Source organism: Falco punctatus (assembly GCF_963210335.1).
Source record: "Falco punctatus genome assembly, chromosome: 3".
NCBI classification, from domain to species: domain Eukaryota; kingdom Metazoa; phylum Chordata; class Aves; order Falconiformes; family Falconidae; genus Falco; species Falco punctatus.
Genome location: NC_137582.1, coordinates 79,129,187 through 79,193,702, shown reverse-complemented (window position 1 = coordinate 79,193,702; position 64,516 = coordinate 79,129,187). Strand labels below are relative to the sequence as shown.

At 37.6% G+C, this 64,516-nt stretch overlaps 1 long non-coding RNA gene across 1 annotated transcript; it reads right to left on the bottom strand.

Annotated features, from left to right (window-relative positions):
- Window positions 1–3,901: 3,901 nt before the first annotated feature.
- LOC308060843 lies at window positions 3,902–59,860 on the bottom strand. Its single transcript, XR_013926931.1, has 2 exons — window positions 9,029–59,860; window positions 3,902–8,988 (listed from the first exon to the last, which is right to left on the bottom strand). It is a non-coding gene; the product is annotated as an uncharacterized lncRNA (long non-coding RNA).
- Between the last annotated feature and the right edge of the window lie 4,656 nt (window positions 59,861–64,516).

The window sequence follows — 64,516 nt, the reverse complement described above, 5'->3', positions numbered from 1 at the left end:
CTTTTAAATTAAATACTTCTATGAGGAATCTCCTATGTTGTAACAGGAATTTTTCAAGTTACTTACGCATGTCAAAAAGCCCTTAATGATAATGACCACAAAGTACCATCAACCAAAATATGTTGAGTGATTTTTTTTTCTTCATAGTGTTTTGTTGTTGGTTTTTTTTTTTCCTCATAAATACTAGATGGTAGCTTTGTGCATGTAACCCTTAAACTTTCATGTTTGAGAATGAAAGTTTCTATCTGAACATATCAATACACATATACTGCATTGCTTCTGCCTGAGCTTTCATTACTTCTGGGCACTGATGTTAAGATGGAGGAATCCAATATCCAGATCAAGACTATATTCAGTAAGATTGGATTTTACTGCTTCCCCCTGCATTATAACTGCTGTTTGAACTTATATGAGTCATCTAATCATACTGTGTCTACAAAGTGTAAAGAAGTAAAAGAGCAGCCAGTGATTAGTTGGTAATATTTTTGAATCTTCAGGTGAAAATTGGTAAGATATTGCTGGATATATTTTTTTAATTATTATGAAGGATGAGTTACTTAGCTTGGGGTTGTGTCATCCTTCATCCAAGTTGTTGAAAACTTTGATATAAGCATCTGAAAAAAATTATATATAATCAATGTACATATAAAAGAGTATCCCTAAACCTTATTTTTATGGCTCAAAACAATTTAAACTTCCTCTTCTGCTATGCTGAGTTCTTAAAGTGATTCTTCTTATATTTTCAAGATAAGAATATTCTATGGAGGGAGAAGAAGGATTTAGAATAAGAACATTGTCACAATAAAAGTAGTGTATCCAAGATTAAATTGAGTTTAAAAATAGAGAGCAGAGCAGCCAGTGGAAAGGTCTATAACAGCTGTCAGCAGAGTCTCTCTTGGGGTGGTTTAGAGGATCCATTATTGATCTCCAGGCATGATCTGTTTAATTCTATTAGAATAAAAGAAATGAGGAAGCGTAGCTTTAGGGGGATGTTAATATATCAGGTAAGACTGACAGAAAATACTGCTATTCTTGACCATGGCCTGTTATTCCTGAATGTGATAGGTGATAGATGTCTGATCAATAATCACTAAAAGAGCAAAAGATGTAGTCTTTGGGCCAAATCAAAAACATACCAGTAAATAAATGTTCAGTAGTAGAAAAGAATAGAAAGTTTGTGTTGGATAGCTGAGTCAATCTGGTTTATTCTTCTCTTTATCTTAAAGAAAGTTTGGCATGAAGAGTTCTTGATTACAGTGGGAATATAGGCTGAGTCAAAGAGAATATTTAGTGAAAGCGATTGAAGTGCAGAGCTGTGGCTCTTTGATGTGGAAGTGGCTTAGGCAATTCAAATTAGAGTCATCCAAAGCTTTGGGGTAAGTGTACCCTTCTGTCTAAACCCACTAATCACTAAGTCACTGCTCTAAATTGCTCCAGACCATGAAGGCTAATCATCTAAATGTTCTTTTTTGTCAAGAGGGTAAAAAAGAAGTTTCAGAGGGCAGCTGATCCCATCCTCTGATATGAGTTTCAGGGAGCTGATTTGAAAACCTTCCAAGTGTACTGATGATTTTCAGTTGCTTCTGCAGTGGTTATGGGTGGGCAGGGTGGGTAACTGTTCTTCAGATGCTTCCTCACTTGCCTGTGAAAATATGCTCTGGATTACATGTATATAAACTATGTGTATTTAAATAGTGTATCTTTGAGATTGGTATGCTTTGCAATTAAAAACTACTGTGCATGTCCCTACTTCAGAACCACCTTCTGTACAGTATCTTACTGTAGGACTTTTTATTTTCTTTCTTCCTCTGCTTCTTTAAAGAAAAACAGAACTATAAGCTTTACCTTCTGTAACATTTTAACAGCAGTGCATATTGATTTGCTTTTTCTTTTACTTAATTTATTGATACTTAATAAAAGTGTTTACTAAATATTCTGCCTTCCATGGTGTTGATTTTCAGCTCTTTTCTTGTTTTTTCTTGTTTTAGGTAAAAATTCTTCTGAAATCTTCAGAGGAAATTGAACGAGTGCTTTCTTATTAACTGTACCTTTAGTGACAAATCATGTAGCATGGAGGCAAAACAGCAAGAAACAGGACTTTCACAGACAGCGGTAGCAGTGCTCCCTCCTAACAGTATTCCCAATGTTTAGAGATTAATTCCATCCTCAGGGAGCTATTGAAAGCAGCAGAACCAGCTACCTGCTTTCAATACTCAATCAAATTGATCCTTTTAACAAGACTAATTCTGAATATGGGGCTTTGCTGATTCAGTTAAAGCTCTGAAAGAAAGTATTGTCACTAATTTGCTTGATTTTAGACTCACACAAAAAGCACTTACACTACAAGCATCCTCAGACTGTATCATTGATGGAGATAATAACTTCTTCCCTAACTACAGATATATAATCCCTGACACTTCCAAAATCTGTCACTCCTTAGCAGGGAGATAATTTTAGCAAAAAAATAGTTTTCAATACAGAAACTGAGCTATCTTCAAGCAACGCTAAGTAAGGGAAATAGCCTGTTACTCAAAATGTACAGGAAGACTGGAGCTCTTCTGCTCCCAAAAGTAGCACATCAGTTTTAGCACTGCCTTGCAACAACACAGCTTTCCAGCTTCTGGTTGAATCTATCATCAGCCTGCACAGTACTGGCAGACAACCTTTATGTGAAATGGGAGAAAAGTCCCTATTGCTTCTAGCCAGAAACAAAGCTTCCAAGAACCCTAGTTCTATCTTAAATTTGTATATACACACACATCTCTTCCTGGGTGCAGGAGGACTGACAGAAGCAGAAGTCCCAAGCAGCAGGAGGCTGTCCCTGTGAGGCAGTTTTATGTGTAGCTCAAGGAGGATCAAATTAATTTGGATTAAAAAGATCAATTACTACTACCAACATTACTGTAATTAAGTATGTGTTAATAACGAGGAGGTAGAGGGATATTCTATAAATGGATATATGTGGAAATATGTGCATGTGTGTGCAATTTCTTTTATTATAATGCTAACTTTGACAGAGGTTGAAACGAAGAAAAAGGTTGTGTGTCTTAAGGATAGCTACAGAGTTAATCTTGAAGTGGTAAAACCCCACAGCCATGATGCCTCTCATGCACATGTAGGCACTGGAAATATTGTGGCAACGCTTGTTGCAGCAGTCCTTCAAAATCTCCCAGTGCGGCCTCTCTTTTTCTTGTTGGGGTGACACAAAGGACTAGAAGTAATTTGTTTCTCCTTAGGTCAGGCTGGCCTGTGACTGCAGATGGGGAGGAAGTCTATATCTGAGTGGGCCATACTCATGTAACAGAAATCATTAAGCTTTTGATGAAATCATCCCAACTGCTCTCTTCTTCAAGAAACAGAATAATTGCCTTCAATCTGAACTTTGAAATACATTGAAACTGATAAGAAGAAGAAACACTAGACCCCTGATCCTTTCACACTTTCCAGACCTAACTTGTACCTGGCCTAAATCAGAGCAGTCCTGTTGTCAGAACTGTGGCAATTTACCTGGACTCATGGTATTTTCAATTTTGTATTTTTCTTTTACATCTATTTTTGACAGCTGCATTTGCTTGCCTGTTGTAAGAATCACTGACGCCACATGGCATATCCTTGCCCCAGCCTTACTGAGCTGCCTCCCACAGTTGCCCACTGCGCCAGGGGGTGGTCCATGCTCCTGCCTTGCCTTGCTGCCATCCATGCCTCTGTTCCCCTTCTAGAGGCTCTGCGGGCTCCCGCTGGTGGCTAATTGACCTTAATCTCGGAGCTGCTTTTCCAGAGAACCTGTCTTAGTGAATGAAGACATAACTTCAGTAAAGAAAGGTGGGGGTACTTTAAACATGGTCTGAGGTTTCTTTTTTTTGGGGGGGGTTGCTTTTTTTTTTTTTTTTTTTTTTTTTAAATTATTATTATAACCAATGACAAGGGAAGAAATGAACACAAAAAGCAGTCTAAGTATTCCCTGAAGCCTGGAGGCAGGGAGATTTTATTCCTTTGTACTTAGATTTAACTGACCTCTGTTAATATGGGAAAACCTTTGCTGAAAAGCTGGCAGGGTAACTTACTAAGGATAAAAGCCTGAATGAAGGACTGCAGCTGTGTAATCAGACTTGGCTATCTGGCAGGACCCTCTAAAGAAAGCTCAACTGAAGGAGGATGTTGTATTGAAGTTGAGAGTACAAAGATATTATCTCATTGAAATTAGTACTGTCCCCCCAGGATCAAAGGGTTGTTTCAAGAAGAGGGGGGTATTCCCAGACCTATCCAGATGCTCCATTCCAGCCTTCTAGTTGCTGCAGAAAAATGAGATGGACAACAGCAAAACATACATGGTATAAGATGAGGTGGACAATGGCATAAAGGTATCAGTGCTTTGTGCCTGGCTACAGTAGCTAATCTTAAGTCTTTGTCACAGTCTTTGCAACTGATATGCATTCAAAGCACAGTGACACTAACTCAGTCATTGCTTGCTCTGAAGTGCTGGCAATGGGGAGCACTTCTTGGTGGACAGGAAATCCTCTTGTGGTCCCACACTATATCATGTCATAGCAAGAAACAGTCTAGAAACTGCTAAGAGAATGAGGTGGGTTGAGAACTTGCTGAATGGCAGAGCTCAGGGGGTTGTGATCAACGGTGTGATCTAGCTGAAGGCCTGTGGCTGGCGGTGTTCCCCTGAGGTCAGTACTGGGTCCAGTCCTGTTCAACTTATTCAATGACCTGGATGAAGGGACAGAGCGTACCCTCGGCAAGTTTGTTGATCATAAAAAACTGGGAGGAGTGGCTGATACACCAGCAGGCTGCGCTGCCATTCAGCCAGACCTGGGCAGGCTGGAGAGTGGCAGGGAGAAGAACCTCATGAAGTTTAACAAAGGCAAGCGTAAGGTCCTGCACCCAGGGAGGAATAACCCCATGCATGAGTACAAGCTAGGAGCTGACCTGCTGGAAGTCAGCTCTGCAGAGAAGGTGTGGGAGTTCTGGTGGACAGCAAGTTGCCCACTAGCCAGCAGTGTGCCCTGGTGGCCAAGAAAGCCAATGGGATCCTGGAGGGCATCAGAAGTGTGGCCAACAGGTAGAGGGAGGTGATCCTCTCTCTCTGCTCTGCTCTGGTGAGGCCACATCTGGGGTGCTGTCTCCAGTTCTGGGCTTCCCATTTCAAGAGAGACAGGGAAGTGCTGAAGAGGGTCCAGCTGCAGGCTCCAAAAGATGATAAGGGGGGTGGAGCATCTCCCTGATGAGGAAAGGCTCAGACAGCTGGGCCTGTTTAGTCTGGAGAAAACTGAAAGGGGATCTTATCAATGCCTACAGGTGTCTTAAGGGCAAGTGCCAAGAGGATGAGGCCAGGCTTTTTTCAGTGGTGCCAAGCAACAGGACAAGGGGCAACAGGCACAAACTGAAACAGAAGTTCCATCTGAATATAGGGAAAAAAATCTTTATTTTGAGAGTGACTGGGCACTGGAACAGACTGCCTAGAGAGGCTGTGGAGTCTCCTTCTCTGGAGACATTCAAAACCTGCCTGGATGTGGTCCTTTGCAACCTTCCCTAGGTGAACCTGCTTTAGCACAGAGCTGGACTAGATGATCTCCAGAGGTTCCCTCCACCCCTGACCATTCTGTGATTCTGTCATTCTATGACGTTAAAGTCACTTCTTTCTCTTCTCCTTTACCTGCAAACCAAATTCTCTGAGTTACCTTAGAACAGGCTACAAGGAAGCATGTCGATGACCATTATATTACTCTGGGTTTACCTTGATGTGACCAGGAGAATTTGGCCCTAGAGGGAGCAAAAGAGATTAAATATATGTAGACATAGGCATACAATCACACAGAAATAAACATAATCTTCCAATTTCTTAAGTATTTCTGTATGAAACTACCATTGTGTAAATGTCTTCTTTATATTTAAATGTAAGACAAACAAATATAAGGATTACCTTGTTTTAATGTATTAACTGCTGATTTTTAGCATGGATAAAATGATTCTAGAAAAAACATCATCAGGTCCAACACAACCATTGGCATGACTAATGCTTTTCTAGCTTCCCACTTATTTACTTATTTTTCCACTGACACCAGATTTTTTACCTAGCTGATTTCTTCTTTCTCTGACTTAGAAGCTTTTGCTCAGCTCTAGAACTTAGAGCTCTGTTTTTAGAAAGGCTATTTTCTTGTAGAAGATGTAGGCACTTGAAAGGCCTTCTGCTGCATTTAAACACAAAACTTTGGCATCAGGGTCAGCAGGTGAGATGAAGTCCGCAACCTTCAAAGTCGACCTGCAACACAAGGTACACTGTGGAAATGTAAGAGGTCAGCATTCATACTTGGAAAATCAGAGGCAGGGTAGCTAGGGTGTGGGAGATTTTATTACACTGATCCTGATGCTGGTTAAGACTAATGAAGCTTAAGAGCTGCTTTGACTATAGTCAGATGGTGATAGTTTTCATGGATTCTTGAGAGCGGGAGATCAATAAATAGCAGCGCAGTGAGGACACCCTGTATGTATTCCTGCTGTCTGCATGGAAGTATGACGTCATGCGAGTGAGGGCTTGGTGCCTTCTTGATGCTGGCTCAAAGCTTCTCTGTGCTAGGATTTCACAAGACAAATGTTGTACTCCCTCCCTTTGTACTGCCTCTTCCTAAAAGATGTCAGAGCTGCCATTCCCTTGGTTTGGCCAAAGTGCCTGCCTTTGGCCACTGCCTGGAGAGGCAGTGCTGTGTATGGGTGGCTGTCTCTGGTGTGCTCCCCAGCTTCCAGTGGCTCAGGAATTTCTGAATTGAGTTGCTCCCAGGCTGCTCTTAGCAGTCACTAATGACCTAGTCTTCATGTTTTTTATTACTGTTGTTTTTTATCTCCTGATCTGGTTAGCCTTCACCACATTCCATTGCAGTTCCACAGCTTAGTTGTGCTTTTTCCAAATGTAGCTTCTTGTTTATACAGTCAAATGCGTTCTCCTATGAATAAACCACGAAGTCATAGATTCCAATACACTTTTTCAGGTAAATTATGTATATTATTAAATGTTGATGAATTTATAACAGGTGAACAGATAGCCCTCTAGTACCAGCTTGCAGTTTTGCAAATGCAGCAACCCAAGTGCTTTCACTCTCTGAAGTAATTCCGTTAAAAGCAATGCTACGAAATAGCATGTGTGAAAGAAAATAGTGTGCATACTTATTTTCTCTAATTTTTTTCTGCTCCTTGTCTCCAGTCAGTATTTATACAAAGGCAGCAATAGCATTTATTGCACCTTAAAAAATTTAGATCTCCCCATCTGTAGAACCTTTTTCCTCTGTAGCTCTCAAAGAAGTTGTGTAATTATTTTGTTAAATGTGTAATATTTTTCTGCCTTTATGGAGAGGCTTAAATTTATTGGGAGAGTAGAAAGGACAACAAAGCGAACAGAGCTTTATTTTCCCACGCAAATTCATTAAGAAAGTCTCTTTCTCTGTTGCAATACCAAGAACTACTGAATCTGTGCTGTTGTGCTAGTTTCTCTACAGATTTAGAAACATATGATGGAAGCCAGAGAAAAGATAACACCAGAGATCACCTAGTTTTCTCCTTCACTGTGAGCCTCTTCACTTGTTACATCATAGAAGGAGGAAGGGAGACAGAAGGACAGATCCTTACTCCCTGCATACGCTCACGCTGGGACTACAGCCATGCCAGACTGCAAAAAGAAAATGTTAAGGGATTTGGGTGGCTTTTTCTTTTCTCCCCAAATCTACAAGTCACACATTGTGGCAGCCCTGGGAATTAAGTCTGTGTCTTCCAACCACACATCTTCTGCTTTAATCAGAACAATTTCTTGTGTTTCCTCTGGGCCCTCAGTTTGCTAAATTTGAATGAAATCTCAGTGGGACCACTCTTCTAATACTATAAAAAATTGAATCTGTTTTTAATATGTCTCTCCAGTGGATGTTTTGGAGTCTAGTCTTTCACTACAGGTGCTTGAAGTACAAGAAGAAACTATGTACTGTTACCTACCAGGCAAGCTGCTTACCACTTTTGTTTCCAATCAGATATTTAGCTCTGAGATACCTGAGAGTGCCAGGTTTAAAGACGGGCAGCTACCTAAGTGCTCTGCTGAGTCAGATCTTGACAACATTGAAGGATTACCCGAAGTGTTTCCAAATAGTCTTCTTAGGTCTGACAATCTGTGACTCTGCTAGGCACAGCAATGGGAGGCCAGTCTCCTACTTCTGATTGCGTGGTGGCCAGACTCCTGACTGATTACAAGACCATTGTCCTGCTACTTTTCTCTTTCTCCTTGGACAGACACATATGATCAGAAATTTTCTAGGGGAAAAGTAACATTGCTCTTAGTCTTATGATAACTAACAATTTTATTTATAAAGTATGTTCCTGGCAAGTCAGAACTGGAGCTGTACAAATAAAATATGATGCAATGGGAAGTAGTTTGGACTGATGAGGTAGCTTTGAATGCAAAGGTACTACAGAAAGACAGAGCATAGTCAAAATCCTGTTTAAATACAAGTCAGGAACCTTTGGAAGTGCTGATGGAGAAGAAAAGAAATAGCTTGGAAGCACTGAGGACTGAGGCCAATGACTAGCCAACTTTGTATCAGAAATAGTAAGACATGAGGCCAATTACGCGGCAAGGCTTTAGGACCTACACACACACAGAAGGAACATATCAGTATGCACCTTCCTGTTTCATCAGTAATGCTAGAAGTAATTAACACTTTTTTTAGAAAACTAAAAATCACAGATTCTGTTTTATTTCCTGCTGAACTGAGTGTGACAAGGATTTTACCTTTTAGAGTATCAACCTGAATATATTACTAGATCCTTAGTAAGTTTATGGTACCTGTTCTCTGTGAAATTTGTGGTCATGCAAATGTAGTTATTGGTTATGCATGAAGTAATTTCTGCCAATGTTAACTTCGAATCATGGACTATTTGGTTGTTTGTACACACAAACATGCATGTGAATACCCCAGGATTCAGGCTGAATTGTTTTAATGCTACCTGTTCTGCTGCTTGTCAGGCTGAATTGTTGTAATGCTACCTGTTCTGCTGCTTGTCAGTGTGGATTTTTCATAGGAAACCTGATGGAAATGAATGTAAATGTCAAAGCACAGACTGAAATCAGAGCAGTTTCAGCCAAAAAATAAGTATCACAGTGGTTTAAATAAATTCATGTGCCATATTCACAAAATAATCTCATGAAATACGGGTGTTGTAGAAAATCTGTAATTATTTGCTTTACTTTAGACTGCAGCTTGATTTGATTTTCTATGTAGTTTTTTCTTCAGCCACACCAACTGATAGGAAAATAGTTACCTACCTGAACTAAATGAACAGGTGAATTCCTGTTTGTCTGTTTTTAAGATGTCTAAATAGATATATGCAGGGTATTCAACATTTAAAGGCAGTTCATGCTCTCACAAATATATGAAATTCAAGATCTCCCCATATTTTCTTCAACTTTGTTATGAACTACTTGGTCCTATTACAAGTCTTTTAACACCAATTGTGAGGAGACTTCAAGATGTCACATTTTAAAAGTAGACTTTTTCCTTTGGTGCTTTCTTATTCAGAGCTTGTGTGGATGTCAGACCTGTAAGACTTACGGTTTTAAAGCAAAATCCCATTCAGAAAGGGAACCTTACTTATGTGAAGTCTGTGACTCTCTGAGATGGGAGATCTGACTTCATGTTCAAAATTGAAGCAAAATGGTATAAAGCTGCCTGAGTGTGACAACAGGATGTCTCACCAGAATTGCCAATTGCCAGGTAAGTTCTTGGTGATGCTGGCCCATGCTCTGCTACCTTGCCCTCAGTAGAAGTAGAGGAAATGATGCCTTTTGTGATCACTGGTAGCAAATAAGCCAACATTTGACAGAAAACTTGACATAAAAGCCTGGTCACAATTATCTCTAATTTAATGTTTATTTTAATGTTTTAAATGCTGTTATCTTGATAGCATGTAAACAAATATGTCCCTTATTCTTCTCTGGGTAGAGATACATTTCCTCTTCAGGTGAGTATCTATATGAATCAAGATTTAGGCCTGTGAACCCTCTTTTCAATGCATGACCATTACAGTACTCAAGAGATCACTAGACTGAATATGCGCAAAGAAATCAGAATATCTTTCACATCTCATTATTTGAGCTTTTTCTAACAGTAAAGAAAAACGGTTGATGTAGTTTATTAGCTGAGGATCTGTCTGACAGTGCCCAACACATGGCACTTCTGAAATCATCCAAGCAAGTTGTTGCTGGAAAGGATACTGATCTGGAAAGCCTTTTTCTTTTAAGCTGCAAGTTGTCTAGATTCAGATATCCTGTTTTACATACAAAGTAGAACCACACTATTTCTGAAGAAGAAATGATATTGAGAAGATCACAGCATTCCTTGAAACAACACCTTGTGTTTCAAGGGACAAAGTTAGACAGGCCAACCTTGATGAGTGATGGTGTGAAACAAGTACATAGTAGACTATGGAAACCTCTCCTCTTCAGTCCCTTTTGGAGGTAAACATTGACAACCCATGATCTAGACGTGGTAAATTTTATGATGGATGTCCCAGCTGTTGATGTTTTTGTTTGTAACTTCCCATAGGACAGGGTTGTGGATGAATGTCAGAAGGTATTAACAGTGATGGGGAAGAGAATTTTTTGCCTTCTTAGTTGTAGGGTTCATCCACAAAGAAAGTCTTGGGGAAAAAAACCCCAACAACTAACAAACCAAACCTTGAAAAACAGAAATCCAACAAAAAAGCCCTCTAAATTCATATTTAAATGCATGTCATGATTTCTAATACAACACTAAAGCCCCAGGGAGAGAATCAGGCCCCAATGACACACTGACACTTGCAGGGAGAGAGAAAGATGACTACTACTCAAGGAAACTTATTTAGCATAATTTGGAAGGTTGCTGATCAAAAAGAGAACAAGGTGTTTATCTATTGCTTGACCATTTATTTACTGAGTATTACAGATGGGATGTAATAGCTTTTAATTCTCTGCATGCTATGCACTTTCACACTGATAAATGGTGTGACATTTGGAGCTGATGCTGCTTCTTTCATAATATAGTAAACCTTTGAGTTCTTGGGGCAGTGTTCTTCCAAGAGTCTCTTTGATTATCTTCCTATCACTGTCTAAGTTGACAAAGCTCCAAATGTTATTGCTAGTCATAAAATTATCCAACCACAATGTCTGTCTACATGACCTGTAGTGGTTGTGAATGCCACAAATTGATTATGCACTGTGTAAAGAAGGCTTATCCTTTCATTCCTTCTAAGTTTATTGCCCTTAATTTAATTAACAGTTGCCACATGCTATGGGTTAAAAAGAGAGGGTAATATGTTCCTGTTGTATAGTTTTAAATTCAGAACATCTCTAACAAGTTTCCTTTTGCTCCTAACCTTTTCAGGCAAAAAGTGTGCTAGCTGTTTAATCTCTTTCTGTATGCATTTAATTTTAGTCCTATTTCTGCCTCAATCTTTCTTCCATCCCTTCTCCATTCTTCTAATTTCCTGGCTACACTATTCTTCTATCTATTGACAGTTTTCTGTCTGATATGTAAATTATCAGCTTTTCCCAATAAAAATTATAGATCTAGGTTCAAGTGTATCCTTAATAATATGGACTTTTCCTGATGATTTAATAACGTTTTTCAGAATTATTTCCACATGAGGCTAAGTAATAAACGATGAAATGCTTTTGTTTGTAATAATACTATTTATACCATCTGTATTTTTAAGCATGAAAGAGACAGTAAGGTTTTATGCATGTCTCATGGCCAAACTGAGGAATGGTGGCAGTATGGGAGTTACCATTACATTTAGTCAATAGAAGGAGAAAAAAACCCATAATCATACTCAGTGGTTGATCTGGCCTCATTCAACCACACTACTGAATATGGTTATGTCTATATGTGCATGTTGGAAAAATTAATAGGCAGCTATTTCTCCAGGGTTAGCACATCAGGTGCCCTGTGGCAATGAGTGTCATAGCACCTTGTGAATGGAAGATGTCACTAAGGACAGGACTGAGGAGCCCTACTTAACAGTACAGATGCAGGAAACTGCTCCTAAGACCTTTCTTCTGCCTAAGTGTAGGTACCTCTCCCCTTCTACACCCACTATACCAGACTGCAACAGTCTATGATATATCTCCTGAAAACCTGTACCTTCTGTACCATTGTCCTTGAGGTATATTTTTACTGGGAGGTGTTCTATAAAAGCTAAAATAGAGACTTTCTGTAAGGAGATATTATTACCTCAGTAACTGCAGTACTCCCAGAGTGTTTTCTATTCTCAGGACCAGTGTGGAGGTAATGTTATCCATTCGTCACAGATGTGCAAAGCCTTGGAGCGATCTACTCCATCTCAATATTTCTTAGCATCAGAACATTGCAGATGGCTACATACTGGCTGGCATTGCTGGGTTTTGGGGTGTTGGTTTTTTTTTTTGTTTGTTTGCTTGTTTGTTTGTTTTTTCCCTGTATAAAGTGTGTTTTAGTAGTGAGAGAATACAGCACATTAATATATACTTCGCTGCTTTTTCTGTGATTATAGAGAAGCTAAGATTTTATTATTGCATATTGTTTATTAACAAGGTTTTCCTCTGCTGTTAGAAATGAGTCACTCCTGACTCAGGGGGAAGAGTGCCACCTACCGTATCTCCAAACCCGTTTCTCCATTAGAGAGGAGCTTCTTAAAGAGCTCACAGAACTGACTCAGTCCAAACATGTATTACCCTCTAAAGAATACAAAATCTCAGCTCAGAGTGATATATGCATAGAATTTTTAGCAGCTAAAAATACGTAAAATGTTCATCTAAGTGCAGCAGAATAAATGAGATCATCTGACAGAAATTTTTCACCAAGAAAACCCAACTGAAGGCCCTTGCCATTTATGTCAGGAATACCAGAGGACTCACAAGATGTTACCAGATAATTGGAATGCTTTTTTGATCCCACTTTTAAAGGTGTGTTTTATTAAAACAGAATTAATGAGACCAGACATGTACATGTATGAGCAACTAATGGTGTCTTTCTGGGTGGAATGACATGTGCAGCCAATGTTAACATCAGTACAGAGTGCTATTGAAATAAAGGACTATGATGCAATGTGAAACTTACTTCAGTCATCATGGCTCATGATGTGCTAACTGTGCTAATTCCATTTGGTTCACTGGCAGTGGCAGATTCCTTATTCTGTTATGTGGAGCCATCTTTACTTAGACTCCAGTACAATGGAACTGCATTAGTTGCCTATTTGTTCTGAAGGTGCAGATTTCAGATACAAACCCTGAACGTGAATTAGCTGGCCTCTAGGAAAGCCCTCTCAAAAGCTTTCAGATAAGGAGCTTCTAAGATCCTTGCAGAATCCAGCCTTTCTGAGAATAATCAAAAGAATGAACAATACATCTTCAGAATTCCCTGGGCTATCCATTTGGATGCTGGGCATACAAAAATGCCTTCAAGGTAAGGATTGCAATTACAGAGCTAATGAGCCCCAGTGTATTTCCTGTTCAGGGAATGCTGAAAAATTTTAAGTAATAGAAGTTCAAAATCAAAGTTATTATCCCATCATTATCTACACTATAATGTTCCCTTGCCAACAATAAGCCAAGATATTTTAAAAGACTATGCCTAGAGTAATATAAACAGGACACTTTTTATGTGTATGTAAAAGTGAAATCCACAGAAAGGAATTAAATAGCAACAGAAATATACACTTGAAGCACACTCTGCCTTTCATAATAATTTAAGATTTTTATTTCAAAGGTAGTTTGTGGAACTGAGAAGTAACAATGAGACGACTCAGTGAAATTTAAGTTGAACATATTATGATATTCCTAGTGATGTACAAAACATGCAAATTAGGGATCAGATGCTTGTCTGATCTTACTGGATGAGAATTCTACTCTGTCCATCTTTTTATAGACTATCATTATCCAGTAGCCCTTCTCCCACTTCTCAGAGTTAATTGTGCTATTGGAAAATACGTACAGCACATCTGCATGTAAAGCAGCTATGCAAGGGATTTCTGGAGGTACAAGGCTATTTACTTTTTTTTTTTTTTTTTTTTTCCCAGCAAAGTATTTAGTTTGGTGATCACATAGATTTTGACAGTTACTAAGATGGGGGCAGTTCAGTTTGGCATGAGGAACACATATTAGGATTGCTGGTAATAGATGACAAAGAATTGCTTAATTTTCAGGGAACATTTAAATGAACATTTTGGCCCTCAAGCCTGACAGATGCATGCTTAAGGGAGGAAAAAAATCAATTATTAATAATAATCTCAATCATGCTCAAAGAAATAGCAACAGAAACAGGATCCAGAAAGTGCTGCATAGGGAGAAAGTAAGCTGAAAGGAAGAATGTAATGTGTCTTGATACATGCAATTGCCTCCCTACTACATTGTGGAGGTAGCAGTGTGATAAATTGTATTCATCATATGTTATTGATTGCTTCTTCTGTCCTCTGTTCACTAATTCATCTTAGCCATGACCACTTTCAACATTTCAAAACCAAAATCAGCTTTCCAGGGTCATGCAGAGAGGTAGCATTTGCAGAAAAACCAAAAACAACACCCAAAACCTCAATTTTCTTTCAGTTAAGATGTCAATAGTTGTGTGCTCAGCACTATTTTTAGCTCTCAGAAGAGTGCATAATGGACAACAGAAAGTTAGATGCCTTGGTAAGAGCAGTGGTAAAAGGAAAGAGTGTTTCCTTGAATTTGGAAGAGAGGAGATTAAGGCTGTTTCCATAGTTTAGAGAAATAAAGGTTGTTTGGCTTGTTCTTCAGACAAGGGATCCGCTGGATCTTTCTGAGTTTCTATGGCTTTTTGTCTCTTTTGATCTCAAAGTCGTCCATTATAAGTGTAAGAGGCCATAACCACCATCCTCATCCAGCCAACCTGCACTGCGAAAGCGAAGCTGCACCTCTTCTTACTTACTGTGGATTCAGGAAACCAGACATCATTTCATACAGCCCACTTCCCAGCAGCTGGGCTGACTTTGCTACTATGCATGGTTTGTCATACTGGAACCAGTGGTATGTGTTCGATGCTTGAACTTCTAAACTAATTTGTGGAACAACTGAAACACTGTTGGCAGCACCTTGTATCAGAGGAGGTACTTCCCCATTGTAACTTTCACCTTCTGCATAGGCAGGGACAAACTCTTACCACGGGTACAAATCTGTGCCTTGGCCACTCCAAAGCTTGCTCTGAGCAGTGCCTCAGGCCAGAGAAGTCTGCTGCATAGATAAACTTTTTTAGTGGAAAAGATGTTTGCCCCTCTCCACTGCTGATGAGGGCAGGAAAAATGCCTTAATTGGTCAGGTCAGGGCAAGGATTATGGAGGGAGTTAGTACCAACTCAGTGCTTCAGTTTGCTACTTGAATTAAAGAAGACTATAATTTAAGTCAGTTTTCTGAATCTAGTTTCATGTATAAACACTCTCATCTTCAAAATGTATATATTGTTTCTGTTGAACTTGGCTTGCTTTTAAATGGGATTCAACTGAATCAGTGCAATGAATGGTGAGCCCCAGGGACAGCCCCCTGGCTCTGGCTGGCAGCAGGCAAAAGCCTTGTGCTTTGGCTGCTTTTTTAGGAGGGACCATTCCTGCTCTGTGCATTCCATCTGTAAGTAGCAGTAGCAGCAACCATGATTCTCAGACCTCTAGAGTAATTGAAGGACAGTAAGGTTATTTTTCAGTCTCCTTAGTGGTCTCTTATCTTAATAGTCTTCTATTCTGGACAGTTATCCACTTGCCTACATCAAGAATCAGATTTCCTCTGTAATCTGCCCGTGATCTGAATAATCTACCTTTGGTTTGTCAAAGTATTTAAAATATGGAGCTAGTACTGAATATCTGACCAGGGTTTTCATGATTTAAGGGACTAAGCAGGTTGTTAAAGGTATGCATGTGGCTTGATGTTTTGCTGGAGTAGGGCCATAACACTCAGTAGACTTCAAATTAATAAAAAATAATAATAAATGAATTTAATCTATAACAAATGTGACTAAATACATGCTAACACTAGAAATAGACCTAGACCCAAATGCTGTCTCTGAATAACTTTCAGAGGTGTTTGAAAGGGTGGATGCAAATTAAACATGAAAGTACAGCAGTAGTTACAAACTCAAGAAGTTTGCATTTCTGTAGTCTGAAGCAGAAGGACAGGTCAACATAAACAGAATTCATAAAGCATAAACAATTTCCAAACATTATTTATGTTTGCAATCCCCACTTATATGCAGGTATTTCTTTTGGGTATATGAAATGGCAGAAAACGTATTTACATTACAAAAAAAAGTCTCTTACATCTCCTTAACACTACATATACTTTTTTAGTAAAGGAGTAATTATTGTTTCAAGTAATTTTAAACTATGAATTCTGATATTGATGAGGTTTGAACACTGAACAGCTCCAATCCAGAAAACAAGTTTTCTGTGGAACTGAACTTCATTCCCTTTGCCATATGAGGCTGCCACACCTTCATCTGAGGAAGGGACTGTATTGTTTTTTTAAATATATATATTATTGTTGCAATTTAGCAATATTTTTACTGCTAAAATTATACTTTTGAACTTTAGTTCTCAGATAGGATATGTAATTTATTGCATGCAGCAGACCGATCTCTGTGTTTCAAGAAATTAGCCGTAGCATAAGTGTCCAGTATGACTTGATTCTAAAACAAAATCAGAAATTATTGCACTTCTGCCCTCTCTTCTTACTGTCCCACTCAAATGACAATTTACAGTCAAGTCTTAATTATTCCAGTCACTTAATTCCCCATAGGAATTAAATATTACAATGGAGAAAGGAAATTTAGAAGCAAAGTTATTTGTTTGAATTAGTGCGATATCTAGACCACTTAGGTTGGCTTTCCTAAATCTTATGCCAGCTGCCATTAGGAAACAAATGAAGAGAATAGGCAAAGCACTTAGCATAACTTAAAAAGCCAAATAAAATTGTAAGTGAAAAGGAAATGATACTGCTATAAAACACATATTAAGTAAATGTACTTTGACAGCCCCAAGGGCCAACTTTCCCCCAAGCATACTCCCAGAAACCAACAACAGAAACCACAAACAAACAAAATGAATTAAAACCCAAACCCTACAACTTCCCACAGATGGCAAGTTAGCTGTTATATTGAAACGTGCTGTTTCTACAAACTGCAGGCACCACAGAATAAGAAGCCCATAAAATCACAGCAGCATAACATTTATGCAGTTTTACAATTATAAATAACCTTAGCAAGATTGTTTGTTTCATTCAGTGTTGTAGGAATGTAGTCAGTCAGTAGGAGAAAACTTACACAGATTTATACAGACAAAGGAGACAGAAGGCAATCCAGCTCTGATTGTCTAATAAAGATTTTTCAGAAAAATATGATGAGACTTCAAATGTATATGTATGCGACCTTACATAACACAATTATTATTCAGGAACAACTAAGAGAAGTACAAATTATATTTCCTGATATAGATATATTTAAAAGATGAATAAACTTTGAAAGATTAAGTAAAAGTAAGGGCACACTTATTAAAGTAGTTGTATTATATGCATTCACAAATACTGAATAGATTAACAAAAGACCATAAAAAAACCTCATTAAGTTGCAATCTTAGAGCAACAGTAGGAACTTCCACCCTATTCCATCTGCTTTTCAGCTTTCTCATCTAAGGTAAGAAAGTTACATTTGCAGACTGTTTCCAGGATGGCCTACCAAGAAATGACCCTGTGTACTAGCATGTTCTGTCCATGACATTTGTGCCAAGACCATTATCCTTGAATGTCCCTGATATAAAGAAAGCTAAGTAACAATGTATGTCTACTTGGTATACTTTTATCACATCCAGTATAGGAATTGTATCTGTTTGCCCTAAATAGCCCTATCTGTAACCCTGAATGGAATGGATTTTTTTCCCCACAAATGAAAACAGCTTGGTAGGATGAGGAGCTGGCATGACAGAAACTGAATGTTAACACCATTAATTATTATTGAAAGGTGTTACTTTGATGACAGCTTTCCATTTTCAGGGAGGACAAATCAACTCTGTGACCAGCTGTTCCAATCTGAAACATGGCCGTCATATTTACACTTACATTTGGATGCTGGAGCATGTGAACTAAAAGCCAATCTCAGTTCTACCAAAGAAGTCAGAGATAGTTCCAAAAAAGCCTTTCAGCAAAGACAAACATAAGTGGAGATTTTCAACTTGATTGAAAAATAAATAAATAAATAAATAAATAAATAAATAAAAATCTTAGTAAAAGTGTGTTGTGTTTTGTTTAGTTTTTTGTTCTCCTCATATAAAACTAACAGTAAGACAATGCCTCTCTATGTTCTACTTTCCACAACTAAAACACTTTCTGGACTCTTCATTTTAGCTCATGTTAAATTTCTTGAATAATTAGGACTGCTGTCCACAACTTCCATTGTCTGTTCTGTTTGCAGCCCTGCAGTTAAAACACTCTGATAGGCAAAACATTTGCTTTGAAAAAATATGTGCTTAGATATTCATTTAATATATTGACAGTTGGATTCTTAGACAGAAATATGTGTTCAGTTTGATGTATTCCCAACTGGGAGAGGAATATGCATAACTAATGCGAGTAAACAGAATAGGGTAAATTACATGTGTATATGTATTCTTTTAACTGTATTTTTAGTAGTAATATATAACTTTTTATTTGTGTATCTAAGCACATACATTGATAATAAATTTGAATAAATCACAAGAGGGGGAAAAGGGGTTTTCATAATAGCTTTTCACAGGAATTGTGCTCCTGATGATTCTGACCCAGATTCTCACAAGCATTTAGGTAGGTAAACTTGCACTGAATTAAACGACTTCCATTTCAGTTGAAGCTTGATGTTTTAGATGCTTTTGAAAACACCCAGATAGATCACCTCTACCTCTACTGTTTACTTGAATTGACAGTAAATGTGATATGCTTACATCTCATAGTCTTAGTCCACTTTGAAGCTGGCTCTATTTGTAGTGCCACACACAAAAAAAAAATCAAATCAATTGTGTTCTTTATATATACTTTTTTAATGATATACATTTTTATACTGGTGCCCCACTGAAACATACAGATGCTTTAATGAAAGAAAGGAATATGTTGGTTCGCAAACTTTCTGTACCCTTTCATAGCCGTTTTTTGACAGGCTAAATTATTCTCAATCAATCAGAACTGAGGAGATCTGTTTTAATTCTACTCAGATTTCAGTTATTTGTTTTGTCTGGGAGACCTTTACCGAAGTCCTGAAAATGTTGAGTACTTCAGGATTTTGCAGTGGATTGACAAATCTGGTATTCCAACATGAATATGGACAGCCAATGAGCACAAGTGGTAAGGATGCACCCACATATTTCTGCCCCTTATCACTATTAATTTTAATTGGCTAATTAAGATCAAATCTGTAGGTTTCTAAAGCAGAAAGTCACTGGAAGCTGGTGTCTAATGTCTTTTAGGCTGCTTGTAGCAGTCCACCTTAGTTTTATCTTCTCTGTTCAGAATTGCTAGATGAAATAAAATTTAAGGATGACCAAGCTCAGTGTTTTTCCATTTATAAATAGCCTCTCATGTCTTTTGAATACTAACTTTATTACAGCAGTTTCTACCTATTTCCTGCTTCTTCTTATTAATGGATGCAGATCTTATTTCTGTGAAAAAAAGATAAATGGCTCTGGCCAAGGGCATTGGACTGTGGTCCTTAGCAGATTTTGGTCTGAAAAAAATACAAAAAAAAGTAGCATAATCTTACTCAAAATCTAACAATAGTCCATAAAACAGAAAGCAGAACAGCAACATCTTATCTCCTGGAACAATTTGGCAATGTTTGTCTTAGTGATGACTTGCATTACTTCCTATTCAGACCCTTTTCACTGAAGCTCAAAGACAAATACTGTTGCCACTTACTAAAATATTAGACTGGGTGAAGTCCAGAATCAATTTTGTTTCTCAACATAAAAGTGCAAAAGAATAGATAAAGTGGTAAAGACCTTAGAGCATGTGTTAATTGTTTTAGAAGGTCTTTACTGCAATGAAATACCCAACTAAAATATTACTAGTAATGTTCTGAGTTTACCAACAGAGTAGAATTGTCTTGTTTTCTTAATATTCTTCATTATTAAAAGTTAAAAATTAGCAGCCAAAAAAAAAAAAAAAAACCCAAAAAAAAACCAAAACACCAAGAATTGCAGATAGTGCAGTAACTAGACTTCTAATCTTTCAGTCCTCTTTTTTATGTAACTGATATTTCCATAACATGTGAAGTATGATAATTTTTGTTTGCTAATATGAAGGAAGCACAGCTAATCTTTATCACAATAAAGTCATATAGTTAAGAAACAGATGCAGAAGAAAGCACCAAAGTGAGCTGGAAAGAATCTGGATATGTCTAGCTTCAGCATAATACATATGACTAAATGGCAAGGCAGAGATCATGTTACTGTGCTAGCAGGCTATATCGTTTCAGCACTCTCACTGGAATCAACAAGGATTTTCAGCAGATGAGGCAGCCTGGAGATGATGGTGCTATACAACATGAACAGCAATCCTTGGTATCAGAGTGGTACCGCAAGTCTGATCGCAGACGCAGATTTGGGAAAAAGTACCTCCTGAAATGTAGTGCTGCATACACAGAGTATCAGCTTTCCAACCCACATGAAAGTATTAAGCCAAATACTGACAGACAGGTTTTTGTTGTGGTTTGTTGTTGTTGAGGGTTTTTTAAACTATTTGTCCAAATTTCCCAGAGCAATTCACATTTCTTTAAGCACTGAACTAATAGGATTTTCTGGCATGTGTTTTTGGGGTTTTTTTTGGGTTGGTTTTTTTTTTTTTTTTTTTTTTTTGGGGGGGGGGTGTGTGTTTTTTTTTTTTTTCCCCTGGAGGGATGAAACATCCTCACAGCTTCCATGTCCAGGAAATTAATATATACTTGTCCTTCATTTCTGACATTTTTCAGAAGATTTTAAGTTGCTAACAATTTTTATATGCAAGACTAAAATATGTTATTAGATGATAATGACAGAAGTAGTTACTTGCCTCACAGTAACAAGACATTTCCAAAGTGGATTAGTGAATTTGCAGTGGATCTTATTGCTACAGTGAAAGTTTATGCACTGTATTAATTGGGAGTGTTTTCCATAATGCTTGAGTAATCCATTTCCAGTCCTGGGAAACAGACCAAATTTTTCCAGGAGATAAGATGTTACTGTTCTGCTTTCTGTTTTATGGACTATTGTTAGATTTTGAGTAAGGTTATGATAGTTTCTTTTGTTTTTTCTTTTTTTCTTCTGAAAAACGTAGAAGAAGCTAAAATCTCTGCAGATATTTATTGCTGTATTTATAAGCTTCAACTTCATTGAACAGTACTAATAATTCTGATTTCTATCAGTGCTAATGTCTACTGTCTATTAGTGCAGTGGGTGCAGCCCATGATCACCCCCACACACACACCTCCCCTCCCCTGTATTTATTTGTTTGTTTCTAAAAAACACACTGGAACATCGTATAAAACCTTTACAAGCAAAGGAATTTTAAAAAATATTCCATTCCTAAAATGCATGAACTATTCATAAACAAATCATTGGGCGTGAGGGGGGAGTTGATTTTCTACTGCTAAATTTATTTAAACAATAATTTTGCATGGTAGTTAAGACAAAAGATAGTGGATCAGCTTCACTCTTCTCTTTTAGAAAAATTATAGACAGTACTCACTGTATTTGTAATTGACAAGGTGCTTTTGTGACAGTTCTTAGTCTCTGTACAAGGATATCTTCCTACAAAAACCAAAAAATACAGTAGACTATAATAACCATCTTATGATATCTCACTGTATTCTACAGTTAAGCAGCTTTGTAATGTGCGTGAGATTTTTCTGATTTTGGCACTTAATTTCCATAACAGTTAAAGCACTTACATGTTCGTAGTTGGGATAATCATGTCATTGTTGTGCCTTCTTTGCATATGACACAAATATTTAGTTTCTTAAGTTTCAAAGAATTTCTCCCATGTTAAATTTAAGCACATACAGAAATCTTAGTATGTTTGGGGCCCAAGTAAGATATCTGCTTTTCAAATGCTCTGAGGACTCTTTGGGTTAATTTAAGGAAGATGTAGGTATAATATACTTTGAGAAATATCCATGTCCCATCATTATCTCTTGTATCCCATTACTGTTCCAAACAGATTAAACTAGCATATGTGCTAGCATATGATTATTTAAATAAAATAAAATCAGACTTCAAAAGTGAAAATGGAATGGGGAGATCTGAAAAGATGTATGCTCACACAAGCCCACATACAATTCAGCATAATTTAGCAGGAATGGGACTGTTATTCATCAGCAAATGAGGTGTGCACTGAGGTGAAAGTCGTTGTTTCTGATTTAATGGTTTGTGTATTCCAAGGCTAACAGCAGCTGCAGATGGATACATGATTTTTAAGAGTAGTGAATTTAAGAGTATGAATCATTCTCAGGAAGCTGCATGCTTCAGCTGGCCTTCTGTTGGCATGCAGGTTCAAGGTCCTAGCTTTACACTCCAGGCAGCATTGTACAGCTGCCATTCCTCCATGTTGTAACAATGGGACCCTGAATACCTGGAGTTGACTCCTTTTTCTAAAGCAAGGAAGGCAGTGTTGGTGTTTTGACCAGTGTTACACTATCTGAAAATAAAATATGTTTGTTTATTACATGAGGGTGTCATACTTGCGGTGTTTGTCCAGAATTTTGGGTGTAAATCTCTAAAGGGGATTGTGAATAGCTATGGTATTAAAAAATAATTTCTTTAATTAGTCAGTATTACCTAGGTAAGTTTGAAGATTTACTATACGAAAAGTAATGTCTAAATGTGACTTACCCTCAAAACCCTAACCTCATTTAGCACTACACAAAAATCTTATTTTGTCATTTTGTAATGTTTTCAAACAAATGCATCTTAGCTACTGTGAAAGAAGCTCTGAGGTAGCCTGTTCGACTTTGCATTGTGATACAGTTAGGTTGTACATGCAGATCATCTTCTGTCTGCAGGTGTGCTGGACAAAAGCGTGCCACTCTCAGGCTCATCCTGCACTGTTGCTGACACATCCTCTTGAAGATTGCTGCTTTATGGGTTTTGCTGGATGAGCTACTCTTGTGATCACTTTCCAATCTATTTCAAATAAAAAGTGCCAGGTTAGCAAAGATCACCTTTGAGACTGTTTAAATTAGCCTGGCTTGTTTTGTCTGGAATGGAGCAATCACTTCAAAATACCTGAAAGGACAGTAATTTTTGAGAAGCGGGCAGTTATAAACAACTGAGAAAGGAACAGGGTTGATAACCATTTATCTGGTATAATCTCAACTGGAAGTTGACATGTCTCCGGCTTCAGGTTATACAGAATATATAAATAAATTGTTCTGTTACTAAGATTCTTCATTTCTTGTCTTTGAGTGTTTTAAAAACTATTAGATGCAGTTAGAAAAAACAGGTGATCTGAGTAGACTCTGAAATGTCATTAAATCAAAGGTGTGAAAGGTTTCTGGACCTTGAATACCAAATAGTGGTATGACCAAATAGTCAGGACTGGATGAATAATGATTTCACAGAGGGTATTAGAAGCAAACAAAGTGCTTGTGTGGAATTTGATAGAAGATTTGCCATCAAATAAAGCTCATTCTCAGAATGCAGAAACTTTATGGATAAGGTAAGAATTGGCAAAAGTTAATTTGAGATAGATACTGTAAACTAAAGCTAAAAGCCAAAGCTACAGTAAAAAAAAGCAAGTGGGAGCAATCCAAATAGGACTAAAACTAAACGAGTGCTTCTTAGGCTTCAGTACAAATGATGACGCTGAACACAGGGGCAAATGTACAGTGACAGATGGGAAGGATGAAACTGTAATGTGGAAAAATTGTGGAAGCAGAACTCAGATGATTAACATTTCTGATATCAGGGTAAATTTCATAATCATCACCAAAAATTTTGGAAGAAGTCTCTACATGAAATCTAGTTTACAAACATTTTAGGCCAGTTACACACACAAAAGAAGAAATTATGCATGTTGTATTTCTATTTAAGAAAGAGTTGTGATATATAATCAAAATTAGAGCAGGAGCAGAAGCGTTAAAAGAGCTGATATATTTCAATAACTTTCCCAAGGATATTAAATACAAGCATTCTTTGTGAACCAGGTAATTCCTGATTTACAAATCTTGGAGGGTTAGGGTAACAACCTACACAAGTATTACTTCTTCCATGTCCTAATTTTATGCTTTTTCCCAGACACTTACTTTTGACAACTGTCAGTGAGAAGGTCATGAGCTAGACAGGCTTTTGGTCATATTCCACATGTGTTCTTTTGTTCTGTTGGAAAGTAAGGGAAGTAAGGAACATCTTTATAAAAGCCACATTGAAACACACTAATTGCCTATTTTTCCCTGATGAGATTTCAGATATCCTAGTTACAAGACCCAATTCACCTGGATTTCATAGCTTTTTTAATATTGTAAAGTATATGGGGATGTTCAGGAAAAAAATGAAGTGGGAAAGGTCATGGATAAAATTCAGATCATCTCTTGCAGGAACATCTCATACATGGATAGAAGAGTTCATCAAGGACAGGTCTGGAAGATAATTTTATTTAATATGTCCACTGACAAGCCTGGCACTTATATAGGACTAGGTCATTGAAATTTGATGACAGTAAGGTAGGAAGCTTTATTGCTACAGAGAAGGATTGGAATAGTCTACAAGTAGTCTGACCCTGAGAACTGGAGTCACAGCTCTGGGATGAAATGTAATAATGCAGAAAGCAAGGCTGCTCACTTGAGAACTAACAAGAATTTATGTTCTGAATTGGGAGTTCATCAGATGGAAATGACAGATGCTAAAGTTTTGGATGCATCCATCAATCACTAGCAGCTGCAGAAGGCAACTGTGGTTTTTGGAGGCCCTCAATAAGGGGAAATAATTCCACTAGAAAGAGGGAAATATTAGGCATTGCCTGGAAACACTATGTTCAATTCTCCTTAACCATGCTCAAGAGAGATGAGCCCAAAATAAAGCAAGTATGCAAAACGTGTCCTGAAATAATCAGAGGAATGGAGAAACTACTTCATGAGAGGAAAAAAAAAAAACAACAAAACCAGACCACCACTGGAATTTTTGTTTATTGTCACAGAAAGTGAATTGGCAAGGATACGATCAATCTCTCTGTACAAATATTGTGTTGAAATAAATGTGAGGAGAGAGATCAATTAACAGAAGAAAAATATAAACAAAAAATGAATTCTTTAAAAAGTAAATAATCCCTTTACCACCAGGAGTGTTAAATTTTAGATCTACTTTCCAACAGAAAAAAAAACCTAGGTAGATAGAACTTAAGGTTGAACTTAGTCTCTAATTAAGAAAATTTTGGTTACCTGTGATGTCGAGAATATTGAGTCAGTTGCTCAATCAGTCTGATCCACAGTTGTGTTTCAATGTCAGCAGATATGTTGTGGCTGGAGTAGACAAACATTTGAAGGGAGATTAGAAAGGGACAATATTAGCTCTCTGGAAACCTCAAATCCTTTCATACCACCTGACTAAAGTTTTCTGTTAATAACTGCCATGTCTTGGCTTAAATGGCTTAAATTTAACTGTTCCTTCTAGTTTTCTTGAAAACATAGATAACCTTTTATTATGCCTTGGGAAGAAAATGGACAGAAAAGCAGTGAATGGCCCTTCTCTGCTGATTTACTGTGAGAGATGTCTAGACACCAAGCAGCTAACTTGCACCAGCAATGTATCTTTGTTCACGCTTCAATACTACAGTAAGTTTCAAGGGAAGATTGTGCAGCCCTGCTCCCACAAGAGTTGTGAAATGACACAGACATGGTCCTGAGAGCTCATTACGTATTTTCATAGGATAAGCAAATGCGTAAAAAACCTACAGATAGTTCATGAGCAGCAAAAATGTGCATAAACCTGTTGAATAAATTATGTCCTATATATAGGTCCTATTCATATAAGCAGAGTGCAATAAAGTACCTTTTAACTGAGGAATAAGTTATGAGGAATATCGCCTACCAGCGATTTCTATACTGAATTCTCTCTTTATCTCAAACTCTCAAGGTTATGCAATTTAAAGGGGGCAGACCCTGCTGATATCCAGCATTAATATCCACAGCATTTTAACAGAATATAAATGTTTTCTTACATGATTTAGGTCTTTAAGAAATTACTTTTAAATATTGTTTGTTCCAAGGAACTAAGAAGTTTTGTTACCTATTGATGAGGCTTTAACAGAGTAATTCAGTACAGCATTATTAATGACTAGATTTAAAATAAAGAGTATTCTGTGTTGCCTCACTTATTTGTTATTAAGTTTCACAGTAAATATGAGACAGAAAGCAAGTTTTTGACTCAAGAAAGATAGTTTATATCTACCATCAGAGCTTTACAGCAATGACTGACTGATACTGACTGAAGCTCTTTATTTATCCAAAGTACAGGTGCAAGTTTCTTTGTCCCAGTCACAAGGGCTATATATTTTTTCAAGTGGATGTTCTCTGGAACATTATTGCCTTTGAAGCTCTCCTATACCATTGCATAGGGGAACCAGCACTTTAAAGCATTACATTAACTAATCTTTTCAGGGGAAGTTTTAGGTGTGCTAAAATGTTGGATGAATGACCACTACATTTTCCATAATCATCAAGGTTCTTAGTTTTCTATTGAAAATAATAGTAAAAGAGGACCTGTGCAGGGCCTGATTCCTTTGAGCCCATTTGAATCAAGAATCCATAACTTAATTTTTAAAGCAAATGGCTATCTAAGTTCCTTTAATTATAAACAAATGACACAGTCATAGTCTAGGGGAGATGAGATGGAACATTTTTTCTTAATTCCAAATAAATTAAGGGTGTTTTTAGCAGGAAAAGGTTCCAGGCTGTGGTGGGTTGACCTTGGCTAGATGCCAAGTGCCCACTAAGCTGCTTTATCACTCCTTTCCTCAGCAGAACAGAGGGAGAGAAAATAAGATTGGAAAAAAAACCAGCAACTTGCGGGTCAAGATAAAGGCAGTTTAATGAAGCAATAGCAGAAGTTGCACACATGGAAGCAAAGCAACCCAAAAGATATTATTCTCTACTTCCCATCAGCAGGTGATGTTTGGCCACTTTCTGGGAAACAGGGTTTCAGTATGCATAACAGCTGCTCTGGAAGATGAACACCATAAATACTGAATGCCCCTCTACTTCCTCCTCCTTTCTCTTAGCTTCTATATCTGAGCAGACGTCATATGGTATGAAATATCCCATTGGTCACTTCAAGTCAGCTGTCCTGGCTGTGTCTCCTTCCAAAATCTTGCCCACCCCCAGCCTTCTGGAGAGCGTGGGGGAAGGAAGGTCGGAGAGACAGCCTTGATGCTGTGTGAGCACTGCTGAGCAGTAGCCAAAACACTGGTGTGTTATCACCACCTTTCTAGCTACCAGTACAAGCACAGCACTGTGAGGGCTGCTATGGGGCTCAGCCAGACCCAGTACACAGCCTTTGTTTCCAGTCCTATTCTTGGCGGTATTCCTGGGTTTTCATTACTGAAGCACTAATGCATAAGGCATTCAAAGACCAGGGACCGGAGCTTAGGACTCTAGTCTCTATTTTAACTAAATCATCCAGACACAAACCTACAGGCCTTCTGTACTATTTTCCTTTGGGTTCTTTGTATTTTAGCATTTAAAGGTTATAGCTGAAATCAATTGCAGGTGGAAAGTTCAGTATAATCGGTGGTGGAGCTATGCAAGAAGCCTCTGCTCCTAACTTGGAAGCCTGGGCAAAGCAGTGTCTTCAGTCACTTAAATACATTTAAAAATCTGACATATAGAAGACCAAGCTCCTTGAAAGTCATCAAAGCTGACATTCCAAAGACATTTTAGCATATTTGAGAATGTTAACTCCTAGTCTTAAAATGTCAGTAAGGTATGAGCCTCTAGGGATCTCAGCTTTGCTGCTGTTGATAAGTTTGAATGAAAGTTAGCAATACAAACAGTGAAGACTCCAGATATAGCAATGTAGATGAGCGTCTCTTTGACCTCTTGGAAGCTACTGACAAAAGACCTTATTCTTTCTCTGTTGAAATCAATACATCTTTTGGGCATTGATTGCAGTGGGAATATGATTGAGCCCAAAGGTGCTAATTAGTGCTTACTGGTATAATGATTTTGATGTGGATACCAAAGCTGCTCTTCTGTGCTTTGCAATGCTAAGGAATCTGAAAAGCAAGGAGACCGCAATAGGAATAAACCTCAAATAATACCATTCAGAATGAGACTGTCTTTGCTGTGAATAGATTATTTTAATTTCATTTTTTCTTATGATTTGTGACAACTGTATTCTGAGCTTTGTTTAATTGTACTAGTATATGTGTCCTTTCTACAGACAGCTGCAATATCTTTTCTCTTGAGAAGTGATGACAAAGAACATTATGTTGTATGAATTGGACAGTTAATGATGATAATTCACCTGGGCTTCCTGGAGTACAGTAGGAAACCCTAAGACATGTAGTATCAAGTCCCAGCTATCAACTGAAACTCCAGTTTCAACATCAGGCTATAGAAACTGTGGAACTACAGAAACATTTTTGACTTGGATTTTAGTGCTAGTGCCTCTCAGTGCCTAGCCAGATTTGTGTGTGTTGTGTTCAACTTGCAATCTCACTTCATCTGCTTCATGACAGCCTATTCTGCTCCTCAATGTCTTCTGGCCCTTTCCTTGGCCAGGATCGCACTGACACAAAAGAAAATAAAACAGGAAGGGAAGACAAAACTGAAGCTTATGTCCCCATGTAACTTTGCATAGTGATTATTACTCTGGTGACACAGGGTAGTATATAGGTATCTAATAAAACACTGAGACCCAAAAAGGTCTTCTCTTAGTCCTGTATAAGAGAGAAAGCACCATGAAACAGCATAAAGTCCATATTTCACATGGTAGCACTGTGACAGCAGGTGCAGGCTGTGGAAGAGTTTTCTCTGTAAAATTCCATTATGGATAAAGTATGAAGAGTGCAAAGGCAGACTAATGGAGAAGCAAAGTCATCAGTAATTATATGGCTAACATTTTTACCTGAGGAGTGATGAAAACACCTGTAGAAAACTTCTGAGATGAGGTGCACCAATTCTTATCAGTGTCCAAGCGTGTGGTCACACACTCACACTGAGGTCAGGTGTGGAGCACGTGGGGTAGCCCCACTGAGACATTGGCTTTCTATATGCCTACAGGGAGTTGAAATTGGTGTATCTGTTCTAGCCATTGGCACCCTGGGAAAATGGTGTATTTTTTATGTACTGTGAGCTTTCATAGTTGTATTTTTAACAGTAAGACCTCATGCTCCTCAAATGATATGCAAGACTGCATTCAAGCCTCAGTTATACCTTTGTAACCCCACTGAATTCAAGTAGTAACTCAGAGCAGAGTCTAGACCAGAGGTCCTCAAACTGGTTAACCAGGGGGCCGGCGCGCGGATGCAGTGGCAGGCAGCCATCTGCGGCTGCTTGGTTTCCCCTCCCAACCCCCGGCGTGTGTGTGTGTGTGTGTGTCTGTAAATACCGGGGGCCGGGTTGAGGACCCTGGGGGGCCGTATCCAGCCCGCGGGCCGTTGTTTGAGGACCCCTGGTCTAGACCAATATGGCTTTATCAAATGCAATCTCACTGAATGCTCTATTTCTAAATGGATTTTTTAGTTAGTAAAGTAAGAAAAATGTCCAGCAAATTTCTCAGAAAGCTACTACCTTTGAAGAGTAAAATAAACATTTATAATAGATTAAACAAACAGCACTAGCAAGAAAAGCAGTAGGTAATGTCAGAGACATGCCAAAGAAGATAAACCCCCCTCTTCGGCCTTAGTATTTTTTAAACAATCTGTGTCATTCAGTGTGTCTTAACGCGCTGCTGCATTATCTCAATGACTTTGGTACTGCATCTTTGCTACTACTACTGTTTTGCCCTCAGGCATTTGCTAATACAAAATATAACTGAACTGAATATAGTAGAGCTGAACCACAATTAGCAAGTCTCCACCCATTGTAAAAAATACTGGGAGCTGTGATGTTAGCCAGGAGTCCAGGTTTTTTCCTTTACATTACAGTGATAAGAACTCTTCCTAGACACCTTAGTTGACATAACATTGAAAAATATATGCTTTTTTTGCTGTCTACACTAGGAATTACATTATTTTTAGTATATTTATATTATTTAAAAGTATTTACCTCAACAGTAAGAATAGGACATGATTTAATACCAGTTATTTCCTCCTTCTATTATTTCAGCAACCAGTGTTAAAGTCCATGATGGAGCAGGTTCTAGGCAAGCAAATGCTATCAGGAAGACTCTCCTTTGCTGCTTAACTTTTTGTTCAGAATCATTTAGCTTCCTCAAATGCTGCTTTTGTTTTCTTGGTGCCTTGTTCTCCCACTGAAGACCAAAGGATTAAGAAATGTATCCCTTAAAAGTATTACTGGAAGCTGTGTGTTTAAATATTCCTAGGAATCAAAGCAAAGAAAAAACTATCTAGCTAAAGCTAATCTATGTTGCTAGAATACCAACACTCCAAATATTATTTAAGTTTTGCTGGTCAGGAACAATGTGCAACTTAACAAGTAAAACATTCAGTTTACTACTGGAGGAGCCTAGGTTGCAGAGTTCCTGTTGATGTCAGTGGAATGCAGGGCCCAGCCTTGTGGAAAATGTTTAAAGCCTTCAAAAGGAGTCCCTATATTAAGGGACCAGTCCCTCTGATAAGGAAAGACTCAAGGCTACATTTGTTTGGTATGAGCTAGATCCAGGCTTTTTTCCAGTATTTGAATATTCTCATGAACACAGCATACAAATAATATTAGCAATAATCTGAGTACTTTCCTAGTGTGACAAGAAAAAGTATAAAAAGCCAGATAGATAATAGATAGAGTTTCATAAATGATATTGCAAACGCAGTAAAAAAAGGAAGCCCTATGAGTCCTGAAAAACAGCACAGGCCAGTTCAATAGCAAATTCTAAGGGTATTGTCATAACAGGGTACTGATGGTCTGGAGCCTCTCACCTAGTTATAAACACAGTGCCTATAAGATGCTGTGAGTCGAAAAGTTTTCTTGTTCCCTCATGTTGGGCAACCACATGTGAAAATAACGTGAGCTCAGCCCAAATTGCTTGACCTGGCTACATGCTTGCAGAATTCTGCAAGAATGATAAACCTTCTTTGCCCCCTTCTTCTCCTGAACTGTGGTGCCTGCAGCAGGGTGCAGAGCAGGGCATGCATACTCTCCAGGCACTAAAAACCTACCGTAGACTAGAATATTCACCTCATGACTATTTTTCACAAGAAGAGTCCTAATTAATTCAGCTGATCTACCTGTGTGAATAACTGTTTGCAAGTTTTCAGTGAAGGCTAAACACTTTAGACTTTAATTCACCACATGTCTGATCAATAACCACGAGCACACCTAGATCATCTAGCTAATTAAACAAGTTACTTTTGCTAGCGTAAACAGGCTGTATGGAAAAAAATGCAATATGTTAGGGTTGCAATACTGCATTTTGTCAAGAATTTTTGTTTTCTTTCAGTCTGCTAATTTTTTTTTTTTTCTGAGAGCCCTATATGGACTTCCTTTCTTTTTCCTTTTTCCTTCCTTCCTTCCTTCCTTTTTTATTTAATTTTATTTTATTTTGGTTTATTTTATTTTATTTTATTTTATTTTATTTTATTTTATTTTATTATTTCTTTTTTCCTTTATTTTTTTCTTTCTTTCTTCTTTTGGAATTCACAGCTGGTAGGTGTAGAAACTTCTTAAAAAGAAGTAATACCAGGATGTCTGAGTGTTTTCTTCAGAAAGTCAACTGTTCTGATGGCTTTCATTGAGTGGCCTTTTAGACATACACTTCTATATTTTTATTTTCTGTGTTAAGTTGTGCTTTTAGTAAGTACTGAGCTCACTTAAGGTAAATGGATCTTCTAAGTTTTAAAGGCATGCTTCAGCAGCAAATTAGACAGTGGCTGTGTATTTGGTTCTGTTAATTGTATTCTGTCAGTAAAGCAGAGAGAAAAAATATCTGCTGAATTACTGTCAATCTATAAATTAATTTAATCTTAACCTGATATAACATATGTATCACCATGCCTGAGGGTAGCAGAACAACCATTTCACACTTCTCTGTTCTTCTTTTTAGTATTCTCAATTGCATTTATTTTTAAGAAAATTACTTGACCAATCTATGGTCAGCGCGAGGATACATGGCTTCTTTCTTAATAATAAAGTAATCACAGATTTGTTTAAATAATTTTTACATTGTTTTAATGGCAAATCTAGGTTTTCTGATTAATTTCATTGTCTGCTAATTATATTTAATAAAGGAGAGTTGGTTTTGTTTTTGTTTTTTTCATAAAGAAGCTTGTTTTATTGAGATCAATAAAAGTAACCTTAAATGATATGTTTGTCTACAAAGTGGAAAATGTAACTTCTAAATACAATTGTGACATTGAAAAGCTGGTGCTTCAAAAAATTGGTAAAAATTAGAATTTGTATTAAGATAGACATTTAAGTTGGATCTAATATATCACTTCTAAAACTACCATTTTCTCTCCCTTGATTAAAAGGGAAGAGTTCAGGTTACTTGAATCAGGTTCAAGAACATAAATTTAAGATGTCAAAGTTGTGCTGGATGAAACTTACTTAAATTTTTGATACATTTATTTCCTAGACTGTGTTGTTAAAACCCTTCTGTGTCTTTGTCTTGGCTTCTGTAACAATACTGTTTTGAATTTTGAGGCTTGCTTAGGGGCTGAGTTTCCTTCGTTTCTAAGTAAAAATGCCGGTTGTTTGAGACGGCTTTACTCTGTGGAGCATAGATGGAAAGAAACCATTTGGTTCCTTAGTTCCACCTGCTGCTACTGCTGGCAGCCTGGGCATATAGTCCATTTCCCAAACTGATCAAGCTTTAAACTCGTTCATTTTTCCCCAAAACTAGTCCTATTGGGATGCTACTCTAACATGTTGTTTTTCTGGTGGCTGAAACCTCCTAATTTCCATCACAAATGCTTTCATGGCCAGTTTATTCCCATTGGTCATTTTGCCAACATTATCTTTTGCACAAGTAGATGGTTTGTCTTAACACGGTTCTTCCCCTTGCTTTTATTCCATAGCACAAGACCTTGTATTTTTCCTTCTGGAAATCCAAACTGTTTTTCTAACATCATTGCTTCTCATAATTCTTGTCTTTCTCTATGCTGTTTCAGTCTCTTTTATCCAGCTCTTCAACAGATTTGACTCTCCTTTTCACAGAAGCTAACTAAATTCAGAAATGTATCCACTTTGTTACACTTCTTTATTATCAGAAATATCCTAACCCTAATTCATCTTCAGGAAGGACAGTGCAGTAGATGACCACCTGGAGCCTTTGCTGGACATTTAGGAAATTCTGTAGTGGAGGTGCTCCATCATAGTTCCCCAAGCACAGTCTTTTCGGAATTATTCATTTAAAGAACACTAAATTACCCCAGTTGGGGGTCACTTGTGATAAATAGGAGAAATCTACATTGCAAAAACAAATTCAGAGGTGTTTTGATGTGGATTTTCAGGAAAGGCACAAAGTTTTTGAAGATTTGTCTATGTCATCCATCAAAGGGACCACACAGTTCCCACATATCTGTTCAATGTCACCATTAGTGTTTTCATTAGCAAGATACTGGGGAAATATTTTGTCTTTGGATTGGCCCTTCACATCCTCAAAACAATTACAGGATTTAAGGCAGGGTCTGCACACGGTATATGCTGGATCAATGCTTTCTATTGATACCATATGTCAATAACAACTGACCCTTGATTCCTATGCTGTTTCATAGTCTTGTGATGTATTGAAGGACCCAGTCTTATATATGTGATTTGCTAAACTGAACACCAGTAAGTCAGGACCACCCTGACAGCTCTATGCTTAATGAATGTTTTACATTCTTTTGCAGAGTTCATAAAGAAGAAGAAATAAAAGGGGTCAAGCTTGCCAGTTTTGGCTCTGTAATTGGTAATAAGGTAAAGACCATCAATTGAAATACAATATTGTATGATCATATGGTCATCTCAGATTTTGTTTTATTTGTGGCCATTCTGTTGTCAGAAGAACACTATTTTCTGCCAAACTGGCACAAAATTTCATGGCCATATGGAAGGTGATGTAATTTCACCTTTTCCAAATGTTTTGCAGAAATTTAAGATCTATTTAGCTTGGGATTTGGGGGATTGCTTGTTTGTTTGTTTGTTTGTGAGGGGTGTTTTTGGCTTCAGCCTCAGTATTTGAACAGTATGGGCAGAAACTGAAATCAGGATGGTAGCATATATTCCATTGAGAAAAGCTGGCAAACACTTTTACCATCTCTGTTCATTTATAAGGATTCTGAAAGGCTGATTGGGAAAACTGTGTGTGTTAATAAGACTGTTAGCTATTGTTATTTTTTTCAGATGAAGACTTGTTCTAGCTCAGAAGTTGTTGTTTCATATTTTGAGCATGGAAGCAAAAGACAGAGTTAGCACATTGGATCAAAATAATGTGTGTACCATGTCTTACATTAAAATTTCAGCTCTATTTTACATATATACATATATATGTATAGTGTTATGGTAAATCAGAAGACAACCTTAAAAGTTTCTAAACAGGCTTTTTATGGCAAATAAAGCAATGTCCATTTTTAACTTATTTTGGCAAAGCCTAAGCAGGTCTTTTGTCTTCTTAAAAACCATTTAGGTTCTAATAGACCATAATCCACTAAAACTAATTGCTGTTCACATCTATATTGAAACTGGTCATGTGCTGACAAATGACTCGTGAGTTTGCTTTTGTGTCTCTAACATTGCAAAAGCACCTTGTTGCAGTTTAGATTTTTCAAATAATGTGGAAGTCACTAAAAAATGCCTTTTTTCCCCAAAAAATTAATTATTTTTCTGTTCCGACTCAGGAAAACAAAAGGTACAGAGCCAAGGTTGTTTGTAAAGATGCAAAGAGACAGTCCCAGATAAATACTAGGTAATAGTATAACTGATATTTCAGAACAGAGGATAGAGATTTCACCCTCTCTTCTCTCCTTTTAATTTTGTTCTACAGATGGCAAAATCACCCAAGAAATGTCACTGCACAAACAGAAAAGAAAAGGCCAAAACTGTGAGTATTTTTTAAAATGTTTTGTTCAGTATTTGCCAACAAGAGCATAAGTTAGGGTGAATGGTTCAAACCATCTGTGATTAAAGATCAACCATACAATTGGAATAAGAGAAAATAAAAGGAAAAAAATGTTTTTAACTTATCCTGAAGTAGTCTGGAATGGCACAGCTATTGAATTAAATTCAGTAAGTGAGGCTGGCTACAGTTTGGAAGTTGGAACAGAGTGAAAGAAGTGACCTGAAAAGTAAGTGGCATAATTCTTGCTTAGCCTATCTGCATAAAGGGAAAATTCTTCTCGTTTAAGATGGCCTAGCTCATAAAACTGAATGCACAAAGCAGTCACAGGAATAAGAACAGAATTACAGCTCAGAGCAGTAAACAACTGAATGACTGAAAGATGCTCAGACTCTGAGAAATCTTTGCTAGCTGCTGTGTGGGATTAGAGAATTTTAATTACATCTGTATTGGACAATGCTCTTGAAACTAATCGTTATTCAAGAGTGTCGGCAAAGTCCAATCAGATTTGGAAGGGGTAAAGCTTCCAACATGAAAATTCTTGCCTGTTTGTTAATTTGATGGCCAGTGATGTGAACAATATGGTGTGTGCCAAATGAGGATTGACAGAAGTGCATCAGCATTAGAAAATATTTAGTGTTGAAAAAAACAGTGGTAGAAGGAACAAAAAGTTCGTTTTTAAGGGAAATGTCATTCTCACTCTCCCATGATTATTCTGTTTAAAATATTTCGCCTCCTGTTATTGTTTGGGTGGATAAACTTTTTAGGAAGGCATAAGATGTAGAGTTATCTGTGTACTTGAAGAGGTGGAGGGAGGAAGAGATGTGTATCAGGACAGAAATCAACTGTCTGATGTTAGAAAGCAACATGCAGAAATAACAAGTGTTAAACACAGACCTATTATTGACAGCATTTCATAATGGATTTGTTATTAATTTTAGTCACCAAAACAGTGGACTCTATTAATTCACCAAGTGCAAGAGTTTAAAATGTATCATCTGTCTTGTTAAATCAAGTCACTACTTGGGAAACCATAGTAGGTATCTGATAAATGCTGGGAATAATAGCCAAATACCTCAAAGGAAAATGCATATTGATATTATTGGTGCTCATTTGGGTTAAAAAAAATGGAAATAGCTAAAAACTAAGCTGAGAAAGTCTGCATGAATGTCAAAGAGATGAAAGATTTCATTTTGACCATTTGGTCTAGATCAAATGGGCCTACTGAGCTCATTACAAGATAAAGAATGAGCTCCTTTTATCACATACTGAAATTCTGCCCTTAAAGTAACCTTTGAAAGCAGTATTCTCCTTTGCCCATAGGGGAAAAAAATATTGAAAGGATATGCTATGCTTAGTATGGCCAGACATCTTTACCACCACATGATAAATTTTTAAGATCTCTCTGAGAGTCATGTATTTTTGAATTTTAATTGATATTGATTGATGTCAAAGTACATCAGTGCCTGGTAACGTAAATGTTTCAGAGTCTGTAAAAGAGTTATTCTTGTGAAGGGTCTGAGAACCATCTACAGCTGATGTGATAACAGGGAAAAATGTGGGCAAGACAGAGCCATATAATCTTGGAGATACTGAAAAGGTTTAGTCATTAACATGTATTATAAACATGCATTAAAACACCAAAATAGAGTCATGGTCTCGAAGCAGAACAGCCAGTTAACTATTTTTCCTGTTTGTTTTACGTTAGAATTTGCCTTTGCTTTCGTATAGGTGCTGTTCTTCCTGCCCAGCACACAAGATGTTTAGTGATGTATTTTTCATATTTTTGTTCAGAACATTCTCTTTTCTACATTTGAACCAGAGCTGTTACATCACTACTATTAGCCATCTATTAGCCATCATATATCACAACTATTAGCAATTTGTAATGGGAATTTACAAATTATGCATTGCCCTCATTCCTCTGCTTGTCATAATTCTGGTCTTAAACCCATAAGGGTCATTTTACCTTTTTAAACTATGGAATAGGAATATCCAGAAATAACATGGACTAACTATTATCTAGTAACAATAAATATATGCGTCTTCATTTGATCTTGTATTAAAATTATGTCCCTGAAGTTGCACACATGCCTAAATTCAATGTGTACAAAAATGTTTGTTGTTCTGACATCTAAAGCAGGAAAACTTCTGATAGGAAAATTAGCCACCTGTTAATGAATTCGTATAATGAAAGCCTCTGTACAAGAAGATAATTTATTCCTACAGTAAAGAGAGTTGTGCTGTTCCTAAAACTATGTGGAATATAGTTAAATAATTTGAATGGTCTGCTAAGTAATTTAGAATGTGATCCATAATGTTAAAATTTTTTTGAAGTTACTCCTAGCAAACATTAGGTGCAATTAAAAGTCAAGGCATATCCATCTTCCCTGACTGATTAAAGCCATTAGAACAGGAAAAAGAGCTTAGTGCAGTGTGCTAAGCTGACCCTGGCTGGATGCCAGGTGCCCACCAAAGCCCTTCTATCACTCCCTTTCTCAGTAGAACAGGGGAGAGAAAATACAACAAAAATCTCATGGGTCCAAATAAAGACAAGGAGAGATTACTCACCAATTACCATCATGGGCAAAACAAACTTGACTTGGGGAAATCAGTTTAATCTGTTGCCAATCCAGAGTAAGATAATGAGAAATAAATCCTAAAACATCTTCCCTTCTTCCTGAACTCAATTTCACTCCTGATTTCTCTACCTCCTTCCCCGCCAGTGGCACAGAGGGACGAGGAATGAGAGTTGTTGTCAGTTCATCACATACTGTCTCTGCCACTTCATCCCCCTCAGGGGGAGGCTCCTCACGCTCTGCCCTGCTCCTACAGGAGGCAGTCCTCCATAAACTTCTCCAACATGAGTCCTTCCCATGGGCTGCAGTTCTTCATGAACTGCTCCAGCGTGGGTCCCTCCCACGGGTGCTGTCCTTCAGGCACACACTGCTCCAATGTGAGTCCCCCATGGGGTCACAAGCCCTGCCAGCAAACCTGCTCCAGTGCAGGCTCCTTTTTCCACAGGGTCCACAGATTCTCCAGCATGGTCTTCACACAAAGTCATAGCCTCCTTTGGGTGCACTCACCTGCTCTGGTTGTGGGGTCCTCCGTGGGCTGCAGGTGGATATCTGCTCCACTATGGGCCTCCGTGGGCTGCAGGGGCACAGCCTGCCTCACCATAGGCTACATCACAGGCTGAGGGGGAATCTCTGCTCCAATGCCTGGAGCATCTCCTGCCTTCCTGCACTGACCTGGGTGTCTGCAGAGTTGTTGCTCTCACAGTCTCACTCCTTTCACTGTTGTGCAGCTCTTTTTTACCCTTCTTAAATACATTATCCCAGAGGTGCTACCACTGCTGCTGATGGGCTCGGCCTTGGCCAGTGGCAGATCTATCTTGGAGCCAGCTGGCATTGGCTCTGACACAGGGGAAACTTCTAGCAGCTTCTCACAGAAGCCACCTCTGTAGCCTCTCACTGGCAAAACCTTGACATGCAAACCCAATACAATGCAAATATTGCAGAAGGTACTGTTGTACCTACAATTATTCTGACATTAAATGGAAGAAAAGAGATGGTGTCACAGCAGAGTTTTTAATGTGAAAAATAGTAACATTTTTCTAACTGGAAAATATCTGTTCTTTCCAAACTTCTCCAGTTTGCGATGAAGCTTCTCAATTCTGTTTGTGAAAGTTAAGAAAAGTGCAGAGGAAGTAATTAATGTGGAAAATTATTTTGGCTTCAGCAGCCAGAGGTATTTCTGCATCTAGTGAAGGATATAGGCATGCTGTAAGGTTTTACAGAAAAGGCCACATCATATAAGCCTTTAAAAACATCACTAGATACCCATCTTCTGATGAATATTTTTTTCTGTAAATTTGGACCTATTTCCTTATCCTGAAATAAAGATTGAGTATTAAATCTAAAACCTCCTTATTAAAAAATAAACCCAAAACCCAAACAACCAAACAACAACAACAAAAAAAAAAACCAAACCAAAAAAAAGTGGAAACTCAGTGATGCTTCTTGTAAATATTTTAACTCCAGATGAATAAGAAGTACTTTAAAAAAAAAAATACTTCTTAATCTCTGCATTATATTTAATGTCCAGAAGGCATTTTCAGACTTCACCACACAATTTTTGGTAAAACATGATCAAGTCTTCCAGCATGTCTCCTTAGACTATATGGCTTCATCTAAACTAGGGATGAGCATAGCAACAGACTAGGGGCAGGTGGCAAAAGGGTGTTCTGTCCATACAAGATATCCTGTTTCAATCACAAAAGCATTGACTGCACAGAGTGCCATGCCCATACAACACGGTCCGTGTGGTGTTAACTTAAGCTTTCATGCTTGGCAGAGTTTTCTAGTGCAGATGCATAATGTTGTGGTTTACAGCATCTGCTTTCTCTCAGCCTTGGTTTCAGTTATGCAGTTCAGGCAGAGGGGGTATAAGGTTTTCAAAAGCTGTAATCTTCCACTAGATACTGCTACTGAGAGTACTATGACAACCCTCCAATACAAGATTTAGCTATGTTTTAGTATTCTTAAATTGCTACTTCTTTTTGACAGTAAAGTTTTAAATCAGTGTGTTTCTTACAGTGATGCACTGTGCTGCAAGCATACAAACTAAGAGACTCACCTTATGAGGTACAGTTTCTTTTACCAGGTGTCAAACAACTCCAGCTTATGCTTTAAGTAGTTATCTCTGTATCTGTCAGGCCAAAGAAATACAATAGGTGGGTGTTGTTTGTCTGTGGTTTGGTGTTTTGTTTTTTTTTTTTTCATGAAGTGCTAAGCACATGTATCTTCCCTTTTCAATTTCATTCAAATTTTGCAGGCTTTTCACCTCTTAAAACATTCAAATGAATTTGAATGTCTTTGGCCATCAGAAGTAGCAGCACACAGAAGGTGGATAAGTGCAGATCCCAATGCTTCTAACATGGATGATGTGAAACCCAAAAGGAGTTCTTCTAGCCATAATGGGGCAGCAATGGCAGGTGGGTCTTCAAAATGTCCAAAAGGCCCACTGGAGCATCCTTCAGCGGTGCCCCTTAGCAATCAGGTAGAACTAATATTGCAAATGGCTACTCTGTATATAATAATATACATTAATGTTCTAAATTAATACATCAAAAAATAATACTACAGTTACATTTTAAAGCAAAAAATCTATCCTTGTTCCTTTGGCGTTAAACTCACCTTTCCAAAGTTCTGCTGGGTCCTAAGTGTGAGTGCTTTGTTGTAACTCCAGCAGAATTTGGGGAGGGTAGGTCAGAATTCTGAAGTCTCCACTGGGAGGAAAGGGACATTAGGATTGGGGTTTCTTTTCTCCTCTTTGCCAAGAGTCATGTGATGGTGATGGTCTTGTAGATGGCATCTTCTTCCTCAGTCTGGGGTCTGCTTTAGTTGATTTTTATACATTTTGTTAACTTGGTCTGCCTAGATACTTTTTCTCTTCACTGGTTTGCGGTTACCCAGTTTATTTATTATCTTTGTTATCTCTAAAAACATGTTTTTACCTGAACAATTCCAAATTCTACTTCTGTAGTGGTCTCTGATCATTGTGATTTGTGTCTCCAGTAAAGGACCTTTAGTATCACTGTGTGTCTGTACTCCTCCATATCGCATTCTATTCTAGAGTCATGCAATGTACACCAAGTAAACACTTGTTACTACTATAAATTAAAGATAAACTAAAATAAATTTGGACAATAGTTATCAGATCACTAGAGAAATTGCTATCATGGCTGAACAAAAGAAACCTAGAAATGTTCAGAGACCCTGCACTTCTTAGACCAACAAAAAACTTGTGGCCTTTAAGAAATAATACCAAAATTATTTTGTACTGGGTGATAGTTTACCTGGTTCAGCTGTTTCTGGACCTTGTGTTCTCTAAGGATTTATGCCAGAGTTTCAACCTTCCTTTTTATGTGGGGAACTGATTGTAAAGCAAAGCAGTTTTAGCAGGATATCTGAGTGGTACCACATACTGTAGTTTTAGGACACTTGTTTATTCAGAAGTCGTGGGATCAATGGTAAGCAAACCATCATATGTATTATTTGCATTTGAAAAAACTGAGATAATTCCAGCATAGCACTGTCACCTTCTATAACCCAAAACTGTAATCCATACCCACAAATGTACACGTGTGATTCTGTTGATATGTCTAGAACCTGTTGGTGCAGTCACTGACTTTATAGTTAGAAGCTGTCCTCATGGTAAATATATGGGAATTAAAAGTCCATGTTATTCTCAGGCATGTGGTAGGGTACAGTGCCTTTTGGCTTGGATCGAACCAGTATTGCTGGGTGGAGTATAAGCATCTTCTCAGCCTTTTCCAGTCATTTACTTGGTATCTTCCTTTTCAGCAGTGCAGCCCTAATGAGTCCTACAGTTAAAAAACCTACAGATTTCCAAGCATTTTATACAGAACATAGGCGCTGCAGCTGATGATGTGAATTCCAGAAAGAAGCAAGACATTGTGAAGCTAAACCTAAGTTTCCTATGGGAATCTAGCTCCATAGAAACAGTTTGCTGGAAAAGACCTATAAAATGTAATAAGGATTAAACAAATCTTATTTGTAAAACAAAGCTAGAAGGTAGATGTGGCATCATACAAACTTTCAGAAGCTATTCTGAAGACGTAATTTTATAGTACTCCACTCTAGAAACCCACAGGAGGTCACCTAAGATCAACCTATCTAAAAAGTGCTATTGGCTGGCTTAGAAATTATTCATATATAAGTTATCGCTCACAGAAGAAATCCACAGGATTTACTCCAAACTATTACAGCATGTGATAATCAAAACTCTGGGTCTGAAAGAACACAGCATCCCCAGTAATGTTTAAATTTAATTTGATTTAATCACACTGTAAAGAAAATACAAGTATTTTGAAAAAAGGGAAATATTTAGTGAAATAGCAGTGCTCTTCATTTTTTAAGCTTCCTTTCACACACTCTGTTGGTGTGAAGTAAGATAATGACTAGTAAAAGTTACCAAGTTTAATATATTACAGTGCAAATGACAGCACCATTAATAGTTTTATTAATTCATTTCTGTGTCTCTTTAAGTATAATGGACCCATTAATGCTGAAATGTAATAACAGTTATAATGGTGCAATCACAGAAATGATTTTCTGTGATGCTTCTATCTGTAAATACAGGAAGTGTGAGAACAGTTTCCACTCCTTGCCCTTTCTTGACCATAGGTGTTGGGCAAGATTAAGTTTTCAGTGCTGAGCTGCAGGAAGTTGAACAGAACAGTCTTTGGTAGAACAGCCCCCAGCCCATACCTCACACCCGAGAAGCAGCAGTGGGTCTGCCTACCCTTTGTGTGCCTGAGTGGAATAATTGAACCCCACAGGTTTAAGAGAAACAAGCAAAGACCACAGCCAAAAAATAACTGGAGAAGTGTGGAAAAAAGAAGGGAGGATGTTGCAAAGAAGAGTGGGAAACCATGTACAAATTAAGAAGAGTACATAGAGATTAAAAAGTAAAGGAGGAGGGAATTAAAGGAGATAAATGGGAAGAATATGAGAGGGGCAGCATAATGCTAAGATATTAGACTACATAAGCAGTAAATCCACTGACATTTTGAATAAGACCAGTTCAGTTATTCTATATTTTTTCTAAAATGTCAAGGTGCATCCTAGTTTATAAAGTCAATTTGCAAAAAAATATTTAATGACTGCAAGTACTACTGTCTTTATTATAAAAATACCTGCTGCGCTACATTTTTTTTTTTTTTTTCTCATTTCAAAAAGGAAACTGCTTAGTTCCTTACTGAAGTTTAGGGGCAAGATTTAACCTCAGGAAGAAAAAAAATTTATGGAAATCCCACCTGTGCTAAGGGAGAGTTACACTTTTTTTCTGAAAGCTTTCCTTAGTTTACCCCTGCTTTCTCTGTTATATACGTAGAGTTTGAGCCTCTATTGCACCTGAATTTAATATTGTGCATACTGACCTTTTAGAAGGGAGACAGCTTCTGAGTCAATGGACTGTGTAATGCCAAAGCTCAGGTATGGTCTCTGTTGCCAGTCTTTCCACAGGCTTTAAAATCAAGGGCCGCTACCTTTTGCTGTACTGCAGTTTCAAACAAGGTTTGATTCTGGAAATAAACAAGATATTCATTAATGACTGTACCAGCAATATTATTGACAGAAAATAGTAAATAAAAACAAAAATTCTGCTTATGTCTTTTACGAAATAGGTTAACCATATAAGACAGCATAAGACAGGCAAATAGATTGTACTGTTCTCAGAGTAACTCCCTTCTTTTCAATGCAGTAAGACCAAGTTTGCATTTGTCCTGCTGGATTAAAAAACTGAATCGTGAAAATAAGTCCTTTGCTTCAAAACTGGAGATTTTTATTATGATTCTTACTTAGAATAGGAGACAATTGTACAGTAGATTCTCTGACATTCTGGTTTAAGAAGTCTGATATTAGCTCTAGATAAAATGTATAGACATAAAAGGACTATGAATGGTGTTTGTAAAATATCTTCTGTGCTTTAGAATTTAATACATTTTCTTACTCTGTGCAATATATAAATTTACCGGCTTAAATATATTTGTCCATGTGTTCCTTTAAAATGTTCTGGCATAAATCTTACTGTATCGTCTTCACTGATATCCAGGTAATATCATTGTCATTTCCATTTAAGTTGGAGACACTTCACATCAACTGCTTACGTATTAAAAAAATAGGGTTTAAACTTCTCTCTGAACGCTGCATGAGATCTTGGATATTACAGCAATTGTAGCTGAGACAGGTCAGTAGATCTAGACTGTGACTGTATTCACTGTGTAGGCCTGGAAACTGAAAAAAATCAGTGAAGGAACCTTCAAAGTAAAGGTATTTTCTTCACCTGAGCATATTTGATTGATACTTACTGTGAGACTGAGACTGAATTATGTTCATTTTTCTGTGGAACTAGTTCTGCTGGAATAATGGTGGAAGAGCAATTTTAAAGATGAAAAGGGAGAAGTTAGCATCTGGGCTATGCAAAAATAAAGATCATACGTTAAATAAATAAAGTATATCTCATGGGACCGTTGATCATGCTGGCCTGATTAAATAAACATGACACCTTGTTCTGCCTTGTGAAAGTTTCCTGTTCTTCCTGTGAAAGAGCAGTACCCCTGTAACATACTGCTGAGGAATGCAAGGCAGATATCAGGAGGGATCAATGAAGGAAAGAATATTCAAATAGTGAAATATCTACCTTGGATTATATCCTAATTGGATATTACATTAGCCTAAATTTATTTCACTTCATATTACCTTATTTGAGTCATTAGAGGCTAATGAAAGCTAATGTCAATTAGTTAAATCCTTGTTATGTTCCATCTAACAGTCATCTGTGAACCACACTGTGTAAGAAATAGACATTGATGCGTTTCCTAATTAATAAAATAATACTTTGGGAGGAGGGAGGGGAGATGCCTTTTGAGATTTCCTGTAATTCTTCATAATTCAAAAAGTTTGGTTGTTTTCTTATGGATTTGTAATTGAGAATCAGTTATCTCACAAATATGTTCAGTATAGTACATTCAAGTTTCTCTTTTTTTAAATAAGTGACATTTTATTCAACAAGGTAAATAGTGGCAAAGAGCTTCTGCAATATATCCTCTTGTGAACTGTCAAAAGAGATTCCACCTACCAATTACTCATGACAACCTCCTGCTCTTCTTGAATCTAGAGATTCAGGTCCTGCACCTGCCCTTTCCAGACCATTTCTAAATTTTTCCTTTCTGAGTTTGAGCTTGGGTAAACTACATTTGACATGCATACCTGGATTTCCTGCCTATGAAATCTCATAAGTAATAGTACCTATCTCTAAAAAAGGGCCTCTGAAGAGACAAAAGAGGTGATAAAAAATGTAACACTTCAAAAATATTTAATATTACAAAAAGCATCCCTGTTCCAAGATCCTCTCATGGTCAGTCAGTATGTGCTGGAGATCCAGTACCCCTTTTAAGGCAAATATTGCCTCCAGATGCTTTCAGTTGACCTTCTTGTCCTCCTCGTGATGAATGCATATTGGGTTTTCCCTTTTCAACAAAAGATCAGGTCCATCCCTTTATATGTCAAGAGCAAAGGATTGCTCACTCTATATCCATCTGTCTTAATGCAGTAAGATATCTAACTGCAAATAGATGTGCTTAAAGACAATACATCTGATTAACTCATAATTTAAATGCTTTTCAGGGATGCAACCAGAGTATGAATATGGACCAAACCATGACGATGGCTGCCTGGCATCTGTGGGGCAGGAGAAAGGCAAACTGTAAACAACAAAGGCATGTAGCAGGGCGCCTGCCTCAGCTACCTGCTGAGAAATCTTTGAAGGCATTATGCCACTGCTGAAATACTTTTAATGGTGGGTATTTTTAACTTTTGTTGTTGAGAACTCATCTTTCCCACTGAGTTTATTTCTTTTGTGACATTGAGCCTCTTTAAAACTGTAAATAATGAAAGCACAATTTTCTTTGTGCTCTGGAAGTTCTCTCCACAAAATATTAGAATAGAAGTTCAGGAGCATAAATAAGTTTTTCCATAAATGAAAGCAGAAATATCTTTCTATTGAGTATTTTGTTTACATTTCTGACAACAGGGAGTAAATTTTCAGTGCACAGTTTGAGATTTTACAGAAGATTCAACTCTCATTAACTTCAAAAAGAGTTTTATAACTTGTCATTGATGTACCATATGAAAGTTAACTTTTGGGTGTGATCCCTAAGTATCTACTCTTTTATAATTTTAACAAAATATACAGTATCTCTGTCATTATTGGCAATTCAGTAACATTTATTAAAAAAGGTTATCACCACCACTGTGGAGTACAACTGTGGATAAGAAAGTGAGTGCATACTTTGTTGAAAAATGCCAGGACACTACTAATAAATGTGCAGTACCCCATAGTTATTGACATTTCCATATGGAAAAGTATTTTTGCTTTAATATAGCAAAATGAAAAATAGTCATGGTTCATCACCTCTTATTTAAAGCCATTCTCCTTGTTGTATATAGATTTGGCAATGCCAGCACATAGAAATAGAGATAATTTAAAATTTGCAAGCAAGAAGTTTTGTTGTGGGAGCACTGCTCTTGAACACTAGAAATGTGGGTTCTGTCTCCTTTTCTTATGGTGTACTGCAATGTAATATTGGGAAGGTCACCCTCAACTACATTTGAAAGGGTTTTTGATGGGAATTATGTGATTCACTGTCCTTCCTCCTTATCCTCACCCCTCCACATTTCCCATGTCTGCTTTTGTAAACTGTGGCACTGACCTCCCTGTAAGGGATTTTAAGATCATTTAGTATGAAGCTATGTATAAGAACTTGCATCATTAATTAATTTAACAGTATGATTGCACTGAACAAGAAATGAGGTAAAATGAAGTAGCATTAACACAAGAAGGTAGCAGTTTGTGTCTATTCAGTAATACCATTGGCAGGACTGAGATCCATCATTACTTAAAGCAGCACGCATGCTTACTCCAGACTTTTTTCAATGTCCACCACCTACATCTGAATTTATTCATATCAGTGGAGTTAAACTGCTATTAAACATAAATTTATTCAGTGGTGGTGACTCAAGTTTAAGATTTAGAAAATTGTCATTCAGTTACTGTACAGGATACATGCTTTCTGTTCTGAGAGTGGGGCTGATTCTGCTTTGACTGAAAGTGAAGCCAAATTCAATGTTTCTGGGCTGAGGTGCATGCTTTGCTAAAATATTCTGGGTGTCACAGGAGGGGCTGGGTGGTATCTGGAAGATAAATAATCTGTAGTATTTCCATATCTTGCATCCAACTGCATACTGGGAAATGGTTTTGTATGCATAAACTAATGTCCAAAGGAGCTCCATGCTACATTTTAGGGAATTTACAAACCCACATAGAAAAAATGCCTCAAAAAAAAAAAAAATGTATGGAGGAAACTGCATCCTTATAGATTCAAGAGCCAGAAAGGAGAAAATGCAGTTTTAGTTATTTTCATCTTCAGTTTAAAAGAGACGTGATACTGCCAAACAGACCTCAGCAGGATAACTGAATGATCAAGGAAACTGCAAGAAGCTGAGCCCGTTTAATTGATGCCATGTTTTGCACAATCTCGTTAGTTTGCATATACAGCTACAGGCCCATTTCAGGAGCCTTTCCAAGGCATAAGGAATAATACTACTAGGAATGGTGGAATGTTTGTGTAATTAGGTTTGAAAGATTTGATTATGTCATGGAATATACATCACGGTAGACTATATGTTGGGGTTTCTGATTTAATGTCTGCATATACATACAAAGAGGGCATCACAATAGTTGGAGATTGTTCTTTTTTCACCTCTTCCCCCACCTGGCTGTGTTTAAATTACAAGGTTATCACTGCAATAATCTCAGTATCAAATATCTGAGAAACGACTCAACATTTACATTTTTATAGATTTTAAGTATGAGTCAAGGCAAGTAAATTACAGCATTAAAGGATGATTGAAAAGTCAAGATGCCATGGTGCAATATCAGATACTGCATTGAATCAGCCTGTCTTTTACTCTATTGTTAAAAAAAAAAAAAGAAGGGGGGGGGGGGCGGGAATCCCCATATTAGAATGCCTTGGAAACCATTAACTCTTTATGAAGAAGTATTGTCAAGTCAAAACTGTGACAAGAAAACCAAAACAAGCTGCTTTTGGTTGTCATAGTACAGGATAGTTGCTAGGGATTATTGTACAAGAGGAAAAAAATTACAGAGAAACAAAAACATCTTAACAGAACGTTGTTTTAATGCAGTAGCAGGCCCAGCTCTGCAAGGCACAGAACATTTCCTTCCTCTGACCTTCTGAGGACTTTCAGATACTGTGGAATACAGCAGGACTTAAAGATAGTTAACCCCAAGTGGCTTGAAACTGGACCCCAACTTCATGATTAACTCCCAGATATTTCCTGTGAATGTGCCGATGGCTGGGCCTCCATGTATCCCACCCAGCAGAAGCATCAGGCTTAGAGTGTAATTGCCTTCAGCCTGATTTAGACAGTAGTTAAGCCCTACTGGAAATTAGGGCAGAATTGCGATAGCCTGAATTTCCCCTAGCAGTGTCCCTTTTCTTTCCATGACTCATGTGGGGAACCTAGGGCTCCAGTGCTCTCAAGTTGAGTGCCTGAAGTCAGAAGGGATAACTCTAAATTATTTGTTTTGAAGTGGACTGACTATTGACCAAGTGTAGAAAGGGGAGCTCAGCCTGCAGTCACCTGGGAGGAGCGAAAAGCCCTTTCACTGTTAGTTACTGTTGATTATGTAAAAAAGCCACTTCTTCTCAGAGCAGCATAGGTTAGAATATGAAACAGTCTCGTGCTTCATGTAACAAGTTGCTTTTTCACCTCTAGGCAAAGTTAGTGTTGATTATGCATTTTCTAGAAGTGCTTCTTTAGAGGCTGACGGATGTTATGCTGCTGATAACTGTGAGGGGCCTACAGCACCCTGAGGTGCTGCTGGTGATGGCAGTACCTCTGGTTAAGTCACAGGAGGCACCTTGTGAAGAGGCAACCAGCCACCTAAGGGAGTCTTATCCCTTCATCACTGTAGGGTTATGCTTGAATTTATACAGGAGCCACTCAGTATGTTATTCTCATTCATTAACATCCCAAGTGCCTCTGTTCTGCTCACAGGTGTAAGGAAGTCCCACAGCTAATTAGTGATTTACAGTCATACATACATCTATTTTAGAAGAGAGGGAAAAAAATATGTTTACACTTAAAGTTGCATCACTGATGGCATAACTTGATTTGATTTTGTGGCCATTAGATTAAATTCAAAATGACAGATTATCAGTCCTGGTGACTGAAGTTTCCTTCAAAGGATAATAAAGCAGACAGAATGCTACCACTGTCTTTCTCCAATACGGAAAAGTTGTCTTTACACATGCAGACACCCATACACTTACTTAAGACTAAGTCTTGTGGAGGGCTGATTTTCTAGTTTGTCCTCCTGCTTTGTTCAGAGTGTCTTCCTGAGAAAGTCAGCAGTGAAATTGCTACCAACTTACTGCGTAGGGGTGGTGATAATGGACATGATTCCCCTTCTGTTACAATTACAGGCTTATATGACATACTCCTTAGATGCATGAAATGAATGGAGACAACGAAGAAAATATCTTCAAATATCAACAACTTTAAGCCAACAGATCCCCTGATTTTCTAATTTTTTGGGGGGGTCATAGTTTCATATAGCTTTGCATGTTTACAAAATAAACAACTTTTAACAGTTGTTTAGAAAGCCCAATGACTAGTTCTCCCCTTCACTTACACTTACCCCATCCCACTTCAAAAGTGCTATCACTGATTTACACCAAACATGTAAAACCATGATCTCAGCACTCAAGTCCGCATTTCGGTTTTTATATTTTTGTTGGAAATCATTTTTTTCCCTTTTAATACTATTATTTTGTATTCTCTTTTGCTTCTCCTCCTTTGCATTTCTTACCAAGTCCCTTGGCTGCTTTTTATAGTTTCTATCTTTACCAGCCTTGCTGTATTCAAAATACAGTTTTTACTTTGAGGCCTATCAGCTTTTGAGCTTAAGAAGCAGAAAGATAGAGTTACAGATGTGGTCAGAAAAGTATTCCTGTTCACTTAGTTTTTGTATGCTTGTCTATACCTTCAACAGAAGAAATAAAACCAAAAATAGCATGGAGCTTGATAGGAGATCATCAGATAGGACTTAGGATTTATGAAACAGTTACACAGTTCTCTGTGATAAAGTCCATCCTGTAGTAACACTTGTTGTCCAAACAAACTAATGCATTAGCCACACCATCTAATTTTAAACATCTAAATTTCAAGTGTCTAAATTCTGTGGCCCACTTAGGAAGATAATATTGCTGTACTTCCACCCTTTATAATCAATGACTGGTAAGGATACATGGCTAAAAAATATTAAACATCTTCCAACTGAAGCAAATCAGAAGAGGCAGACCTGACCCAGAGAATCTGAATTTGTGCCTCTGCATCAAATAAAATTATTTAAGCCAAAAAACCCCAACAGCATTACTAAGCAAGGAGTATCTGGTTGCTTAGATATTTCAGCATTTCTCTTCTATGCTTCCTCAGGATAAAAAAGCAACCTATAAATACATTTATCAAACCATTGAAGAAGCAATGGGTAGAAAAAAAAATCAGAAAAAAATAATTCATTAGTCTCACAAGTTGTATATCTTTTTATTTCTTTTTTTATTTAATAAGAAAATGAACTTTGGCTGTAACATGGACTATTTAATTTTGTGTCAATGCTAATTTTGTCTTGCTAATTGCTGAGGTGCATAATGGCCTCTGCAGTTCTGGGTTATTCAGGTCCAACTTACTCCTGCATATGCAGGCTGGATGTGTCTCCATCTGGCTCTAATGCCATCTCCATTGGTGCCCTGTGCGAGGCCCTTCAGATTATGAGACACAGTATAATGAGCAGCGACAGTGGTGGTGGCTGTGCCAGGGGATGTTTGAAGTTTTGAACAGTGACGGCAGTGCCCAATGTAGCGAAGACAGGTGGGGATAGCCTGCAATCCAGATCACATTGAGATAGGTGGGAAGAGCCTGGGGATCTGGATCACACACCGGTAAAGGTGAGCCGTTGGGATCAAAGAGAAGGAAGCCTCCCTGCCGTGGAGTTAAGAGACTGAGGGTAACGGGTGATAGCTGCAAAGTACACGGCCAGATGTGGCAGCAGCCCGCAGTGGTGGCAGGTCCAGAGCAGGTCTGGATAGACAGCGGTGACGGCTGTGCCGGGGTAAGGTGTGGGAGCAGCGCGGTGCCATGGGCAGCTCCCGCCATTGCTGCTGCTGCTCGGCCTGGTGGAATTCTTGGCAGCTTTTATGTGCTTGTTGAAGGTGTCTCCACTTGTAGAAGAAATGGGCGACCACAAGGATGTTAACAAGTTTTTCAGGACACAGAATGATGTGTTAGTGTTGTATTCTAGATCTGCTGCTGCTGCTGCAAGCTCACTCAGGTTACTGTCCAGTGTGACCCAAGAGGTGAAAGGACAAGGCACTATAAGTTCATCAGAACCCCCCTCTGAAGAAATCAAAATCCTGGATGCTAAGAAAGCAGATAAGAAGAAAGGTGATCAACCTGTAGAAGCTGAAAAGCCCAAGATAAAAGTGAAGAAGGAATTCAGGGACAAGTTGTTTGGACTGTATGAAAAGTTTATTTGTAAAAAGGTTATGATGGTTGCTAAATACCTAAGGTATGAAATGTTAAAAAGAAAAAGAAAAAGAAAAAGAAAAAAAAAAAGGGGGGGGGGGGGGAATTGTAGAGGAATTATAGAGGACTGTATGAAAAATTTATGGGTAAAAAGGTTGTAATAATTGTTAAAAACATAAGGTATGAAATGTTAAAAAAAAAAAAAAAAAAAAAAAAAAGAAGGGGGAATTGTAGAGGAATGAATCTGGGTTAATTAGCATTGATAATATACAACTGTGGGTTGGCTTCAGGGGTGGTGGGTTGGCCGGTGTAGATAAAGTTCAGCTGTGGCTGGTTCTGTTAAGGAGTTGGGCAGCCGTTGAAGAGAGAGCAGCAGAGGAAGAAGCAAGAGAAGAGAGAGTGGGCTCTGGATGAGGCAAGATGAGGAGAAGGCAGCAGAGGGACTGGCATGAAGAGTGTGTTGTCATTAAGGATAAAGAAGCAAGAGAGGAGAGAGCAGGTCCTGGATGAGGTGAGATGAGAAGAAGGTAGCAGAGGAACTGGCATGAAAAGTGTGTTGGTATGAGATGGTAAAAGACCTTGTTGCAGCTTCAGAGTTTGGAGAGTGCTGTGACAATTTCCCATAATGCCTTATGGTCTGTCTTGTCACCACCACTATACAGTCCATATTTTGCATTGTATCCTCTGCATCCATTGTACCATTTTAGGCACAGGCCCAAAGCTCTGGAACTTCCTTGGGATTAGTATGAGGGTATATATTGGCATCATCAGGAAAAGACCATTCTGTATTATCCAAATGTTTAGTGATGTAAAATGAAATATATTTAACGTGATTAAAGAATTTCTTTACAGAATTCTTTCATAAAATAAAACTATCATAAGTATATGCAAGATTACAGAAGAAAATATAAATATGGAAAATCTTCGTGGCTTTTAATGCTCATACAGAACAACAGCAGTTGGACTTTGCTTTCTTATCAGCTATTGCCTTTTATCCCAAAGAACTGAAGTGATATATACCTTAAGCAAACATTTACTGAACAGACATAACCATGCTATTGAGGTCAGTTCCTTTCAATACAGCAGAATAAATGTTACCCAGGTTTAGAAATGACAACTGAAAGCTTATTCTTATGCCCTGAGGAAATACCTCTCTGTCTCAGAGAAAAAAAAAAATAAAAAAAAAATTGATCCTTCCACTTCTAGTGGGACAGAATTAATACTTCCAGATTAAATATTTCTTTAAAGATTGGTCTTTTCCCACTAATGCTGATTGTAAAATTTCTACTTAATCAGTACAAGCAGAGATACACTAATGCTGAACATATTTAATCTGAGGTTTTTACAAGCTTGTAGTAGCATAGGGATGTGGCGATGTGGAAGATCATGTGTTGTGATGGAAACGTAGGAACTAAGTAGAAAACCGCCCACGAAGGGGCTGGCTCTGCTACTAGTATATAAGTGCCTGTGTCTTTCAATAAACTGCCACTTTGCCTTTCTCTCCATGAGAGTCTGAGTGCTGATGGTGCCTCAGGTGCTGCGCTGAGGTTTGGACACGTCATGAGCTACAACACAAGCTAAACTCTTGAGAAGAGCTGAGCTGGCAGAAGAAAACAGTCATTTTGTGAGAATTTCAGCTTGAAATAAAACTTCTGATTCTTTCAAGCAACTTCAATGTTCTTTAAAACAACAACCTGATTTTTTATTTTTAAGCAAGACTGTGGGAGCTTTTAAGGACTTTCATTGAAAACAAACAACTTGGTGAATCGGGTACAAATTGTTTTAGTGGGTCTGAGTCTCAATTGCTTTAAAAAAAACCACAAAGAAATGTTAAGGAAACTGCAAGTTGTCAGATCTGAAAAATTTGGCATTTCCAGAACAAGATTATAAATCTGAGGTCTTCAGCCTATCATATAATTATTTTAGAAGGCAACACAATAAACTAGTAAAACTTCAGACTCATTCTCCTAGGAAAAGCAGATATACACTATGTTTAAAAAGAGATGTACTTACTCTAGCAAAAAAAAAAAAAAAAAAGGTGCTTGTTCATCAATTTTGCACATCTTATGACTTATCACTAGAAGCTACCCTTACTCTATAGAAGCAAATGTGAAAGAGGCATCTTGCATAGTCTCTGAACTCAATGATCCATTAAATAAGTGCTTTTAATCTCTTGACAGAGGAAGAGAATATAAACTTTGATGTGCTTCAGTCTCAAACCCAGCATGTGGCTGGCCTGCTTCAGAAACACAGGGGTGGCCACCCAGAAAGCTGGCTCTCCTGAAGTGTCAGCCTTGGGGCAAGCTGCTTTCCAGCTCACCACAGCTACTTGCTGAAAGAAGAGCAGCAGCTCTTTACCTACCTATTATTCCAACAAGCAGCTTGCATGGAAATGCAAAAGAAACCAGAGCACTTCTTCATTCCTGAATGTGATTATCATAACCAGACTGCAGTCTGATGCAGTGAGAAGATAGGTATGAGGTGGGTAATTTCTGTTTTATTTTGATGAAAATCAGTACACGTGTGAGTAACAGAAAAATGTTTGCTTTTCAGCTAGAAGCTGTGTTTTGGAGGAGTGATTCTCAATGGGAAAAAGTGCAGTCTTTGCTTGTGTGACAGCTTGACAGGAAGCACTCGCCTAGCTTTGCAAATCCTGCTAAAAGCCACTTGGTAGAATATTAATCTGATCAAAATGTGAAATGTTATATGAAATTACCCAGAAAATTATTCTGGTTCAAATGCCATTTTTATAAAATGCATGTCCTTTCAGCTGAACACAAGATTGAGTTTCATGGAACTTAAGCAATTCCTTACAGGTAGGAACATCACTAGGCATGTGGCTGAGAAATTGTTTAATTTTAAACATACAGTTTTATGCTTCAGATATCAGGCATGAAAATTACTCATGGCTCCTTCTTCCCCAACTTAGTCCTGGCCAGAGCAGAGGATTAGCAGCCAGACCGACCAGGAAGGTTTCCACCCAGTATCATCCTGTCTATTTTGCAAGAGTCCCCTACAAGTCCTCACCATCTCACACTGCACAAGGGCAATGAAGCATAAATGCTGACAAATGAAAGGAAAAGTGGAATAAACAGCTTGGGATCTTCCCAGCACTGCCACTGTATTGCAGCTATACACCTTTGTTCGCTTTGTGACACTGGTGGTTCCTCTGAAAACACTGGCCGGGACATGGACACTTGAGTGAGAGGGAGGCTGCAAGGACAGGATGAGTCAGCCCTGCCTGCAAGCCAGCTGCAGATGCTTTACTTCAGTACATAGTGCCTTCTCGGCACTCAGTGCTTGTCTTACTACATGGAAAGCTTATATAGGAGAGAAAAATTCCTGTGAAACTGCTCTAGAAGACCAAAGTCATAAGCTTATGAAAATCAAATTTGTGCATTTGTTAAGAGAAAAGAGAGGAGAGGGATGATGAAGAGAATGGTAATGGAAAGACAAAGTCAAGCCTGAGAAAGCATGATCTGGGGATACACAGGAGCAGAAGGAGAATATGACGAGACTTCAGCTGTGAAGGAAAAGAAGAAATAAAAAAGCAGTTGCCAAGAATAATGGAGAAGTTTATAATTACTACAGCATTTTCCTTTTCTGAACATTAGAGTGAATACTTAGTTCTGTTTTCCCCTACTGTCACAAACCACTGTGAAATGCATTACTGAGGTATAATTTGCATAGTGTATAGCGAAGTGTAGGAATCATGTATGCCTACACATACAAGCAAGTGCAGACAGCTGTATGCTGTCAGTGCTTTTGCGTGAAGCCAGGTTTAATGCAGAAACTGTAAAGTTGAAGGATACATTACCTACAGGAGAGCATCACACTTAGGGCAACTTGTCTTGTAGACTGGGTCAGGCTGGTTTGCAGAGACTGGGAGCACAACTGTCTGTCTTATTTATCTAGGTTACATGTTAGTGTGAGTGAAAGCTGAGGGACCACGTGGTTTACCTCTCGCCACTGTCTCTTCCACAGGGAGGCATAGCCAAGGGATGTTTTGCAAATACTTTAGCTCAATTGGCACAAACCTATGCATTTCACTTGGAAAATAACAAGGGTCACAGGAATGTCTGTTTATTTTGGAAATAATAAAAAAGAAATCCATCAGGAAGCCTAATGCAAAAATGAATATTTTCTGCACAGAGGAAATACAGAAGAAATAAGTTTTCTAACTTGTTCCAGGATAAACCTGATTGTTAATCAGTATGGGAAACAATATGTATCCACACACTGGAATTTTTAGTTATTATTTTGCTCATTAAAAAAAATGCACAAAAACCCTAGGCAATTGTTTCAAACTAGCAGCACTGTTTTGCTAATTGAAAGGTAAGATTGCAAAGCCAGCTGCTCAGAGTAAGGAAAAGCTGTAATGAATATTACCAGTGCTCTCTTTGTACATCTGCATTGGAATTAATTACATAATCATACAGCTTTTTTTTTTTTTTTTCCCACGAAACTCCTGCCTTATTCAGTGCGCAGCATAAATGGAGCTCACTGAATGGGTAACTTCAATATTTCAAATATGGGGAGCTTTCAATATTCAAGTGATTGATTCCAAATACTTAAAAATTGGTTTGGTTTGCATACAAATTGATCCTGAATTAGGCAATGGTCATGTCCATGATGAAAACACTTCAGTTAAATGACACATAGAGAAAGCTTAATTGATACTTTATGGTTTCTCAGCAGATGTCGGCATTCAAATGGAATTACTGTAAAAGAATTTGCTAGAAAGATGTAGGTACTGTATCTGAATAAATCATTTGCATTTGCTAAAATGAAGTTATATGCAGTAGGAGGTGCTGGTTATATCAGCAAGCCATAAACATGCTTTTATTCTTGCCTCTCTTTTTCATATTGTGCATTAATATGAATCCAGAGTAGGACTGATTCCCTGTATATTATATCAGCTTCATGCTGATGCAACTCTCTTAATTTGAGTCTTTTATCACCTAACTGCCTATTATAGTGATAAAACCCAGTCTATACACATATATACTGTATTTAATGCCCTAGCATTTCTTTTTATAGAAAGAATAAAACCATATAAGACTTTTGTAGGACTAAGAATTTGACTTCTAAGTTGGAAGTGGGTCATAGCTGAAATAAATAGTTTTGTAGTGCTGGGGTGGGGGTGTGCAAGAGGGGAGGGGAAGCAACAGCAGAGTAAAATTTCACATGTGGGTTCTAATAAGATTGTGAGTTCCAGTCCATTTTCCCCCTCTTCCAGTCTCAGTGTGAGTATGCATTTACCATATGTCCTTGCAATGCATTCTGTCTTTGTAACCCTATTCTCTCCCTCTACTAAAGCCCTCGCGAGGCTATGAAGAACATTATGCAGAAAAATAAATACAGATTGGATATCAGTATGTGAAACAAAATGCTGCCAGAGATTTTTATCTTTCATGCAATTTGATCCAAATGCTGTGACTAGGTTACTGTGGTTAAGATTAATGGGTAAATTATTTTCCCACAAGAAACCACTGCTTTTCTCCACTTAATTACCAGATGTTAAAAAAAGAACAAGTACTTACTCTTCTGTGTACTCATCTGTGCCCTTTAGCTAATTACAGGCAAATTCAAAGTGATTTCACGTAGCTTTTGCTGTAATGTTGCAGGACTCTTAAGGTTAACAATGATCTGTATCTATAACATAGCCTACCATGATGTCATACACTGATAGTCATTATGTTAGCTACGTGTGCCCCTTCAAACAGGTGCTTTGTCAAACAGGTAGAATCTGTAATGTTTTACAGTTTCTTGCTCCCTGCTTCTTTTATATGCATGGCTGGGAATAGAAGAGAGAGCCTCATTCCCAGATGGTGTAATAGACTGTATAACTCAAACCCCCTTCATACTATGAGGGCAATTCCATAATTTTTAAGATTTTACAAAGGTAGACATTATACAAGGAAGAACTAGAAAGGTTCAAATGCATGAATTGGGGAACATCAAAAGTTCTGAACTATCCTGGAAAAAGGGGAATCCTTTATGGCATTTCTGCACTGCTAGAGCAACACAAATGAGTCATGATGAGCTTAAGTGTCCTGTACCCTTTGTGGAGATAGAAAGGATTCACAGAGCTGAAGACAAGGGAGAGCTGGACTACTGACATTTTAGAGGAAGACTAGTTTCATCCACTGAGATATGGAAAGGGGAGCCTCAAAACACTCAGTTGATTAATTTCTTGGAGTTTTGAATAAACTTTCACTTTCAGTTACAGGTTGTCACCCATCCTACAGTCTCTACTATTTGAGTAATGTATTTGAAGCTAGTATTTTGTGCTCGATAGGTTTTCACTTCCAGACTGGCACAGACAGTATCACTAGGTTAGTCTTTGAATTGAATTAGCAAGCCAAACACTCCTACTAGCGTGTAGTAGAACACACTCCTGCATTGTTATTCATACTTCCTGTCATGAATCCAAACCCAAAATTACAATTTCATAAAGGACTGTGGATAACTAGAGCTGAAAAATTCTTGCATAAACTACTGTTGTCAGCTTTAGCAGATAGGAAAGAACTGTGGTAGACACTCTGTGTAATTCACCACAGCCCTCATTTCAATCTGTATTTATGAAAATATCACAAAAATTGTTAAAATCCAGGCAGGTATTAGTAATTTTAATATTTACTTTACTATTTAGTATTATGATTGCATCTATTTTGTTGAAGTTAATATTATAAGTGTGCTTTTGCAGTTGTACCATTATTGCAGCTGTGATTAGCATTAAATATGGCAGTAGGTCCTCACGTTATATAGTTTTCTTCAGCAGCCTTCTTACAGATATTCATTACTGTGCCAGCAATATTAAAATCTCATGATTTATGGCTTTTTATTTGTAATGATCATTTATTCTTGAGTTTACAGTGACAAGTCATGTTATCTACTAGGATTGGATGACAGTTTGTGCTGAGAACACAACATCCATACCATGTACACTGTGGTGTTGAGCTTCAGACTATCTCTAGTCTGATTCCATGGATAGGATTATTAGCAGAAGTAAGCATACTCCAGCAGCACATTTTCAGGTACAATTTCATCCAAAATTAATCCCGTTGCATACTCCAACATCTTTACATCATATGAAACAAAGTAGAATAAGTAGGGAACATCAAGTGAAAACTTTAAACCATACTGTAAAACAGAACAGAAAGTAAAAATTGTCACTGTCAATACTTTACAAAGTTATACAAAAATGTGAAAGACAGTATGATTTGCATGAAAAAAGCAGAAATCAGCCAACTGTAAGTCTTTCACCTGCAATTAAAATTGTTCACAAATTCAAAGATGCTTTCAGTCAACATTTTTATTTTTGCATGTGTTTAAAAAATTGGTAAAAATTTTGTTCTTGAAGATATCTTAGTTTCCCTGTTGAAAAACAATAACAATAAACAAAAATCGATAGCTTAATTTTAAAAACAACAAATTTTGAATGATACATTGATAAGCAACACATTTTTTTCCAAGAAAACAAGTTTTTGTTTTATTTTTTGTCCTTTTTAAATAAGAGCACATATATAGATTCACAAGCATTGTCCACCACTCCCTTAAGGAGTGTCCTGTTACTGTAAGCAAGACTTCGATTTGTGCTTCAAGTTGCTGTAAATTCACTGTGGAATTGGGGTCTCCTACATTCACTGTAAATTCACAAGCTAGTGCAAAGGATTAATTTCCCTTTTACTTGTGAATGACACATGAATTTCCCTGTCAGTTTTCCCAGTAAATGAAGTGTTCCCAATACTTGAAAATTTCAGTAGTTTCTTCTTTTTCAATAATTGGCTAGTACTATCTGTTAAATTTGATCCAAATTTGCCAACTGGTTTACCTGATGTAAAGTGGCTCTTTGCAAATAAACCATTCAAGAATCTGTTCAGAGTCATGTTAGATAATTTTTTCCCTTTGCTTCTTCAACTGTTTTTTGTTGAGTTATTGTCATTTGTAATCCAGTAAAATATATTGCCTCCCACTGAGACAGGACCCTTCATACTAGGGTCACAGAGTGAGAGACTGTTGTTAGCCTGTACAGTTTATTAATTGGTCGCTAAATGATGGGAGGTGGGAACTTGCCTAAGGTGATAATGGAGGTGACTCATGGGGACAGCACTGGAAATCTTTACTCATTACACTGAACTCAATGTCACACTGACGAACCTCCTAACAGCATTTAATATGCGCAGTCATTTGAGCCGGGGAAACAGAAATTAAACACATTACTTGTACACATCTTCCCCTGTCAGTCTTTCTCACTTTTTTTTCTCTTTAATCAGAAAATATACCCTTTAAGATTTAGGTAGCAGACTTTTTTTTTTTTTTTTTTTCCTGTTCCTTCAAGTAATTCCTTTATGTTTTTACTGTTCTGGCCTAGCAAAACCTATAGAAATAAGCTAAATAATTCTTCCAGCCTGTTACATACATGCACTTTGAAATGGTAGATAAAGAAAAAGGGTTAAGAAACAATTCCTGCATCTTCTTGACAGGACTAGAATTACTGGCAGGCAATAAGGATCCATTATGTGTATTTAATGGGAATTAACCCATTCTTGACCCATTCTTGTTTGCAGTATGTTACTACTACATAGGCCTCCTAAGCTATGTCATACTGCCTCTGCTAATGTTTAATGAAGTGTTCTCTATTTCTTTCACAATTTTTTTTCTTTACTCTTAAGAAATAGTGTAATCATTATTAATGCTGTAAACAGACATGCCTGTCAGCAAATTATTTCTTAATATCTCACATACACTTTTACTGAAGATTTAAATACTGACTTTACCTAACTGACTTTCTGAGACGAGGCATAAAACATATAGTCACATTTTCCCTTTTGCTTAATTATTATTTTGTAAAAGAAATCATCAACTATGCTTCTTTCTGTCAGTCTACATGGCTACAGTGGAAGGAGATTAAAAAATTAAGACTTTCTATTCATACTGTTCTTTGTGAAAAAGGAGCCTTTCACTGACTATTCTGTGGCAAAATGGATTATCATAAAACATGGCATCATGCTTTGCTGGCAAAATGTGTCATCTGTTTTGCTTTAATCTCATTGTGGAGCAATTGTCACAAGTGTCTTCTGTATGAATTTTTTGCTTATCCCATTTGACTGACTAAGATTAAACGTCAATGCAATGGCAAGCAGAAGAACAGATATTTCTGTAGCTATTCCTATTGCTGTCAATGGAGTTTAACATTAGATCGATACAGAGAGGAAAGTGATATGCATACTGCTTTCCAGGGACTGTAGGATGGCTTTCAAGCAAAGCCATGTGTGCTAAACCACTAAACATATTACCTGCTGGGTAGATGCTGGTCCCTGTGAACTTTTCCTGAAATATCAAAATGATGGATAAAATAGATCAATCTAGAAATCTTAGGGCAAAATTCTCTGTACTGTAAAGAATTTGTCCTTCTCCTAGCAAAGTAATACTTCTGCTTTATATAGCAGTCTCTACAGTGAGATTTATATTATGTTACCCTTTGTTTTAGGAGAGGAAACAGCATAAAGTTATGATGGGATTACAAATAATAAAACCAATAAACCCACATTTTGTAGTTTGCAAAATGGGCTTGAACTGAAAATTTCTAGAATTACGAAAAGGGTAACAGGAAAATACTTTACTCTTGACCAAAGCAATAGTTATGCCCTGAGATTTATCATATTTCTATTTACCTTCTGCTCACCATGCACATTCGGATTCTTGTTAAACACTACACTGTATAAACACATTGCTGTCAGGTTATTGACATTAAAGTGTCTGGTTTGGAGAAAAATGATTTTTTAGTTTACAGGTCACCTCGTTCTGTTTGTCTAAATGAGACAGAGATCCAGATATACGGTCTAACACAAAGAGTGATAATTACTCTATAGCTAAACTTGTTAAATGAGTTCATAAAAGCACGAATGATGTAATTTGTGGGAAGCAGAATGTGCTTCCATCTTCGGCTGTCTTGCCATTCCTGAAGTCTCTATTTCCTGTTTAGTTTTGGGGCTCAATCTATAGATTTCCAAATAAAGAGTGAATAGTATCTTCTGTGTGGATGAATACAGTCTGCTGCTTTGCTTTTCCTTCTTTCCTTTCCTTTCCTTTTTTTTTTTTTTTTCTTTTTTTTTTTTTTTTTTGACAGTTACAAACTGAGGTAATTATAGTTTGCTATTCAGACATAAAACATGGCTTCATTTCGAGTCTTAAATAGTATTTGGACTGCAAGATTCCCTTATGTGTAGGCACTGAGTGACTCATTCAAAACTGAATAGATTTTAAAATAAAATTAGAAATTCATTTTGTGAGAACATCTTAATAGAAATCAGTCCGAAAAATAATTTGTGCCATAGAAAGGATTCTACCCATCCAAAAAATGAATTAATTTCCTTAGTGCTTTCAAATGTCAGCAAAGGTTGAATTTAGTTTAAAAAGTTGATAAATTACTCAGATATTTTTTTAAAAAATCTTATATTTTTTATTTCTATATTCATTTTGCCAAAGAATTCACTGTAATTTTGAAAAAAACTGTCTTGTTTCTATGGGCGCTCTTTTTTTGCTTGACTTCCACTTGGTCTGCTGTGGGGCTCCAGTTCTTGCGGCTTCAGAACTGGTGGCCAGGTTAATTATTTAGCTCTAAAGTTACTTATGACAGCAGAGGGTGACTAATCAGCAGAAACGGATTATCACCCTAGCAACAGCAGTTCAACTTTCATGAAAATATCCAGGGAGCTAGTGATAGAGAAACAGGCAAAATGGAATTATCTCTGAATTAATGGCATCTGAGCAGGTAGCAGCAGAGAACAGAATGGTAAAAAGACCAGAGCATAGGGAAAACATAGCTCTTCTCAGAAATTTAGATACAGAGATTTTGTCTTCTACCTCCCAGGACAGCATCCTACAGAGCACCAGGTTACACCCAGTCCTTCACTCCTCATTCAAAAGACTGCAAACCTGATGGTCAGATTGCCTAACTGAAGAACTAAGGCACTGAAATACTTAACCAGGATAGTCAATAACAGTGTCAAATGTCTTTACGCTAGAAGAAGGAAACTTTCTACAGTAGGGATTTTTCCTTTGGGGAGGGCTGCAAGGCCTTCTATAAGAAATAAGGACTTTTGCAGCTTATCTTCTGCTTTAAGTGCAAGGCACATTTCCTTGAATTTATCTTCTTTGATATTATATATGTGGGTGGATGTAGGTATGTGTACTCATCATGTTCAAAGAAAAATCCAGCATGCTTTATACATGGGACAGGAGTAAAAAAAGATTCATTTTATCTCTTCATACAGTCCTGGGAAGCATTCAGCTATACAATTAAAAATAAAGTGAAAGAATCAGAACAGGACATAAAGGGGTTTTAGACAACTCCAGCACCTGAGTTTGCTTGCTCTGAGTGACCCCAAAATACAATGTACTTTGAAGCATGTGGGAAAAGAACAGTGGATTGTATTGGCACTTAGGTGGCAGAAGGCTGCATCATGCAAAGTATTACAGAGCCTGCGATTTCTTTCTTTTTATAGACCAAGAAAAAAGAGCAATGGCTCTGGCTCCTATGTCTTAATAGACAGCAGTTCATGGGCTTTCTGCCAAAGGGTTAAGTGCTGTTGTTTGGCCCTGAGTTTCAAAGGCAGAAATGGCCATCTTTCAATAGTTGATTTTTCTATGCTAAAGAAAGAGCAGTCAGCTGATGGGAAAAAAGCAGTGATGAATAAAACAGGGAAATAACAGCTGTGTTACAATCTTCCTCTTAGGTGAGCATTTAGTTTGAGGTGGGTTTTCTTTTTTTTTTTTCTTCTTTTTTTTTTTTTTTTTTTTCATTTTTAATTCTGAGAGGGATTTATATGGAAGATTGTTTTCAAAAGAGGGTATTATTCCACTACCGTACACATTTAGATGTATTTGCCACCAAGCTTTTGAAGGATTCTAGCAGCATATTATGAAAAAAAAAAATGTTGGCAATTGTTCATTGAAAATATCTGACAGTAAGGTCAAGTGAGCCACGAAGGAGGTGACGTTTGTCGATTAAGCTCTTGCTACAGCATGAAGCAACTTGACCAGGAAAAGCATACTGAATTTAAGGATTTAGTCATATTTTCTATGGCAATAGTGTAATTTTATGTGTGCTAAAGAATGGAAATGAATTTTAATGCTTATCAGGCACTTAGGCTATCTTATATGAAACCAGATTTGGCAACTCCTCCTGCAGCTGTTGCAAATAAGTCCAGCCAATCATCAGTACTTGTGTGCTTCATTCATCCCTCCATAAGAGAAACAGAGAAGCAATAGACTCAGAACATTTGGAAATTCAGTTTTAACAAAGTGGATGATTTTCTTTGCAGAGCCAAGTCTTTTAGTTTGTTGTTGTTAGGTTTTTATAATAATCTCACCAGCAAAATTGGATTGAGATTGCTACCTTCACAACTACAGAAAGCAAAACAAAACTGTTTTCCAAGCTTCTAACAACCTCTGAGCTTCTCCAATATCTTCTAAAGGAGAAAAAGTGTGTGCACAGCCCATCTTGAGTTCTGAAACCAAAGATACCAAAACCACACCTGTATGGTTTTGTCCCATGCCATCTGGTGGTATGTTGTTACGTCTGAGTGCCACATCAGGTAACAGTACTATTATCTGGTATTTTCTTTCCAGCAGTATGCCAGCACTTAATATTGTAATAATAGCTAACAATATTAGTAACAGTTAAAGTAATTATGATAGTGCATTCTTTAGCACCTTTTTCTAAATGGGAGTCAATTTACTATACATTTGGTAAAATCCAGTATTTTGGGTCTACTTCTTGACTGTCTTTGTTGAATCATTAGCTGTGTCTATATAAAGCATGTACAGGAAACTTCCATTCTGATAGGCAAATTTTGAGATGTTCTTTAGTTGCCACTGCTGAACACACACCTTTCAAGAGAAGTTAATTTTGTATACTCATTGACCCTTACCACTCAGGAGAAGTAACAAGTGCCTATGTCAAAGTCTATAATCTGATTCAACTTGTAGCAATTATCTTGTCATCTGCATTATCAGACCTGCCTAGTCATCTGCACAGTACTTTCAAGTGTGCGGTCTCCTGATAATTATTCTTCTTCGTACTTATCCAAGTAGACATATTCAGTTGCTTA